The sequence below is a fragment of the Cibotium barometz genome, chromosome 12, assembly GCF_041138505.1.
Source record: "Cibotium barometz isolate CiBa-2024 chromosome 12, ASM4113850v1, whole genome shotgun sequence".
NCBI classification, from domain to species: Eukaryota; Viridiplantae; Streptophyta; class Polypodiopsida; order Cyatheales; family Cibotiaceae; genus Cibotium; species Cibotium barometz.
The window spans coordinates 12520134-12592222 of record NC_141057.1 but is presented as its reverse complement, the minus strand read 5'-3'; the positions used below and the strand labels follow the sequence as shown (position 1 = coordinate 12592222).

At 42.8% G+C, this 72089-nt stretch overlaps 2 protein-coding genes across 12 annotated transcripts; one reads left to right on the top strand and one right to left on the bottom strand.

The window, feature by feature from the left end:
• Positions 1 to 21720: 21720 nt before the first annotated feature.
• LOC147633069 (uncharacterized) lies at positions 21721 to 56597 on the bottom strand. 10 transcript variants are annotated; one of them, XR_015267077.1, is made up of 11 exons: positions 56372 to 56469; positions 54743 to 54949; positions 54286 to 54473; positions 50150 to 50281; positions 50011 to 50061; positions 32860 to 32956; positions 32684 to 32730; positions 25197 to 25413; positions 22531 to 22657; positions 22283 to 22356; positions 21721 to 22196 (listed from the first exon to the last, which is right to left on the bottom strand). XR_015267077.1 is itself a non-coding variant. In XM_086806071.1 (11 exons), exons 3-11 carry the CDS (start codon positions 54289 to 54291, stop codon positions 22128 to 22130), a joined length of 789 nt encoding a protein of 262 aa, XP_086662197.1. In that variant the 5' UTR covers positions 54292 to 54473; positions 54834 to 54949; positions 56372 to 56597; the 3' UTR covers positions 21721 to 22127. The 10 variants fall into 10 exon arrangements, 8 of the variants coding, with proteins under 8 accessions (XP_086662197.1, XP_086662191.1, XP_086662190.1 ...); XM_086806071.1 differs by having other exon boundaries at positions 22283 to 22325; positions 54834 to 54949; positions 56372 to 56597; XM_086806065.1 differs by having other exon boundaries at positions 22283 to 22325; positions 54743 to 54945.
• On the top strand, positions 35152 to 38311 carry LOC147633070 (uncharacterized). Of its 2 annotated transcripts, none has more exons than XR_015267079.1 (2): positions 35152 to 37153; positions 37284 to 37410. XR_015267079.1 is itself a non-coding variant. In XM_086806073.1 (2 exons), the coding sequence occupies exons 1-2, from the start codon at positions 36480 to 36482 to the stop codon at positions 37615 to 37617; spliced, it is 1008 nt and encodes a 335-aa protein (XP_086662199.1). In that variant the 5' UTR covers positions 35172 to 36479; the 3' UTR covers positions 37618 to 38311. The 2 variants fall into 2 exon arrangements, 1 of the variants encoding a protein (XP_086662199.1); XM_086806073.1 differs by having other exon boundaries at positions 35172 to 37153; positions 37284 to 38311.
• Positions 56598 to 72089: the final 15492 nt, after the last annotated feature.

The following is a 72089-nucleotide window of genomic DNA, read 5'->3' as shown; positions in this document are numbered from 1 at the left end:
TCCATCAACATATGAATTCCCTCCTGAAATGTTAGGCATACTAAGAGACTCATCAACCTTCTCTTTACCTTTATGTGATGCACTTTCTGAACCTGTAGAACTACTTTTTTGACGCATCGTGCTCCATGGTCTATCAGCAGACCCACTGCTAGAGGAATCTCTTGGTCCACTTAATGATTGTGATTGTTGACTTACATTATGTGCAACCACTTGCTCCTATGCATCAGTCCCAATCGTGTCTTTCACATCAGCAAACCAACTACTCATCTCATCAAAGACAACATCCCTTCTCACCCTCATCTCACATGTGATAAGATTATAACATCTATGCCTATTTTGCTCAAGGGAGTAATTTTTTAACCCTTAGATCTAACTTACTGCATAGCTCATTAGGAATGTGTACATATACAATGCATCCAAACACTTTCAAGTGTGACAAATCTTGTTTTCTACTAGTATACTTCTTCTATGGAGTCCACCATGTACTATCACACCATGTACTATCACTGTGGGAGTCATGTTCATAACTGTAGTTGCACTGCTTCATCTCAATAATGGTGAGACATGGTCTCAATGCACGAGCAACCTCTGTAATGTGCCTATCCTTCCTCTTAAAAACATCATTTTGCTACAGAGTGTACCTGCATATATGAATTGCCTCTGAATTTCATGCTTTCTCAAGTACTCACTAAACTCATTGGAGAAGTAATCTCCCCCTCCATTTGACCTCAGGCACTTAATCTGTAAACTTATTTGCTTTTTAGCCAATTTTATGAAATTTTGGAAGTGGGTAAACACTTCACTTTTCTCTTTCATGAAATAGATCCACACCTTCCTTGTGTGGTTATCATTAATGAAAGATATAGAAGAAACATCCTCCCATCTTTGTTGGCCCCATACATCTAAGTGCACCACATCAAGGCTCTCTTACTTACATTCCTGTCATGTGGAAATACATTCTTTGTTTGCTTTTCAAATTGATATGCTTCACATACTTTATGCATTCCATCTATCTTAAACTTTGCCAAACTCGTAACAATTTGGGATTCTGCATAGACTTTAATCGTTGCTCATTCACATGACCAATATGTTTGTGCTAGATATCTATATCAGCCACAATACCGATACCTTATGTAAACATAATATCTTTCATCTCAGGTATGCTTACATCTAAAGTAAACATTCTTCCCACTCTTTTTTCCTTTGCAACCAAACAATATTTTTAATTGAAGTCCTCAACATAGTAGACCTCAAGGTTAAAGTGTACTTGCAAACCCTACTCAACCATCTGCCTAATAGAAACTAGATTCTTTGTTATATTAGGCACACGTACTTCACCCTATCCCTAAAGTGCAAGAAGAACATACACAAAGGTCTCAAGGAGTACAACAAAGTGGTATTCATGAATTAACTCCACAAAGTTTGAGATCATTGGGTGAAGCATCAGGTAGTCCACCAACTCAGTGAACATCAAGATAATGCTTCTAGTCCACCAAAAATAGGAAAAAAAGATGTAGGGGTGGCAAGATTTGGGAGGCACATTCAAATGGACATATTGCAGGATGTTATGGAGTCTATAATTGTTCAGACTAAAACTGAGCCACTTATACTTAATCCTTCAATCAGAATAGTTGGAACCAATATTGCACTTTTGGCTTCCAAGTTTGACTCCTAGGGTTATGATCCAACAAGGGGTGACTTTCTTGTATCATTGATGAGTAGGCCAGGGGAACCATAAATGCTAATATCAGATGATGATGTTGTCAATTGGGGGCCCGTTTGGTAGAGTGTAAATCAAGAGTTTGAGGCTGGTCTTATAAGAAAGCCTGAGTGGACCCATCTAAGTGGAAAGAAGTTCCTTGTATGGGATGGAGACCATAGCTGAAGGCATGGAGCAACCAAATTAACACAGGTAAGCTTTTAGTTCCTTCACTTATCATAATATCATAAATAATTGAAGAATTGTGCTCAGAGTTTGTTTTTCCTTTTTATAGTGTGGAGGGAAAACAAAAAAAGGCATGTATGAGTACAATGTAAGTTTCTCTCCTTTGATGCTCGTGGTGAGGAAGGAGAGGTCCTTATGGCTCTTGCAAAAGTAAATAGGTATGGAACCACAAAGTTTTTCCCTTTGTTTCATGTACATGCAAAAACAGTCAATAAATATGTTGATGTTCCTATAGGTTGGTTCGTTCTCATGTTCCGCATACTCTTGCCAATGACATCTTTCTCGTGTGTAAGTTTGGTCAATCTAGAATGGATACTCTTATGTGCCATTTTAGTGAGGAACAAAAGAAATGGATCGACAAAACTTTAGCACAAGAGAGATTGGCTAGAACAAAGCAGTGGTCCAGTATGCCAATGTCAATACTCTCTCAATTTGTACTTAGAGTAAGTAACGTTTGTTCTCTTTATTTTGTCCTCTTACACAATTTTCCTTAGTCACTTACTTTCTTGTTTGCATTGTCACTTACTTTCTTGTTTGCATTGTCTCACTGCGTTTAGTGCTTTCTTTTAGGAGGAGTTCAACAAAAAATGCGAAGAAGAAATGTCAAAATGCGACTTTACGAGGCAACTATGTCCTTGGAAGAGTGCAAGGAAACAAGAGCTAAGGCAATGAAAAAGGTAGAGGACAAGGTGAGGACTAGAGGATACAAGCTAGCATCCATAGAAAACCCAAATAATGGTGAAGGGTTTTTCCAAGTTCTATACTCAGTGAATTGGGAAAAGGCAAAGGCAGTCACAGAGGACAAACTTGGAATGCTGCAGCGGCAAAAATCTCAGCAGAGAAGTGGATTTTCTTATTCATTTGAATTAATTGGACTTTAAGGACATTGTTTGGACTCTCTTATGTATAAATAATTTGAATTAATTGGACTTTAAGGACATTGTTTGGACTCTCTTATGTATAAATAATTTTATTGTTAACATGTAGGAAAAAGGATATCTTGATTGTCCTCCTTACTAAGGATGAGAGGGCACAACTAGATTGGGGCATGCCAAGGGACAATATATCATGGAGGCAGTACATTTCTAAGGAAACATACTGGTCCCAAATGATAGACCTTGCATGTGATTTAGCTATTCAAATTGATGTGGATGTTGATGCAAGGGAAGTACAAGCTCCAGGTGATGCAGATAAGTACTTTAGGTCTTGTCGACAATTGCATTTCAAATGAGGCGTGAGATGAAGAGCTCTGCTGCTCTGGAGAAGCAACCATAGATTTAAATATTAGTACATCGTCTTGTGTATAGGTAATCTCAAAGTATTGATGATTTTTTGGTATGTCTCCATGTATTTGAAGCATGTTCTTACTTGGCATTATCGTTTTTAGGTGGTTGCAGAAAATGCATGTTGAGGGAAAGCTTCATGACCTACCACTTCAATGTAGTGAGACTGGCAAGTGGAGAAGGGTCCACAGACCATGCTTCCAAATGCGTGGTGGAAAGGAGGCCTCACACAATGGGAGGTCATGGTTACACCATGGTGGCTTGAGTATCCTTCTGGAAAGGTTCATCAAAGTGAAGAAGGCTTACAGAAAGGTTACTTCATTATACTTTTGTAACAAATGTAAGAACATCATTTAGTAATGAGAGTTATTTTTTAAAATTTACATAGGACTTTCAAAGCTATACTCAAAAGCAAAAAGGAAAGCTAGAAGACCAGTATTCAACAAAGAAGATGAAAAGGAGAAGAGAGATTGAGAAGGGCTTGGACAAACCAGCCACAAAAAGGGGCTTGAGCCTTGAGAAATACACTGAGACCTCACCAAGAGATGAACATATTGAAGACCACGAGAACTTGGATTATGATCAAGGTGACATGTCCTACACAAAAGTAGTATTCATTTCATTTATGCATGATGTACAAAAGGTAGCAATAAAGAAAGGATTTTTTCTTCTTCATACTATGATGGTGTATGTGGAGATTGGATACTTACAAAGTCGTCCATTAGAGGAGGTGAGGGAATTGGCTATATTGAGGTTGTTCATGGTAGAAGTAGACATGATCACACTATGTACTAACCTCCACTTTGAATGGGCAGGTGAATTGGTTAGTGCTCATTATGTTTATACGTGATGGTTGTCAGCCATCTTGTTACAAGAAATCAAGAGCACAGAGAACCTTCAGTGATTCAATTTGTGTGAAAGGGTCAAATTGGATTAGGGAGTGTGATTTTGGTGGTGGTCATCATTCAACTCATGAAGGGAAGCATGTACGTGGTGGGGCCAAACGTCAAATAGAACTAAGTAGGTTTGTTACACAAGTACTTTTTTTATAAAGATGGTTATAATCATACATCAAGCCAAAAGAAACCTAACTGATTTTTGTTTTTGGATTCTAGGTTCATGTTACCGAAGAAGGAGAAGGAGATGTTGTTATTGACGTCTTTATAAGGATAGGCGCAACATGGCTCATGCATGCATAGAATTAGGAAGACATTGTGTATCTATGGAACTTGACATCACATGCTTTTGGCATTATCTAAAACTAATAGCATGTACTCCATTGAATACCATCACGAAGAAGAGGATGTGTAAGATTGAGGCATTTTGCTACTTTAGTTTGAACCCTTATTTCTTGAAAGAAACTCTAGATTTTGTAAAACATGCTTGCCATGCTAACAGTCATGTTTTTTGGAGAGTTTTATACTCAAACTATTTGAATGACTCATGTTTTTTGGAGAGTTTTTGTGTATATCTAATGCATTGTGATTGCTTTAGCCATACTTTGTGTGTTTGTATGTATGTAGCCTGTCATATGTATGGCGAGGTGTAGCTATTGTGTGCCAGACAATGCCTCAACAGGGTCTTTAAGCTTTGAGAAGGAAATTTTAGTAGGTTGTTAAATATAGGTGGGACTCAATTCTCACTTGGGGGAGCGCGATAAAACCAAGGCCCAAAGTCAACTTTACCCTTTCCCATCAGTGGATTTGAGAGGACTAATTTTAGTAGGTTGTATTTAAATATAGGTGTGGGAATCATTTCTCACTTGGGGGAGCACAATAAAACCAAGGCCCAAAGTCAACTTTTACAACAGTGGAATTTGAGAGGACTAATTTCAATCAACTTACATAATAGTAGCATACATGCATGAATTGTGCTTTGTGTATAGGATGCTCATTGTGCAAGGAGGGTTCTCGGTGCTAGAGCAGGAGGGTTCTCGGTGCTAGAGCAGGAGCAGGGACTCTTGAAGATGCATACTTCTTCTGTACCTTTTGGCCTTTACCCATGTTGCATTTTCGACATACTTATTCTAGCTAGCATTGATGGGGTCCATTGTGATGGAGTCATGAAATCCTTTTAAGTGTGTTTTAGAGTTCCTACTTATTTATGAGGGGATGGTAGTTAATATTATGATCGTGGCAAGTGTGAGATTTTCACCCAAGTACTAGCAAGCTAGGAGAATAAGTTTTAATTTTGTACAGATCGCGGGCATGCACGGAGTACCAGGGACAAAACAAAGGCTGTGCAAGTGCATAACAACAAGCATGTGGCTAAGTATGGTAAGTGTCCGCTTATGGAAGGACTGTAGTAGACCTCATCTTCAAGTTGGCCATTAACATGAAGCCGTGGGTGCAAGCTCTTCTTTTGCTTGACATTCAATAATCAATGCCTTTGTCACATAAGTGAGAGCTTTGTTAGTACCAAAGCAACCTTTCTAGTCCTACCCTTGGAGGATGATAGTAGGAGCATTTGTAGTGAGGGTCAAAGGCCGAAAGCACCTTGGCAGGGAAAAACTTTTCATAATTGGTAGCTTTGACCTTATTCTTGCTAGCACATTTGCATGTTCTAAGTAATTTGGATATCTGGGTGCACACACAGACACACATGGTTTTGTCCATACCCTCATACTATAGATTCTTTCATATGTGTATATATTTGCCAATTGCCTTGCCAAAATATGTTCTCTGGATGAGAGAAATACTGTGAAGCTCGCTAAAAATCTTTTCCCCTTAGGGATGTTGAGACATGTTTAAATAAAGCTCATCATTTGGTTTAAAATCATCTATATGTAGAAAGTCTTCTATGGATTTGGTATAGGAGATGAGAAAGTCTTTTGATGAATGAGGTTTAAGATCATCTATATGCAAAAAGTCTTCTATGGATTTGGTATGAGGAGCTGTTTATACTATGGAAATGTTATTTGGTTTGAAATTGTTAAGAGGATTTGTATATGAGTGAGGATCTGTGGTTTGCTAAACCAAGTTTGTGTTAGAAAGCTTAGTTTTTTTGAGTCAACAGGGTCTGACAGTCAGTTGGTGTCAGCTAAGTGCTTGGTATTGTAGCAGTTGGTATCGGGAAAGGGTTTGTTTTGTCTTGTTCTACGTCTGTGTGTTCTGGGCTGTGAGACAATCAAAGGTCTGGAAAAAGTCATTCTGATAAATCAAATAGGGTTTGGGGCTGATTGTGGTCCGAGTTAGCAGAGAGCTTTGCTGAATCAGCTAGGTATCACCAATGTCAGGTGGGGCCTCTTGTGCAAACAAAAAGGTATGCTTTTATGTCCATTATTATTTTGGTTTTTAAAATAACTAAATTGAGTAGCATTATGTGATATTGTCTCTATAGTCTCCAACGAATGGTTGCAAAAGCTAAGAGGCAGAGCTTGTCAAGAAATGGTGGGCTAGACCGTATATTGGAACTGAAGTGAAAATCAAGTTGTTGAATGAGTATTGGTGTTTTACATTTGAGTAGGAAGCTCACTAAAACACAATTAGTGCTACCATTTACTTGCAAAAACAAATGTGGAACAGCCATCAAGCTCACTAAAACAGGCTTGACATTGTTGCTAAAATTGCCCAAGCTCGCCTACCTAAGCTCGCCAAAAAAAAACTTTCCCCAAATAAATGAAGTAATTCCGCATGATACCACAAACGATAAATATGTGCTATGCACAACCTTGCACACATGCGACATCCTAGTTGGCTCCATCTTAGTGCTCATCAAATATATCAACAATGCCAACCATGTTAGTTACAGACAACCAATTGGACTCCTCACAATCAATCCCAACATGACAACATCTAATAGGCACAAAAATAAACACCAATAACATTAGCTTAGTATATAATTCGAAATCACTTGCAATACTAATAACACTAGCATGGCCCCAAATGTGCATACACCAATAACACTATCCCGTTAGTATTTAATACGGAATCACCTATGATACCACCTACTAGCATGGTGCAATGGTATTTCAAGCATCCCCAATCTACCATAGAAGGATCTAGCTAACATCCCTCTTGCTTTAGTCAGTGATTATCCTCAATGCATGCTTATATGAGAGGATAAAGGTATGGACAAGTGCAAAAATGTCGCTCATGTATCCACCGAGCATCTTCTATAGGATGGTCTTGAAAGTCAAAAGATACATGTTGGTGTGCAGGTGTTTCTTCTTATGCAAGTAGTGTGTTTCTTCTATAGGATGATCTTGAAAGTCAAAAGATACTTGTTGTTGCATGTATTTCTTCTTATGAAAGTAGTAGTGTGTTAATCAATAATCAGAGATAGCTCCTTATAAGTAGGATATAAAGGAAGTGGTCCTTTAAATGGTTTCAACAAACTAGTGTGGAAAGAATTGTGAATGTGCCAATGTGATGGCATATCAAATTAATATGCAAGGTCATTAATCTTTTTGGTGACCCTAAATGGTCCATAAAACCTTGGTGCCAATTTCATTACTAGATACTTCTCAACACTCTTGGGCTCTTTTCAATTCTTAAGAGAACATAATCACCTTCTTTAAAAGATATAGCTTTACGTTTCTTATTGCACATCATGTAATGTAGAGATACCCTCTATAACCCATGCATGGAAATTGAAGCATCTTCTCTTAAAAAATCTGTCTAAATGGTCTTGTGATGCATAATCTTTTTTATGGAGGCCAATAAAACTCTCTAGCCATAGCATGTAATGTACATGATACCCCTTGTTAACCACTTTGTAGGTTAACAATATGCTCAAATGAGAACTTATCTTTTTGTCAGATGATGCTGGAACATGTAAAGCGACCTTATCATCACAAGCTTAATGTCAAATAGGGAAATTCTAAGGACTCTATGTACATACTTGTTTAAGACTAGTAATAAAGCCCGGACCATTTTTAAGTTTGGTTGGCCTAGTGTAAAAACTAGTCACTTGTATATAAGTGTGGTGGGTCTAGTGTTAAAACTAGTCACTTATATATAAGTCCATTTTCACACCAAGAAATGAACAAGAATACGATTGAGCTTCCCTTCTTCTCTACCCTTGCTTACATGTGCTTTATTAAATCTTACATGCTTGATAGATGCATTCTAAGATAGGTTTATTTGTAGGATTCCCACTTGTATTAGTTTCTTCTTCTCCTCCCTACCTTTTGTAAGATAGGTTTATTTGTGGGATTCCCTCTTGCGTAAGTTTCTTCTTCTCCCCCCTTGCTTTTTGTAAGATAGGTTTGTTTATAGAATTCGCTCTTGCATTAGTTTCTTCTTCTCCCCCTGCCATGTGGATGAGCTAGCACACCCACATGGAGAAGTTACGATTAAGGCGACAATACTCAATGACACATGATTCAACAAGGCTAAGGTAAGCTCTTGACTTGAATATATTTGGCATCTTCTCATGACAGGGAGTAGCCAAAGAGTAAGCTTTGTTTATCTATCCATTCCAAGCTATTAGGATCGCCCAATATTGCCTTGTGTTGATTAGGAGGTCACACTCCAAAAAATATATGGTTTTGGAGTCTTAGATGTGTTTCAAGTTTGTTGTTGTTTTTACAATGTTTTTTATTTTGATTTGAAACTTGTTGCATTAGGACATTTTAGTTTCATATCCTTGATTTACATGATTTTGGAGCCCACGAGGCTTATATTTAGCTTAGATTGCATTGCATTGAGCCAAGTAATAGCTTTAGCAATTGTGATTAGGAGTGGAATCCACTATGAAAACATAGGCATTAAACTTCATTAGGCGTGGATTAAACTGAGATAGTTAATTTGTGTTCATGCATTTCACATGTTTTTATGCAGCTTGGAAGCATGCGAAACCAAAAAAACCAATTAAAAACACTTACACACTTGTATAACCAACATTAACTGGGATTAGGAACCTTAATCACCTCTCGTCAAGTGTCCAAAAAACTTTCAAAAACTCTAAAAACCAAGCCAAACCAGCTCTCGGGTCAATTCTTGGGTTGAGAGACATGAGATCACAGTCTCGCAAAAAAGGATGTGAGTCTAAACACGTGAGTCAACACATTTGAGCCTGGAGACGTGAGCCGTGAGCTTGAACACGTGAGCCGTAAGTCAGGACACGTGAGTCAGCAGATGTGAGTTAAGCACATGTGAGTCTAGATGCAGGATAACTAATATTGTACCAACCTTTAAGACTTGTAATAAGGGCATAGCTAGACATGTCCTTTAAGGATTTTCTTATTATACAATCTATAATTTTCAAGAAAACTACACATGTCCTTTAAGGATTTTCTTGTCATACAATCTATACAAGCTATAATTTTCAAGAAAATTTATTTTCCTTTATAATTATTGGGACATTAAAGTATAATTATCGCCCAAGAATTACACACCAACCCTATCAAAGGCTTAATTCATAAAAGTACATACCCTAGGTAGCCTTATTTCATAAAAATAAAAACAGACGTGAATGTGGATATATGAGCCTACATATGTGATTCTATAAACGTGAACATAGAGATATGAGCCTAGGAAAAAAAAGCTTAATTTTTTCATGGCTTGAGCAAAATACACACGTCTAGAATTAAATTCAGACATGCTTCATGAGCTTATTTTTTTCGTGACAGCTTGAGCAAAACACACACATCTGGAATTAAATTCATACCTTCACGAGAACTAACACTTAATGCACTCGATCCAGACTAATTATTGAAAATGACAAGACAATTGATTAACCCACCCAACCTTTGATCCCACGAAACGACTAGCACTTAGTAGAGTGCTACCAAACTCCTTTGAAAAAATAGCACTAGCAAGCTAATTTGGATCCACTTCAAGCGAGAAGATTTGGGAAGAAATGAGTAAACACATGTGAATGGGGGAACAGTGGAGCACCTGGAAATAGGAGCCACACGGTTCTTTGAGCTCCACATTTATCAACTGGCTTTGTAAACAATGCCATAAACTTTAAGAAAAGGGTATTATGCCACTCTATCTTTGGGCAAAGCTCCAAATGCTGAAGGAGCAGGAGTAGGAATAGGAGCCTCAAGGTTTTCTCCCTTTGCCATGTTGGATGCCACAATGTTTCACAATGAAGGAGGGTAGCTAGGATTATCCCATGTTACGAAAATATTCCCACTTTTGGAGAGACTTATCTGTCTAGATGAATGGGAACCTAAGAGCACACAAAGCTAGAACTTGAACTTGAAGAGGAGAAGGAGGAGGAGGAGGAGGAGAATGAGCCATGCCTTATTGAGCACCCTCCCTCCATAATCAAAACCAAAGAATATCCAAAAATTCCCATAAACAAGCTAGGGTACTACTTTGAAAGTGATGAAATGAAATGATGGGTTACATGTCGTGTACAAGAGGGACTAGTAGTCTCCACGATCTTGGATGGTGGTGTTAGTTTCAACATAATCACCGAGCATAAGCCTCGTTGGTCAAGAAGGAACACAACCAAATCCTTAGGCACCCTTAAGCTTCCATGCAAGATGCAAAGATTAAGACCTTTAGACAATTTGCACCACATTCATGGTGATGGATTTTTAGAGAAGAGGGTCATACACTATGATCCTCGGAAGGCCTTACATGGGAGAAGCAAGACTGGTTCATGATTGAAAAACTACTCACATTTATGCAAGGAAAACACGCCTTGAAAATAACCCTGAAGATAGGGAAGACTTATCCCATGGATCAAGGCATTCTAGCTAATGAGTCTGATATAATTTTTCGAACAACCACTTTGATCAACATGTGTAAATGTTGCAACAAATTGTTGGATAGTGAAGATGAGAACCATAGAGGAACCATGTGAGCCTCTTTCACCAGAGCTTGATGACTATGAGGTTTGGGTCCATTACTTTGGCAACCATGCATACTTTTCCACAAAATCTTGGCAACCATGGACACTCTTCCACAAAAGCTTGGAATAAGATTTGCAAGACTAAACAAGATGGAAATAATGTCCATGTTCATGCTAAGTACAACATCCCTTTTGGGATGACCTTTTGGAAGCCAACAATAGTGACTTGGAACCAGGAGTAGCTGGTGATTCAACTAGCAACACCTCCATAGATGAACCAACATTTGCATTCTTGCCCACAGTCACCTGGCCAAGAAGGAGGAAACCACACAGAAAGCCTAAGAAGTATCTTCTCACCATGGAGATGGATCCTCATTCAATTTTCTACGTTGAGGTCGTGGATGCGCATAAGACCTAACCTAAACAAGATCACTATTCATTCATCAACCCAAGACAGTTGCCAATAATATATATATATATATATATATTAATCATTGATATAATTATTATATATATGTTTAACCATGGTGTGTGTGTGTGTGTGTGTGTGTGTATATACATATATATATACATGTATATATATATATATATATACATATATAGATATATATATATATATATATATATATATACGTATATAGATATATATATATACATATGTATATATATATATATACGTATATAGATATATACATATACATATGTATATATATATATATATATATATATATACATATACATATACATATATATATACATGTATATATATATGTATATATATATGTATATATACATGTATATATATATATATATATATATATATATATATATATATATATATATATATACATGTATATATACATATATATATACATGTATATATACATGTATATATACATGTATATATACATGTATATATACATGTATATATACATGTATATATACATGTATATATACATATATATATACATATATATATACATGTATATATACATATATATATACATGTATATATATATATATATATATATAGACACACACACACACACACACACACACACACACACACACACACACACACACACACACATATATATAGCATGATTAGATGTATTATATATATATTTTTAAATAATTATTTAAATAAAAAATAGGTTCATAAAAATTAATTAATCAAGAGCATACTTTTATGATTAGTATTTATTAAAAGTTATCATATATATATATATATAAGAAATAGATTATATTAACATATTATTAAATTATTTAATTTATTATATTTAGAATGATATATTTTTATCACATGGTTGATGGTTAAAAAAAGTTTTAAAGGTTTTCTTTTTAATTAAGGTTTTTTAATTAAGGATGTGAGATAATATGTTTTTTTCAATGATGTCAATTACACAAACGAATCAAAGGTTAGAGAGGGATTATATTATGGGTTTTATTCAATAACGTAGAAGTGAGCAACGGTATGGTTCTACAAACGGAGGTAGGAAGGGATTTGGTTTATGGTGTTGCACCTTCTCACGATCATGTGGGTGTTCTTGTGACTTCTGGTTAGGAAACAAATGTACCACTTTCGTTTCCAATAGAGAATGGAGAGATTGTGTATCTTCATGATGTAATGAAAAGCTTTATCATTTGGCCTATAAAAGATCTAGTAAGATTTCATCATTCACTTCAATACTATATTATTTTATGGTAAATAAATTTGTGAAAAGATATCATTTTATGAATTGTGTTTAGGTATTAATACAAAGATCAAGAAATTCTTCGAATGTTGAAGGATGGGAGAAAGAAACTCCAAATGCACCTATTACACCTCAAGAAAAAGTCAAATCAAAGACACCCAAAAGTAGCATAGAAGTATCAACAAGCAAGCACATACATAGAAAGCGCAAGGCCGAGGATGAAAATAAAGACTAGCTACCTTTGCACAACGACGCCAAGAAACAAGACCTAAAAAACAAACCACCCACGAAGAAGAGAACAAGGAAGAAGAAATTTTGTAGAGGCCAAGAAAGAAGAACCCAAAGGAGGTGGTGCAAGAAGACAAAGATGACTCAATGTGGAGGAAAGATGATGATGAGTTTGACACACGGATAAAAATTTCATGATAAACTACTTCCACCGTCTTCGACTTGATCTTATATAAAACACCATTGATCGACGGTACATAAACACATTTGCATATGAAAAATCTAAGTTAAAGTAAGGATGTTGATCGATTATAATAGAAGTATAGACCACTCTTTTGAATAGGTGAAGAAATTAACTTCCTTACCTCCCGTACCACTTTGTCGCCTAGTTAGTAACCCTCAATAAGAATGGTTCACTCTAGGTAGCAAAGGTTTTATGTGGAGTATTTCATGAATGGATGTTAGGGAAATGGCAAATTTGATTTTCTCTCAAATCATCCAAGTCTCCTATCAGAGAGGTGCTTAATGTAGACAAGGATAGCTAGGATGAAATATGGAAAGCATACGAGAATCCGAGTGGGCTTTCCCATCTGAGAAGATGCTATACATTTGGAAGGTAATCACTGTCTTGTAGCCTGGATGAAGGAAATAAATAGAGGTAAAATCTCATACTTTATTTAGATTGGCTAATTGGTTAAGTTATAATAAAACAAGATTATGTCTAATCAACATTTAAACAAAAAATAAAGTACCATCCTTGTGTGGATACAATTTTCCATGAACATAGAGGAAGAGAATAAGAGAGAGGTTCTCTCACTTATATCTAGATTAAATTGATATGCCATTGTTTCTTCATAATCTATATTGTTGCTATTGTTATTTGTTATTTTATTTTTCTCAACTCAAGTAATGCCACTTTTATAAGATGAACAAGGTGGGCTACATTTTCTTAACACCCATTGACAATATATGTCTTACTAGAGCACTGGGGACAGTAAAAAAGGAAATCATACTTACGTATACTTGGAGTTTAAATAATCAGGGGAGTACATAGGTTTTTACAAAAACAAAAACGAAGGGGGCTACCACCTTGGTATAATTGTCCTTTTTTGGTCATGGCACATATCCTATTCCAAGTAATAGTATGGCAATTTCTAAAATATAAAGCTATATAGAAATGCAAGATAAACATACTTTATATATTGCTCAATATGTAGGATGAGTACCTTTCTACCACTAGAGAGATAGAAATATTAAAGGAAAGGGAGGAGCTAGGCTGGGCTAGGAGGTGGTGGTGGGGAGAGTTAGAGAGAGTGTGTACAAAGTAGAGAGATGTAGCCAAAAAAACTCCCTCTAAAGCTCCCTCATTGACAACCCCCCACACACACATGGGAAGGATATATACGAAGCCCCATTGTACGGCCACACTTATAGAAACACAAGGATGGCATCACTCATCACCACCTCTCATAGCTTCGAATGAGAACCGGAGCACGTGAGTGGGATATATATAGCCCCATTATTTCATCACTCCTTCATCACCTTCCTCTATAAGAGATTCCAATGATTAGTCATTCCAACCTATTAGTAGCCTTGAAGTTTTGCCGATGGGAGGGCATCACCTTAGGTAATATCCACACCCTTATGACATTGTAGTGTTCGGTGAATTTCCATTGCACTACTATCCACCACAAACTGGATATTTCCTCCGTATGCACCTCCACCACCACTTCCCACTACGGTAGCGACGTCTAAATTCACTCCTGATATGTTAAGAATGGTGGGGTAAATAGGGAGGGGGCTTGCCATGGTCATAGACCCAATCACATGAGCACCTAGAGCCCCAAAATCCCAAAGGGCACATCTCTAACGTCTTTGAGCTTATGAATAAGTGGGAAAGAGATCCCATTCCATATACCTTGAAATGCTCAACCAAATCTATAAGGCATTTGATCACCCTCGATGGGAAAGTAGTGGTTCCAATCATTGAAACCAGAAAATAAGGAAAACTTTAATGCCTTAAAGAAACCATTCATCATTTTCGGGTCTGCTGCTCTACCACAAACAACACAAATCTACCACAAACAAGGTGGAGCCCCATAGTCCAAAACTCTATCATGTAGAATGGGTCAATAAGAGACTACACAAACAGCCGAGAGATACCTTAACTCTGGATGTATAGCCTCACACACAAGAGAGCAGTTGGGCCTTATAAGGTATGTCAAAGGCATGAGGCTCCACGATGCTCTTCTTGCAAGGAAACATGAAGCATTCCAGTAATCCGATTGACTTTGATGGCAACTTTATGGATCTTCTCTCACAAAGACGACCTAGAAGAACACCATCAAAGATTTCATTCCGCACATCGGAAAAAAAAAAAAAAGTGGAGACCATATGGATGGAAAGCAAGTTGGGGAGATAGGTGCCCCCTTACTACATCAAATGGTGCAGCCCTAGCGAGCGGGATTAGGGAAGGACTGTAGGTTAAACGCACTTGTACCCACACACACACAAAGATGGTGTGGTGTGGTGTCGCCAAAACCACAAAGATGGTGTGGTGTAGCCAAAACCACACCACTAGGCAAGCCCTATGTTAGGCAAGCCCTATGTTACCCTTTGGGAAGATAGGATCAATGGCTCTCATCTCACCCCCAAGATCTATTGTGGAGATTTTGCAGTGGGTAATCTCGAGAAAGTAATCTTAGGGCCCGAGAGTAATCTTGGGTCCCCCTCCTCCACTGGGATTCAAACTCAGGCCCAAGATTACTAGAGGCACACACTCTACCACTACGCCTGCACGTTTTTCATGATATATTGGTGCCGGAATTGACGTTGATGTGTAGGCTTGAAGTAATCTTCGGGCCAAAAGTAATCTCGGGGGCCAAAAGTAATCTCGGGCTGACAAGTTCTACGGCATGAGATTTGCCTTGGGGCCCCAAATGCATAGGGGCCCTTGATTCCATCTCCCCCAACCTGTGCCATTTAGAGCTAAGGCTGTGTTACCAACGATTGGGAAATCATTAGACTGCCAACTACTATTGTCAGTGCAATTAGCATGCTTAGCATTAGCAACTCAACATCAATCACTAGCCTTATTGCCCAACCCATGGTAGTAGCCTCCGACTTTACTAGCTCTACAAACCATGCCAACAATAAAAAATGTACCCAAATATTATATTCTATCTAATGTATGGTTGTTTTTTTTAATGGTTGGTAATTATTAATTAGAATGGAATATTATATTCTATCTAATTAATGGTTGGTAATCATTATTTGACATGGGTATACTGAGGCACATAGCATCCATGATTGGAGGTAAAGAGATTTGTTGTATGTTTTGATTGCATGTGATGCTCTCCTCGGTGTGTTTTGGTTGTAGTGCTGCTCTCATTCGGCTATGGGAGCTGGAACCGCAGCTCCTATGAAGGTACACCTTTGTCCTTTTTGCTTATATGGTCTTGGCTTGTCTTGTTGTCCACATGCAGATCGAGTGCAACCTTTCTTAGGTAATATGTGGTGCCTTTGTTAATCTTCTTGTTTAGCATTTTCTTTCTAGTTTTGGTTGGTCGTCTTGGCTAGTTCTGGTTTTTTCACGTTGGTATACAAATACATTTCCTTGTCTAGGTTTGATATACGAGGGTGCAATGTTAATGAACTTCATTTCCCTTGTTCCTTCAAGATGGTAGAAATAACACAAAAAGCAAGTTGTGTGCTTATTTGTTTTGTTCTTACAAATGTATTTCTTTTAAGAAAATAAGCTATTTTTTCAATAGGTGTAATGTTAATAAACTTCATTTCCCTTGTTCCTTGGAGAAATGGTAGAAATAACACAAAAAGTCCAGTTTTGTGCTTATTTGTTATGTTCTTAGAAATGTATTCCTAGCTTTTGCATGCAATCATAAGATTTTTATTTATATTTTTAAAGAGAAGCATTTTTTTTCCAGAAAGAGACTTCTATTAAGTTTGAAAAAGACATTACCAATCACAGCTATAAGCCAGAAAAGAATAGAATCACCCCAATATGTAAGGTGATTTCAACCACTAAGGAGCATCATGATGCCATGAAAGACCTGTGGTACCAGAGGAAAAGAAGATGCCATGGTCCCACTCCCGCATAAATATCACATGCTTTGCCTGCACAGAACAAGAGAGCCCCTAAATATGGAGCCCAAGTAGCCATAAGAGTCTGGATGATATCACCCCATATAGCACTAATGCACTGAGACCCAAAAATCCGAACACCCTCAATAGCCTCCATCTATCTAGCTCTCTAGATCTACCATGCTGTAATACTGGCAACAATCTCCCAACTTGTGTCAATCCTCTGTCTTAGGAGTGTATAATCAGAGTGAGGAAAATCTTGCAATAAACCATGTTAGGCAATACCTCTATGAATGAAGATAGCAAAATCTATACCACTACCCTCATAAAAATGCTACAGACCGAACTGGGAGAGCCAAGAAACTGCCCCCCAAGTCACATGCATGGCTTGGCCACTCAATTTGCCCATAAGTTGGGCTACAAAACCCCAAATCTGTTGTGCAATGCTGCATCCCCATAAACAATGTTGTACAGTCTCAGAATTTGCCGCACACCTAAGACAGGAAGATGCTACACCGAAAACTGATGTCCACTTATTGGTGGGGAGACCACCATGTAAAAATAACAAAAAGAAATGAGAGATCTGGCTCCTTCTGTATGAGTGCCAAAGTCTATGCCAATATCTGCGTTGTATCACTGGAGAAATATCATAGCTCTCCCAATGAGACCTGAGAGTAGGGATCCTATGCATTTGTCGAGTGAGGAGAAGCCTAGCATTCCGAACAATGAAACTGAAAAAAGGAAGGGTTTTCAAAGGATCAAAGGCATCAATCCACTCCCACTCTCTTGGATCCCACTGAAGATATCTGATAGGATTGCCACTATATAACCACAAACACCAAGAGCCATGAGTCACTATCTAAGGAGAAGGGTCAATGAACCAATGCTTCCCTGAACAACCAACAATCCTCACTAGACTAAGCCTAGTATCTGGGATGATCTCCTCCCATACTACATCTCCTCAATCTCCCTCCAAGCATGATAGAGTAAATGATGCAATCTGTAGCCTCCTGGCCCAGGAGAGCAATGACCTGCAGAGGTTTGCCTATCCTCGAAAAAACTCCCAACCAACTCAAATGATAGTCTCCATGAAAGGTCCCAGAGAGCCACTCATGTGTGTGGAATAGCTGCATCAATCTAATCGATACGAATGCGAGAGCCCCTAAGATGCTGAATAGATGAAGCTCTATGATCCTCTGGAAGACTCTTAAAGGTCTTCCAAGCAAGAACTGTGTATGCACATCTCTCCCGTCCTGACCACTGCATATAACAAGATGCACCAAGTGACCGACTAGCCTCATCCCTGATGAGCTTGTTCAACATAATAGGTTGTCGATCAACCTCATCCAATGACCTAGGAAGCCTTTGTCGCAAAAAAGATCTCATGCTTGTCCATGCTCTGACAATGGCTACAATAAGAGGGAAAGATGGTGCCGTGATATCAGCCTCTGTGAACAAAAATCGTATGATGGGCATCTAGTCTCTCCCAACCCGGGGTGTACATTCAAAAATCTGAGATAAGAAAAAATCCTTCCAAGGCTCAATGCTTGATAGGAACCTTTGACCACAAGTTTGCATAGCAATGCCCTGCACTGAACATCAGGATCGATTATATTCAAGCCCCCCTCTCGTTTGGGCTGAATAACTGTGAGCCAAGCTACCTTGGCACGAGTGTCTGAGGTGCTATTCAAACCCGACCAAAGAAAATTGCGGATCAATCTCTGCAATTGACCAATGCACGCACGAGAGAAGGACCAACAAGAGGCAATAAACCAAGCTGAGGCAAGCAATACACCTGATTAGCCACCAAAGCTCTGGAAGCTAAATCTAATCTCCTGGAACTCCACTGAAGGAGCTTCTTCTGGATACTCATAAGTACCAGGGCAATCTGCTGTGTGTGCAGGAGAAATATCAACCCCAACCTAGCATCCCAAATATCTAGCAGTGTATCCTCTGTTGATCCAAGTAAAACCAAGCTTTGCACCCCAAGCAACTCTCGGTGAATCACTAACCCAAAAACCAACAGATTTGTGCCAATTAATTAGTGCTCGTGCTGCCAAACAAAACTCCTCTAGTGCTACCCGAAAGGAACATAAGCATATATGTAAAGCCTCCAAGAACATGGCTGTGTCATCAGCTAACTCAGAGTCAACCAATTCCTCTTGACTACGAAGAGGCAACCTCAATCCAGAAATACCAGCAATGGAGCAGAGAAAGATGCTCATGGCCTCTGCAACTATGATATATAATAATGGGGCTAAAGGGCAACCCTACCGTACTGAGCGAGAAATCTGAAACCGCTCTCCTCTATCACCGCAAGTGAGCACTCTATTGTGGGCATCACGATACATGCATGAAACTCCCTTGATCCATCTCTGAGAGAGAAGCCCATATGGCTAAGAGTACCCTCAAGGAAGTCCCAATCCACTCTATCATAGGCCTTCTCAAAATCCAAGAGCAGAATGGCTAAGGGCTGATTGCTCTCTTTAGCCCATTCAACGGCCTCCCAAAACGAGAAAATTTATCAAAGATGCTCCTACCGTGTAAAAATCCATTATGAGTATCATGAATGACATCCTGCAAAATTGGCTGCAATCTGATGCTCATCACTGCCTTAGCAAGAATCTTATATGCAGTCCCAAGTAAGGTGATCGGTCTCCATTGGACAATCAATGTTTTATCACCACTCTTAGGAATAAGATAAATAAGCCCCTCAGTGAGAGAAGAAAGCATAGAACCTGTGTCCCACCACATCTCCTGGAGAGCCGATGTGATCTCAGCCCCAATCTCATCCCAAAAAGTAATGAAAAAAACAAGGGAAGGCCATTCTTCCTTGGACACTTACCACATGAGGTAAGGCATGAAGAGCATGACTGAACCCCTGCATAGAAAAAGGGGCATCCAGAGCGGCACACATCTACTCAATGATCAAATGTGGCAATGCATTCCAAACCTTCCTCTATGCCCTATGTCTCAAATCAGAGTGTAGCTCAGCACTAAGAAGCTGGCGATGGAAATCAAAGCAAAGAAATGTTTGTTGCATTTGCCACCCATGTGTCCAAAAGGATCCCTGGGCATGGAAACGGTACTCCGCGCGCTGCTCAAGAGAGTGATGAAGTTCTGTCCTAACAATACATAAAGAATCTGCAACCCATTGAGCATGAGGATGTTTCTCGTGCTCTTTATGTAAGGCAACAAATCTACGTCTAACAACCCTTTCTAAATCCAAGGCCTCTTGCCTCTTAGAGAGGGCACATGTGTGATAAAAGTCACTAATATCATAGAGAGCAGAGGCCAGGCTTTGAGAGGCCTGTGAGAAATCATGAGATCTCCAAATATCAAGCATGATAGCTCTACATCTACAAACAAATGATCAGGGATGCGTACATGGGGTGCTGATCCATGGCAATTCAGATCTCTAATACATAAAACCACTGGGCAATGATCTGATTTAGAGGTGCCTATAGCAATAAAAGTATGCCCACCTCTGTCAAGCACCCAATCGTCCACAAAATCTGTCTAACCGTGCATAAATACATCCTGCATCCCTTCTCTTGTTAGACCATGAATAAAGAAGAGTGGATGGTCTCCTCGAAATGTCATCCTCATGTCAACAATCTTTGCCACCATGAATGGAGAGTATAAGCCTCTCCCAAGATGCTCTTTCAAGAGGATGCACCAAGCCCTCATGTCCAACTCTTTTATCCATTGGCATCTCAACCATGTTAAAATCCCCACCAATAATCCAATGGTCGGCAAGAGGCATCAATGTAGTGAGAGATTTCCAAAAGGCAATCCTCTCACCTCTATGGTTAAGAGCATAGAGGTTGAGAATACCAATGCGTGTAGTACCTTGAATAAGAAGGATCCATTGTGCTCTCATGACGGTCTTTGTGTGTCTGTCTCGTTCACCTATATTTGTCAATCTCTCGTATATCTATCGATCTCTATGTCTGGGGTTTTCTAACCTTGTGTCTTTGTCTGATTTGCCTTTGTCCGCGTTTGATCTGGCTCTGTGTGTCAATTTGTATCTGTGTGCCGTCCTTTGTTGCATGTAGGACCTGATGCGATAAAAAAATCTGCGATCTTTAAAAAAGAAAGCAAGTTCATCTAGTACATCAGTGCATACTGTTGCATCCTCAAATGTTAAAATATGGTGACCAAGATGGTTGCTCCATGGATGATGACTGATGGTAGACTAATCAAGAAATATATGGGTTGGGATTAAACTACCCCAAGGTATTGTCATGTGTAGAGGTTTGAAGCAAGTTTGTTTGCACACCTATGAAAGCATGTTAGGGTATTGCATGAAAGATTTGCACAAGCCACACTTTAGTTCTTCTAGCACAATGTGACATCTGAAGAAATGACAAGGGCTCGTGAGCAATACACATTGTATGGCTAAGCTGACCTGAAAAACAAAGTATGTCTCACACCCATCAACCTGTATGATCATGCCTATGTGTGCATGGATCCATATGAATGTGATGCATTATACTTCCGAGTTTGTGTGCTCGGCCATCCCGACACCATATTGTTGCCCTTAGCCTACATGATCAAATTATTCTTAGTTTTCTCATATCCGAGTTGTTTCTTCCTTCAAGACATGTATGAACAAATAAGCGAAACTCATTGATGAATTGTCTCTTGCATGACATTCACATGCACCATCTGCAATGAAAGCTTCCAACATTTCCGGTATGATATCTCTTAGTCACTAATTTGGCAGAATTGCTCATTTTGTAAAACAAGGCAGCCATCAAAGCCCATATTGAGCCACCTAATACAAGAATTAGAGTAATGGCATGCACAAAGCAAGCACCAAACATCCCTGCCTATAACATCTGCTTGCGTAAAACTCAGCTGCTTTATCGACAAGATAACATATTTATACAAAAAATGCTCAGCTTTGAAAGGTTTGTGTTCAATTTTGTCATAATATAATCAAAACGACTTGTTTTTTAACATCTGACAATATGCAAAGAAGACATTCCACCAATAAGCCCACATACAGCAATGTAAACAACTTCCCTCAAGATAATACATCCTGTGCGACTCACAACATCCTGTTGACACTATGTAGGTGCCTCCTCTTTCCTCAGAAGCAGGTGACAGCCTTCAACCTCACAGCATTCTTCCACGGAGGATCGCCTCCGCCTTCCGCACCTCTTTCAAGATTCCAATTACAAAAACCTGGAGGAAAAAAAGATTCTCCTTATTAAAAATCTCAGAAAAAGAACTGATTTTTTCCCCAAATTCTCAACCAATGCTTCACATGCCTTGTCTGGGGGCCCTTTGGCACCACCAATGAAGATGTTGGCTCTGCGCTCACGATAAGATTTGTTGTTAGCATCTGCACTCCAACAGAGTTGACAATATTGAATTGAAAAGTACCATATTAAGCTTTTGCAGCCATATCATCTAGTGTTCTGCAATCCCCAACAGCTTGCCCTTTCTCAGAAGAAAAAACCTCCTACTTCCTTCTAAATGATTCTAAGGGAAAGTCAAATGGGAAGAAGGGAGTTACTTGCAAGACTCTTTAATCGACAAGATTGATGCACCCTTCTTGCCTATGACACGTCCCATTTTTCCTGGAGGCACGTCCACAACAGACAAAACCTCCTGCAGGTCGGTGACCTCGGCTTCAATGTGCTCTGCAGCCAAATCAGTCAAATCCATCAATGCTCGCCAGCCAAACCCCTGAAATTCATCAATCTACAAAATTTATAAAAAGAATTGCTTGTTTTTAAATCATCTCTGCCTTCTTTACTAGCGAACAAAAACACTACCCAGCAGTGCTTTGTAACAAAACAAGTCCAAGCTTGCAAGTTGCATGTGTGTGAAAATGGCATTTTTCCCAGCCCTAAAAAGGGGTTTTATCTGATTTATTTGGTTATTATTGAGTTTTTAGGCCTTGTGCTGCTGGCCAACAGCCCCTTTACTGGGCCGACCAGCAGCCCACCTCATCTATATACACATGGCTTCATCAGTCATCATTCACCACATCAGTGACCACATCATACCTCACCATCAACATATCTGCTGCTGCTGCCAGCAACACTTCTTCATCTACTTGGCTCAATATGCAGTTTAGTTTTCATCAGTTCTTTGTAAATATCTCAGCTTTATTCAATTCAATAATATACAGCATTGAGTAGGTTAGGTTGAGAGAATCAAATCTTTGGCTGTCATCCCACACTTCCGGTAGTGCAACCCTCACAAATCACTACCCTTTCTGCACTCACAAGAACTCCTCCCTTCTGAGTTGAGGAATTCATACATCAACCCAACATAGCCTCCCCTTCACTCTCTCAACTCCAGTTCACACCCACCAGGCCACTTTACATAGCTGTATGCTACTTTCCACCAGATGCCTCATGATATGCTCAGTAGCACACTCAAGTGGTCCATGAGGAGGAGGAGGAGGGGTGTTTCACCATATACATCACTCTCTGACGATTGTCGAGTTGACGCAGCTAGGTGAAGTTCTCCTACTTGGGGACTTCAATGCCAGGACTAGGAGCAGTGTGAGAGAGATGATATTGAGGATCCCATCCAGCTCCGCACCCTTGACCAAGCAGACACAGGAGGCAACTTTTCTCAGGATCATGGGGCTATTACAAGATATTGGAGACATCTACTCGAGCTGGGATCCAGGCATTGTCTCGTTATTTATAACGGGATGACACAATGGCCACATTAAGGAGGGCTTACTTGCTTTCCACAAGGAGGGGGATCCACCACAGTTGACTACATTTTGGGATCCATGGAGATGGCACAACACATATCAGCCTTTACTATCTCCACATGCCCACTTGGAGCGGATCATGCCTACCTCACTCTCTCTCTCACCACCACAGCTTTACCGCCCCCCACCCCCCCCCCCAAACTACACATTACACCACTACTCATTTTACCCACGATAGTGATTATATCTATTCCAATCACATCTACCATGGCCTCTTATCGATGGATCCAGCTGCACCTCTTGACATTCTCACTTCTCAGCTCACAGCACTTCTCCATTCATCAGCTTCCCCCATACCTCTCATTCCACCGCCAAACCTCGGACTGGGACGATGCCCCATAATAGTTGGTATGATAACGAGTGCCGCACTACACGTGCCCATCTTTTACGAGAAGTAGCTACGGGTCAAACCTCGGCCCGACAGGCTCAGAGACTAAACCAGTCCCTTTACTCATTGTAAAAAACATGCACATGAAGTAAAGCAATATCGGGAGCTATACCAACTATTCTTGAGCAGTAACTCTGAGGAGACTTGGCGCCGGACACAGGAACGCCGACCACCCACACCCATCACTACCCACATATTTGGCACACATACGCTCACTCATCATATCACATTCCTGATCAGCCCCCCCTTCCACACCCACCAGAGCCTCACCCCACTACATCTAGCTTTTTCACCACAGACATGGTGGAGAAAGCTATGAGGAGATGCTGGGTATTTTCTTTTTACATAATGAACAAAGGTAACCATGGACTAAGGGGAAAGACCATGAGATCCTTCATTTACTCAAGGATGTAAGACCCTCGCAATGATCCTAACCCAACGATCCTCCCCAAAAATTGGTCCAAAGAACACCATAATACCTATGAAAAGGCAAGGGACCCAATGAATCTGTAAAATTGCCATGCAGTCATGGTTGGCCATCTCATGGCCAAGACTTTTAGATCAGTAGTAATAGAGGCATACTTGCATGAGTGGATAGAGCAACAAGGAGTTCAAGCCAGAGGCCAAGCAAGCTTTTTGCAAGACCACTCAGAGCCATCATCGAGTAGGCAAAACAGAGCACAGAAGCTATATTGTTGCTTTTCGTGTGTTCCGAAAGACCTTTAACACAGTTCCACACCTAAAACTGATGAGCTGGTTAAGACCAACAAGGATGATGTCACACTCTGACCCAAGAAATCTAAAGCTCACCGAACGTAACCAGCTACCATGCCCTTGTAAACTCGTCAACATTCCATCATCCATCATTCTACTTCTGAGATCACCAACAATCAAATCTCTATTAGGATAATCCAAAACCAGAATGGTGTTAAATATCCTAGGGAGGCTGAAAGAAAGAGTCATCTGCCCTATGTATGTCATTTGAATATATACCTTTCTGAAAATCTGGTGACTTTTGAAATACTGGGAAAAAAAAGGAAAAAGATTAACAACAAACCTGGGGGTGGCGGAAGCGCTGGCCAATCTTGAAATTTCTCATCGTCTCTGCAAAAGCAACGGCAGTAAAGAGATCCCCTAACAGCCAGCTGCCACAAGGATAGCTGCTCCATCTTCTCCACCATCATGTGATGTATACGAAGAATGAAGCGTACATCATCAGCTGCTACACGCTTCATTCTTTCTGTCAACGGCCTGTGTCTCCAAAATTCGGGGTTCTGCAAAGTGCAAAGTTTTCATTTTCTACATAAACCAATAAATCTTTTTTTGGATAAATGAACAACATATCAGGATCAAACTTCTCACCAAAAGGGAAAATAAGGAGAATAGGGGAAGAGAGAAGGGAGAGGTATGGCGATATGAGAATGGAACTTCTCACCAAAAGGGGAAAGGAGGAGAATAAGGGAAGAGAGAAGGGGGAGGGGTGACGATATCAGAATGGAACTTCCCACCAAAAGGGAAAAGGAGGAGAATAAGGGAAGAGAGAAGGGGGAGGGGTGGTGGGGGAGGCTATAACCAGCTTTCGATGGGCTGACATGTTATATACAACCAGAAGCAATTATTTGTAATATTCAATTATCACATATCTAAAGTTCACTTACATGATCTCTAGAGAGAGGTTGATAGGATAAAAGTTGTTTTAGTTTTTCATGCACTAAATGTGTACATGGGTAGGCACATAGGTACATACACCTAGTGTTGCAGTGAGTTTTAGATTTGGGGGAAGGAAATCAAAAGAGTGGTAAATTCAGTTTGCCGAGGTGGCTGGCAGAATTAGAAATGAGCATGTGCACGCAAGTTGACTAAGGAATGGAGAATACGTGTTCCTGGGAGGAGCATGAGGTGGAACTTGCCATGCAAGGTGTACATGAGGAGAGAATCGGCAAACTTCTGGAGGCATGGCGGCCGCTGTGAATTGTGGGCACGTGAAAAGGGTTGCTGCTAGATAGAGAATAGCGCAGGATTGTAAGAAGGGGGAGACCTCCTGTACTCTGTTGCATAAGCTGATAAGGTGGCTGCTAGAAGGTGACGGAGAGAAGATACAGTCCATCTTAGATATGCTGCATTTGTGTGCTGTTTTTACGGAATGTGTGCCCAGGAAAATGTCGAGTGATTCAATGGGAAGCTATCCTACTGAAGGTGGTTGATTCTGTGTATGCCGTCTTAGTATGTGAGAGGAGTTGTGAATGATTACTTTTTGTAAGAGCATTCAGTGGTTTATAGTCTACACATTCTCCACCTACCATCCTTTTTGGGTACAATTACAACCGGGCTGGCCCAATCTGAATGAACTACAGGGTAGATTATATCAGCCTTCAATAGCTTCACCACCTCCTCTCGAAGCACCTCCACTTGCTTTGGACTAAGCCTTTTCATCCTCTGGAAAACCGGTCTTGCATTCTCCTTCAATTCAATTCTTAATGATCTCCCTCTGAAACCTCTTATCTCATCATAAGATGTAATAAAAAGCTGAGGATACCTTCGCAGCATAGTACAATATTGCTCCTTCTCTTCCATGGAAAGGTCAGGGTTGAGTGCCTGCTCCACCACTTCTTGTGTTGAGACTTGAGGATCCCTGGGCTGCATAAATTGCTCCATCACCTCAAATCTGTCCTGCTCTTTTTCATTTTCAGATTCACATGGCTGATCCACTTTCAAGCATTCCCCTCCTTCAATAAAAGCAACACTAGCCTCATCACTATCAGATGTTGTTGTACTTTCCTCCACACTTGCAGTGTCACTCTCTGCCTCCTCTTCCACAGCACTTGGAGTGTCACTCTCTGCCTCCTCTTCCGCAGCACTTGGAATCCCTGTATGGTTTACCATATCAAACTTCATTCTCTTCCCATTGGAAGCATGGACAGTGATCTCTCCTTTTCCCCAATTTTGTATTGCTCCTACTTTCCTTAACCATGGCCTGCCCAAAATAAGAGGATAAGCTCCCATTCCTGCTGACATTACATGACAATCTATCTTACACCGAACATTGTAAACCTCAATATCTAAATCTGAAACTATTCCCAAGCTCTTAACCTTAGCATGGTTGGCCATTCTTATCCGGAAATTTGAAGGAGAAGTAATCTTGAGACCCAATCTTTCAGCACAAGACTGAGTAATAACACAAATCTGTGCTCCTCCATCGATGTATGCTTCCCCAAGGCCAAACCCTTTATGCCAAGCCTCCATTGAAGGGCAAATGTCTGGCAATTCTGTCATTGACATAATCTTTTTTGCCACTTTATGTGCTGTCCTCTTTCTGCCTGTACTAACAGCCCGCTTCCACTCCTCCTTAAGCTTGGGACAGAGGCCTATCACCTGGCCTAAAGTAATGTCAGCTTTCCTCCTTGAAAGATCTCCAATCAGATCATATTCAGCCTGCTCCTTCCCCAAAGGATAGTCAGTTGTCTTATACTTCTGCCTGGGCTTCCGTACCTTCCTGCTTTGATAAGTAACTACTTCCTCTGTCTGCTTATTCTTCTTAGTACTAGGCCCTGCTTCTTCTTCTCTATCTCTCTTCCCAAGAGGGAGCACATCAACATCACTTTCCTCTAAAGCAAGAGGTAACACATCAGCATCCGTCTTCTCCGGCCCCCAGGAAAACCCCTTTCCTTTCTCTTCATATGTGGCTTTTGCTGTCCCACTACTACTAGAAGGTCCAGCCTCTTTTATTTCAACTCCATGATCATTTTGCCTATTATTCAAATTGGTTGGAAGAGAATACATATCCCCACCTACTCTTGGAGGCTTATCACAGTGCGAACTGTAGTGTCCCCAATCTCCACAGTTGAAACACTGGACATACGGTGCATATGTTCCTCGTCCCCGTCCACCTTGCCATAAAGCTTGCCCATTTGAAGTAGGCACACCACCAGCACCTCGACCACCCTGCATGCGTCATCGCCCTCTCCCCGCCATAAGGTTCAAACTTAGATTCTTCATCATCTCTGACATTTCATGTATTTCTTCCTTAATTGTACTCTCCTTCTTATCCTCCTGCTTTGATGGCTCAACCACAACTTGAGTAGGCATCTTAGAAACTACAGGCAGGTTATAACCCAGCTGTACCAGCCTCCTTTGCTTCCTCTCCTTTTCCTTAGGCACTCTTAAGGCATCCTCAAAAGTACCCAGCTCCTTCACCTCTACCTTTACTCGTATATCAGGCTTCAAACCTGCAATGAATCTGTCCTTCTTAATGACACGGGGTGGCACTTCTGGTTGAAGGGCTGTCTGCCATCTATTCCACATTATTGTGAACCTCCCCAAGTAATCATCAACAGTCTGATCAGATTTCTATTGCAGTGCACATAACTCCCTCCAGAGGCCATCTGCATCTCTTGCACATGCAAACTGAGCCAGAAATGCAGCTCTCACCTCTCCATAATTGGGATCCCTATGCACCTCATGCTCATCCTGACAAGCAGCCTTAAACTTTTGCAGCCAAAGAGCAGGCTTCCCCCATCAAACAGAATGACAAAATCTGCAACAAAACCTCGGGAACATTCATGTCCTTAATTAGGGCTGTAAACTCCAAATTTTCAATAAATCTTTCAGGATCTTCATTGGGCAGGCCATAAAACCTTGCAAAGTCCTAAGCCATCATCCACATCTGGGTTCTCTTGTCTTGGGTGCACTCCAATCCCAATCCAAGACCAACTTACTGCTTTCTTTATTCCCTTCCCCAGCAGGATCGCCAAAACCGTGATCGGTGAAAAGAGAGGAAGGAAAGAAGAGCAAAGATGGATAGGAACACTCGGAAAACACCCCCAGACAACCAGTACTCACAACCTTTGATTCAATTTTAATCCTCCTCTGCACAAAACTCAAGGTGATAGATAAACTCAAGAAGGTCCTCTTCATCAGGAAGGACTACCTCAGTCCACTCTTCATCCACCACCCTCAATAACACAGACCATACATCACCATGAATTTCACAAAAAAAAAACACTTCAATATGAAATCCTCTGAAAGAAACCTCAAGCACTTCAGGGCCTAATTCCAAAGACAAAATCATGCTTCAACTCCTACTATAACTCGGGTAGAGATTCTTGAAGTCGGAATTCCTGAGGAATCAGCAACGGTGTGGTTGCTCATAAAGTACGAGCATAGGCAACCAGTGTCCAGAGCAATAAAAACTGACCATGGATTGACCAACATAACCATAGACTCACAATAACATGCTGAACCAGCCTGACACCAACTCTCATGTAAACCTCTTCAAGATCACAAGAACCTCAATCACATTCTGCTGCATATCAAAATCAGCTTCCTCAGGAGAGTGATTACTGCATATCCCCTCATCAATTCCAGCAAAGAAAACACTAACTTGTCAACACCAAGCTCGTGGCTCTCAACAAATAGCTTCACAACTTCTCTCACATACTAAGACGGCATACACAGAATCAACCACCTTCAGTAGGATAGCTTCCCATCGAATCACTCGACATTTTCCTGGGCGCACATTCTGTAAAAACAGCACATAAATGCAGCATATCTAAGATGGACTGTATCTTCTCTCCGTCGCAGCCACCTTATCAGCTTATGCAACAGAGTACACGAGGTCTCCCCCTTCTTACAATCCTGCGCTATTCTCTATCTAGCAGCAACCCTTTTCACGTGCCCACAATTCACAGCGGCCGCCATGCCTCCAGAAGTTTGCCGATTCTCTCCTCACGTACACCTTGCATGGCAAGTTCCACCTCATGCTCCTCCCAAGAACACATATTCTCCATTCCTTAGTCAACTTGCATGCACATGCTCATTTCTGATTCTGCCAGCCACCTCGGCAAACTGAATTTACCACTCTTTCGATTTCCTTCCCCCAAATCTAAAACTCACTGCAACACTAGGTGTATGTACCTATGTGCCTACCTATGTACACATTTAGTGCATGAAAAACTAAAACAACTTTTATCCTATCACCGTGAACGTTCTCTAAGCAGCAACCCCCTCTTTCTGTGTTCCACCCCCCTCCCTCTAGCCCCCTCCTCACCCTGCCCCCCCGTGTGCAGCCCTCCCCGCCCCCCTTTCCTTCAGCACACAGCCCTCCCCTCTGCTCTCCCGCTTCATACAGTCCCCCCTCCCCCCATCTTTGTCTGTGCAGCCCTCGCCCTTTTCCTCCTTCACACAGTCCCCCCTCCTGCTGCCCCTCCCTGGCTACCTCTTCTTCACCTACGGCATCTCTGAGCTCTCCTGCCGCACCTCTCCTCCCAGCTTTTTGCCTCCCATTCCAGTCTGCTCCCAGGCTTATACTTGATCTTCATTCAGCACTGGATTCAGATTTCTAGTTATATCCCCTTAGAGGACTCCATGGCAGCTGCTAAAGCGGATGTGCAGCTCTTATCGCAATGTTGCCTCTTTGCAAGCCTCTTCACTCGTCTACAAGCTCGTCAGTAGCAAACCGGCTAGGGACTCGACTGAGCTCGATTCAGGACCTACTGTAAACCACTTTGATCGGGGAGCCGGGACGAATATCTAACATCCAGTTCCTGAGTAACAGCTACATCCAGGTGGAGTTTGACTCTGCCCCCTTGGTGGACCGGATCCTGATGCAAAGCCCCATCGCATTACGCAGTACTCATGCATACTTCGCTCAATGGCACCACGGCTTCTCACCCACTCAGATCCCCTGGCATCTACACCAGGCTTCTCGTTGACGGTTGCCTTCCCAAAGAGTACTGCAACCTCCATCATGCGCTTGACAGTATCCTTTGGCAAGTCATTGAGACTCCTTAGATGACATAATCCTTTGGTAAGTCATTGAGACTCCTTAGACAACAGCGTTGGTGGTCACCGGGGCAGTGGGTCTCCTGTCCACCAGGGGTGCTCACAGCCTCACCAGAGAACCTTCCTCAGTTCCTCTCCTCAATGGCTCTCGTTTTCAACAATAGGTGGAAATCCCTGGACTCCCAGGACTGTTTCATTTGCCATCACATGGGGCATCTCACGAGTACCTCCCCCCCCCCCCCAGCACTCCAAGTGGCCGACTGCCCAAACCGCTCCTCGGCCAGGGTGACCAATCAGGAGCCTGTCCTCACCCTCTTGCCCCTGAGCGTGACGCTTACCCCCCACATGCGTCTGAGGATGCTCCTCACCCCCTTCCGGTGGCGGCTGAAAGACCTCCTCCCCAGCAGGTGCAGCAATGGCCGACCTCAAGGCCAAGATGGCAGCCCACCCCAAGCAACGTGACGTCAGTCACTTAAGACGGGTCTCAACGTGGGTCCCATGGTAATGATTCCCACTGAGAACCGTTACATTCAGAGCAGAGTCATCAGAAGATTCAGTGGGCCAATGGGACCTTCCTCTTCAGACCCTCCTTCACAGCATGCCAAGGGCTCTCAGTCTCAAGTGCCTTACCCAGTTGGCACTTCAGTGGAGACCCAGCCGTCCTCATCACCACCCAACATCACCTTGCCATCAGATACTCACTCTCAGCCCCCTCCTCCTCCCCCTCCCCCTCCTCCACCGACTGCCACCCTCACCTCCATCCTCTCCTCCATGTGCCTCCCGCACACACACCCCCCTGCCTCACCACTTCACTCCTACCGTCCTCCCACAATGCCCGATCCTTCCCGCTCGGGTCGGATCCAACAACTAGTACTTCACTACTTTGACCTGGTGGACATGATCATTGCTGCTTCGCCACCTAGCAGCCCTCCCGCCACAGTCTGTTGGAGGCCCCCCTCGGATCATGGGCAGCCGGTGGACGACGACTCCTTCCGGTTACAAAATTGGTGTGTCTTTTTCATTCTGAAGCATCTGGTGCTTTTTTTGTTGTTCTAGAATAAACATGATCAGGAGACTCCATGAAAAACACACAGAGACTTTTCTATGAACAAAACTAGCACAAGGCCAGCAGCAGCAGGCGGGAAGGGGAAGACCAGCAGAAGAAGTAGACATGCAGGAACTGGCAGGAGCTGAGAGAAACGGTGAGAGCTGAGAAAAGTGCAGAAGCAGATGACATTAAACAAGGGCTGGCTGGGCTGGCAGGAACTGAAGACGGAAACAGCAGCAACGAAGACAGCACAATCAAAGGCAGGATCACCGGACATGGCAATGCCAGCAGGAAGCACCGACATCAGCGACATCAGCGACAACAACGACCTCACACACACACTCTTTTTTCTGTAATGTTCTATTGCTTCACTGTACAAAGAAAGAAACCCTCAAAAGTGAGGCAAACTTCTTGAGGAACACACACACTTATTGACCAGAAGTGTGCTTGTATCTAGAAGCAATTTTTATTTCCAACAAGTCATTGCCAAATCTTGATTGGCAGCTCAAAATTGCTTATGTTTGTGTATGCATAAGTATAACATAATTGTATTTTACGATGGCATGTGCAACAACAAAACCCTCTGGATAATGACAAATCTGTAAAACAAGCCCAAATATTTATTTATTTTTTAAAACAAAAATTGGAAAAAATGTGCAACCTACACAAGTATGTGATGGGATGTGGGCTTTGATCTGGCCTTTGGACTAAATTACCTTTCTTAAAAGGCTGCGAACTTCTTCCTTCTCATTGTAAGCCACCCCTGCATGGGCCACTTGATATCTTAACATTATATTATATATATCTCTATCAAAAGCAAGCGCATAGCATGAACTCTTCAAGTTTTTCAATCATCTAATTTATCACATAATTGCACAGAGGGCTGGCTCACCACAGTAACGCCCATCTGCCATCAGGTCCACAAAAGATATGTAGTCATCTGGTATCCACTTTTTCCCTTCTTGCTCCTCAATTAGCGAATAAGCAATCTACAAATGCATAGCACCTTTAAAAATGTGTTGGACCTCTGGCATCACATACTATGTACTGCATCCATGAGGGACACTTCACATACAAGCAGCTCTGCATAATGCATCAAAAGCTTGAATTTTTTGTTAAACTCACAAATACAAAAGAATTTCAGAAATTCATTTCAACAAGAACCATCTTATTGCCTTGGCACACCTCCCAATTAAGAATATCTCAAGGGTCTGCTTCACTAAGGGATCCTAAAGGCATTAGCATTCCTGCACACCTCTGCTCCGGTCAGAGATCATTTATAAGGATTGCCTTTTTTTCAATTAGAATGTATAAATATATAAATATCGATACTACATTCCAAAGGCATCAGCATTCCTGCACTCCTATGCTCCAGTCAGAGAAATCATTTCTCAGGATTTCCTTTTTTCCATTAGAATGTATAAATATATTAAATATCCTACATTCAAAAGAAATTTGCATGGAGGATGCGTAGGGGCTTCATGGAGAACCATAAGGGCTACATGAATGAGGCATTAAGGGCTGCCCAAGAAGGTCCAATTTGGGTGCACTTTTACGTATGATGTACAATGTTCCCATATCCATGTAAGAAGCACCATGCTAGGACTATTTTTACTTCCCAAAGACCCAGTAGCAGAGTGAAACAAGCTGGCAGGCATTGGATTGATGCACAAGGCTCTCTTAAATAGAGCTCAAGAGTGTGAATCTTAGTATTTAGTTGCGTCCTCCCGGTTGCATGACCTTTCAATGATGTCCTCTCAATATTAATAAGATATTCAATGCAAAGACACTTAAAGTCACAATCATACTGTTCCCTCCTGCTTTAAATAAGATATTGACTACATGACATTTTTTATTGAAGCTTTTTATCAAATCCTTCTATTAGTTACCAAAAGAACAGCCTTAAAAGGCTAAGTATAAACTCACCTCCATGTACGGAGCGTGTTAGAAGTCATCTCCTGTCTTTATCAGACACCAGGGCCTCTGTTGTGGGTGTGCCCGCCCTTTGTAGGTGTTTTCTCATTTTTCCTCACTCCCCGTATTTTCCCCCATTTTTTTCCTATTTTTACCAGGTGTGGGAGGCAGTTCTTTGCACCCTGGCTGATCCAGACACTCTGGCCAGCATGTCCTAGATGCTGGCCAACTGCTCCTTCTGGTCCCCGACCTCTCATGTATGCTGGCCGACTGTGTACAGCTGGCCGACTGGTGGATGGAGCTGGTCGTGGACATTTAGGTCCAATCGGCTGCCTTTTCAACAGGCCGACTACATGTTTAAGGCCATATAAAATGGCCCCATGGCCCCCACACCATTGTATCTTGTTTTCACTTCGGGATCTTGTGTATAGAGCAGCAGAGTTACACGACTATCTCTCTCCCTTCTCTTGTGCCGTCTATTTTCTGCACTCTACTTGCTCTTGTGGTCTCAGATTTGGTTATCTTCAACGCTGCGTATTTTGACATGGTTTCAGAGCCCTAGGCTCTTGAAAGATCTTGGGAGTTTTCTGAGCAAGAGGGGGATTGTTGCGTTGCTGATTGGTGGATTGTTAGGGACTGTTCAGGAAGAGAAGAAGCAAGAGGAAGGGAAGAAGCAAGAGGAAGGCGGGCTGAGTTGCTGGACAGCCACTTGCAGGTTTAAAGTTTTTTTCCCACCCACCCACCCTTCTTTACATCCTTGCTATGGCAGATTTGTTAGAGATGGCTGAGAAGAATGTGAAGATCCCAACACTCCCCACGTTCCCAGTGGACCGTCAGTTGGACGGGAACAATTACGGCATCTGGAAGGTTATGATGGAGTCTGTGCTGGAGTCATATGACCTTGCTAATTTCATCATTATCGGGGTTCCACGGCCAGAAGCAGAGGAAGGGGAGTTACAGTCAACCAGGAAGAACCGCGAGACACCAGCACAAATGTGGGATCGTGTCAACGCCAAGGTCCGTTCATTTATCTTCCTCAACTGCACACCGCAAGTAATCAATTACGTAAAGCATATGACGCTGGACAGAGGCATCTGGCAGCACTTGGCTTCTCTTTATAACAGGGTATCGCCCATGAAGAGGATTTCCTTGGAAGCACAGATGCAGGTTATGAACCCTGCAAAGTCGTCGACGATGCGGGTGCAGGCCCTTCAGCAGGAAGTCCTCCAAGCTAGGAAGGAGATATCATCAAAAGATATGGCCATTACTTTGCTGTCCCATGTGCCTACTCAGTATTCCGCTTTCTACTCCTCTTTGATTATTACTAGTGGCAGGCTCAGCACCATTACCTGGGAGGAGCTTGTGCCCATGGTCCTAGACCAGGAGGAACGATTCACGAACCCTCCTCACAGCCATAGTTTCCAGAAACGCCGTTTCTGGCCCACCGATTCCACGTTTCGGAAACGTTTCCGTTTCCAGAAACGGCGTTTCCAAGGCGTTATTTTTCCAGGGTTTAGAAACCCGCGTGCTCTCTTTCGCCGGCATTTTGCGCGCTTGTTTCCGCCGCCTATTTGGAGCTGCTCTACCCATCTACCTTGCCCTCTACCCCTCTACCTCCACATCAGCCCTCTACCACGCCCTCTACCTCTCTACTTGGGGCCTCCACCTTTGCCATCTAAGCTCTACCAAGCAAGAAGGAGTCACACCTTGCTCGCAGCCTCCTACAGGACCAAAAAAACAGCCTCCACTTCTCGAATCTCTCTGAGTCTCCCGACCTCGAACCGCACAAGTAAGTTAAGTAACATGGCTCGGACTCCAGATCCTTTTTGGCAACATGTGGAGCAAGTGGGGGGTTATGCAGGATCTGGTGGCTCCAAGAAATGGAGATGTAAATATTGTGGGTTGGTCAAAACGGGGAGTGTCACCCGTGTGAAGGACCATCTTGCTCATGTTCCAAACAAAGATGTAGGGCCATGCCCCTCTGTTCCTCTAGATGTTCGGAAAAGCCTTGAAATGTGGAGGCGAAAGCGTTTGGCCATTCCTGAAGAGGAAGTATCTACAGCAATGGGTGGTCAAGAGCATGAAGCTGGTTCAAGTCAAGCAACAACAGCAAAGAGGGCCAGAGGCAGAGACACAGGATCAGATTTCTCCTCTACCTCAGTGTCGGGTGTGCATGCAAGGAGGACTCCTTTGCCAGGTGATGTATCACATTCACAAGACACCCCTCCAATAAATACTGTACAAAGGGCTAGCATCCAAGCAAGATTTCAAAAGCAAGCAATTGCAGAGGCAACTAGGGAGCTCACCCGGATGTTCATACGGTGTGCCATTCCCTTTCATGTGGCCAAGACAAATCAATGGAGGAAGACCATGTGGCATGAGGGCCATCAGCCGCATTGGATGCAAGTGGGATGGCCCTACATCTGAGGCTCTGCGGACACGAGAGCTAAAGGGGAAAAATCATGCATAGAAGTGCAGCTAGAGCCCTTTAAGGAAACATGGAAAAAAAAGTATGGCTGCACTGTATTGTGTGATGGGTGGTCAGATGTACGCAGGAGAAATGTATACAATGTTTTGGTGTCATGCTGCAAAGGCACTATGTTTTTGAAAGCCATTGATGCCTCCCTCCCAGGTCTCACAGTTACAGGTGCATTTATTTGGACACATATAAGGGAGGCTATAGTGCAAGTTGGGCCTGAGAATGTTGTGAAGGTGGTGACAGATAATGGAAGTAATTGTAAGTCTATGGGCTCTATGCTAGAGGATGAATTTCCAACCATTGTGTGGACCCCTTGTGCATCACATAGCCTCGACTTATTGATTGAGGACATAGGTCAAATACAATGGGTTGAAGCCATCTTTCGCACCGCACGAAGCATGGTGAAGTTTGTGAAGAAGAGGTCAAAAGTCTTGAGCATGTATCGGGCCTACAGCACTCTTGAGCTATTGCAGCCTGCAGCCACCAGATTTGCATACATGTTCATTGTGCTTGAGAGACTCCTGCGAGTCCGCAGAGAGTTGGTACGCACTGTCTACTCAAATGAATGGCTAGAGTGGGATGAGAGAGAGAGCCCCAAGGCAAGAGCTTTTGTGCGTGATGTCATGAGAGAGGAGTGGTGGGTAGAGGTTGAGGGGTTGATCAAAACTCTCAACCCCATCTACACAGTGTTACGCATTACAGACATGGAGGGCAGTACTCTAGGCCTTTTATACGAGTACATGGACAAGATTGGGGAGGCTCTCAACAAGCAAGACTACTTGAGAGCAGAGCAGTAAGTCTCCTCAGTCATGGCTACCCTTGCTTTACTTCTTATCTTTATTTTACTCTTGAGTCTTTACATTGGTCTCGACTCTTGACTCTTGTTTTTTGTCCTTTTTTATCTTATGGTTTGATCTCTAGAGGGTTGATGAAATCAAGGCTGTGTGGAATCGGCGATGGGATTGGTTTCACAGGCCGATTCATGCAGTAGCACATGTATTGCATCCTTTGTGGCGAGATGAGGAGCAATACGAGAACAAGGAGCTAGAAGAAGGCTTCATGACATACATCAGGAACTTGACATCTGGTAATGTGCACATGCTGAAATGTATAGAGGATGATCTCTTGGCCTTTCGCAACCAGACAGGGAGCTTTGGTCGAGAGACTGCAAAGCTTCGAGAGACTCAGCTACAGCCTGTCTCATGGTGGGAGCAGTATGGAAATTGTGCTCCCACGCTGGTAATTCACTACCCTTAACTACAGTTTACATAGTACACTGTACAATGTGCATCTTTCTTGTTTCCACTTAGTTCTAATTTCTAATTGTATGTGCATTTCAATAACAGAAACGCATCGCCATTCGAGTGCTCTCACAGGATTGCAGTTCGGGTCCATGTGAGAGGAATTGGAGCACTTGGGCCCTCTTCCATACAAAGAAGAGGAATAGGCTGAGTACCGCTCAGCTAGAGCGGTTGGTGTTTTGTCATTGCAACCTCCAGCTCCTTGAGAGGAATGCCCGACATCCGGAGCCTTCGCAGGTGAATGTGGATAAGATCGACAGCAGGAGGGAGAGGCTCATCCCAGAGATCCCACGGAGTGAGCGTGATATGTACACCTTGCTTTATGAGGAGCTGACAGTGCCGAGCCACAACACCCGCTGCACCACCCATTCTCAAAGGCAGAGGGGGGGATCCATCGCTTCCACTTCAGCAGAGGCAGAGGACCACGATCCTACTATTTCTTCATCTGAGCCTGACTCTCATGAGTCGGAGGATGACTCCTCCATGGATGATCTTGATGAGTGATTTTTGGAGCACTTAGCTCTAGGATTTTGTCATGCCAACAGCTGCTGCCAACCTGCCAACCATATGGATATTTTTTGATCATGTTTTGTATTTACTATATTCTATACATATGGATTATGGATGATGGATGATGGATGATGGATCTTGTTTTGTATTGACTCTTTTGAGGCTTGAGCCTTGAGCCTACAGTTGTCATTTCTAAATTTTGATCTATCATTTGAGTCTTTGACATTGAACTTGAGCAAAGATGTATTTTTCAAGCTTTTGTAATGTTTTTATTAATTATATATGTATGTATTAAACCCTAAAACCGAAACTCCGTTTCCCCGTTTCTTCCCGAAGGCCGAAACTCCGAAACTCCGTTTCCCGCCGTGCTCCGCACCCCCGTTTCCGAAACTCGTGGAAACTATGCTCACAGCGGAGGTTCAAAGGCCTTAACTGGCCAACGGCCGAAAGGCCGGAATAACAACAAGGGCAAGTCTTCTGAGAAGAAGCTTGACACAAATCGAGAGAAACTCAAGGCCGAGAGGTCCTGCAATGATTGTGGTGAGAAAGGCCACTATTGGAGGAAGTGTCCTAAGCGGACTGGGAAGAGTGCTGATTCTTCAGCCTTAGCTGCAAAGACTCCTGCATTTGTGCACTTAGGGATGATGGACTCAGATGCTTCATCGTCTTCGAGCGAGGAGGCAGTTAGCTTCACCGCAAAGGATACCCGAGAATGGATTCTTGACAGTGGTGCTTCCAGGCACATGACTTCGTCCTGAGACTTCTTTTTGAATCTGAAACGGCAGTCAGGTCGCATCTTCATTGGTGACAACTCCACCATTCCGATACACAGTGAGGGCAGATGGAGATTATTCCCGACGACAAGGGGGGCAAGCATGCCTCCCGTGTTCTTTACGTCCCTGCTCTTGATTTTCATCTTCTGTCAGTGCATGAAGTATGCAAGACTAGCTTTCGGGTGGAATTTGAGGAGCATTCAATTGCTCTACGGGACCGTGAGACTGGCCAGGTTGTTTGGGAAGGCAGTGTGGAGAATGGTATCTACAAGCTCTCTGCACTCTCCTCATTGACAGGTTCTCAGGTCGGAGATCTGTGGCACTTTTGTTTTGGCCTATTAAATGTGGATGCACTGCGGCGAGCTTTCCGGGACCAGATGGTGGTTGGCTTGCCAGATGTTGGCAGCAGGCAAGGACGTTGCAGTTCTTGCATACTTGGTAAGCAGCACAAGGAATCCTTTCCGAAGCAGGCTTCCAGGCGGGCTTCAAAACCATTGGAGTTGATTCACACTGACTTGTGTGGACCTCAGCAAACACCTTCATTGGGAGGATCTCTCTATTTCATGTTGCTTGTTGATGACTGTACCAGATTCACGTGGGTCTACTTTCTTTCATAGAAGGACCAAGCTTTTGCACGGTTCAAGGATTGGCACATGATGGTGGAAAAAGAGTCTGGATTGCAGGTAAAGACTCTCAGAGCTGACAAGGGGTGAATTCTCTTCGAATGTTTTTCTCAGATTTTGTGCAGATCATGGCATCAAGAGGGAACTGGCCAATACAAGATCGCCTTCATAGAATGGAGTTGTAGAACGCAAAAACAAGACTGTGGTGGAGATGGCGAGGACCATGCTGGAGCATCGTGATCTTCCTCGTCCACTTTGGGGAGAGACTGTGGCAACGGCTATCCATACCCTCAACCGGTCTCCAACGACTTCAGTACCTAATATGACTCCGTTTGAGGCATACTTTGGTAGGAAACCTGATGTCTCCCACTTCCGTGTTTTTGGGAGTGATGCATATGTACATATTCCGAAGAAGCAGAGGGGAAAGCTTGACTCCAAATCTCGCAAGCTTATATTTGTGGAATATAATTCTCTTTCCAAGGGATACAGATTGTAATCCAGAGAGGAATGAGATTGTTGTCAGCCGAGATGTGGTCTTTGATGAGCATGTTCCAGTATCCACTGTCAAGGAGCCGCCACTTCTTGGAGATCCAGAGGAGTCTGATGATGATTCCCAAACCATTGTTCCAGTTGATCAACCACAATCAGTACAGGAGGTTGAAGCTGGAGTAGAGCCCCTGCAATAGCAGGAGACTCCACGATCTGTTCGAGTACCCAGGTGGTTGATGGATACCCTTCGGGAGTCACGTGTCATGGAGCTACCCTTCGAGTGGACCACAAAGGACGGCCCTCGAAGATCGCACAGAGTCCGCGACAAAAGCAATACAGCGGAGCTTCTTCAAGTAAACTATGCTTTGATGTCTCGTATTATGCGGGACAAGGAGCCCACTTCCGTTAAGGAAGCCCTTTCACAAGATACTTGGTGGCCAAAATTGAAATGCCACAAATCACCGAGCTAAGTACCTGTTAGAGAAGAGAGTGCTGAGAGTTTGTAGATCCCATTCTCCACTCCGCCTTTCCAAACAACCTGGCCTATTGCTTTGTCCCGAAGAGCTAAGTACCTGTTAGAGAAGAGAGTGCTGAGAGTTTGTAGATCCCATTCTCCACTCCGCCTTCCCAAACAACCTGGCCTATTGCTTTGTCCCGGAGAGCAACATAATGCTCATCAAACTCCACCCGTATGCCAGCCTTGCAAACCTCATGCACTGACAAAAGATGAAAACCAAGAGCTGGGACATAAAGAACCCGGGAGGAATGTTTCCCCCCTTTACCATTGAGAATAATCTCCAACCTTCCCTCATTGTGAATCGGGATAGTGGAGTTGTCACCAATGAAGATGCGACCTGTCTGCTGTTGAAGATACTGTAATAACTCTCGGGAAGGAGTCATGTACCTACTAGAAGCACCACTATCAAGAATCCACTCCCGACGAGTATCCCTGGCGGTGAGACCAACTGCCTCCCTGCTCGAAGAAGATGAAGCACTTGTGTCCATAATCTCCAAGTGCGCAAAAGCTAGAGTCTTTGCAACAACTACAGCTGAAGAATCAACACTCTTCTCGATACTCCGCTAAGGACACCTTCTCCAATAGTGACCCTTTTGGCCACAATGGTTACAAGTCTGCTCGGCCTTCAAAGCATCACGCTCTGAGTCGAGCTTCTTCTCAAAAGACTTCTTCGATGAAGACTTCCCTTTGCCCTTATTGTTGTTGCGACCTTTAAACCGCTGGCCGATCAAGGCCTCAAAACCTCCGCCTTGTGGAGGGTTCGTAAACCGCTCTTCCTGGTCCAAAACCATAGGTACAAGCTCCTCCCATGTGATGGTGCTAAGCCTCCCACTGGTGATCAAAGAAGAATAGAAAGCTGAATACTACGAGGTCAGATGAGATAGCAAAGTGATGGCCATATCCTCTGAAGATATCTCCTTCCCAGTCTGAAGAACCCCTTGCTGAAGAGCCTGGAGTTTGTTGATGTGCTCCCGCGTTGTTGAAGACTTTGGAAGATTCATCACTCGCATATGCACTTCCAAGGAAATCCACTTCATGGGTGATACCCTGTTATACAAAGAAGCCAAGTGCTGCCAAATACGTTGGGCCAGCGTCATGTGTTTGATATGATTAATCACCTGGATTGTGCAATTAAGGAAGATGAAAGAACGCACACGAGCATTGACACGATCCCATAACCATGCCTGAGCCTCCCATTCTTTCCTAGTAGAAGGTAAAAGCTCCCCTCCCCATCCTCCAACTCCGGCCGTGGAGCACCAACCACAATGAAATCAGCCAAGTCATAGGACTCCAAGATAGACTCCATCATTACCTTCCAGGTGCCATAGTTGGTCCCGTCCAACTATCGATCCATCGGGAATGTGGGGAGAGTGGGGATCTTCACATGCTTCTCAACCATCTCAAGCAAATATGCCATCTCAAGGGTTCACAAGGTCTTGTGAAGGGAGGGTGGGTGGGAAAAAAAATAAAGAAGAGGCTACAAACACTTGTCACTATGCAAGGTGGCTGCCCAACAGTGATGGCCGCCTTCTGCCCATTCTCCAAGTCCCGAACAGCCCAAGAATTTTCCAATCAGCACCAAAAAACAGCAAACCCTCAAGCTCTCCCTGTCTCCAAGCTTCAAGCCACCTAGGGCTCTGATACCATGTCGGAATGCACAGCGGAAAATGAGACAACTGCTGTGAGAAAGGAAACGCAAAAGTATAGAGAGAGAGAGAGAAGCTGTATAAACTCTGCTATATACAATCAAGATCCAGTACAATGACAAGTGGGGGAGCAAGGGTGGTATTTATACCACCCTATGTTGCTGGTTGGCCAGCTACAAACAGCCAACAAACTACAGCCATGCCCACGACTGAATAAAACAAGTCGGCCAGCACATATGGAGTCGGCCAGGACCAGATCAGTCAGCCAACACAAGAAGTCCCCCACGACTAGCAAAAACTAGAAAAACAATGGAAAAAACAAGGAAAAATGGAGACTACTCCTAACTTGGGCGGGCACACCCACAACAAAGGCCCTCACTCCCTACTGAAGTAATATGGTACACACAAGAGATGACTGCTAACAGATGATGCCTAGGCCCCATCTATGGCACGATTGTATGATCACTCTCCAGGTCACCTTGGCTCGAGCAAGCCTCCCGTTTCAGAGCCAGTCCCAGCAATAGATGGGGCTCGGACTATAGCACAGCAATCGTCTCCTAGAAAGTGAAGATGTCGTCCAAAATGCTCCGATCCTAAACAAACCCTATCTGAGTGTCATGAATCAAGTTGGGGAGGAAAGGCTGCAATCTCCAACTAGCCTTGGACAAAATCTTGTAAGCGAGGAGGGTGATGGGTCTCCCCGGCCCCAAATCTCCAATATGCCATCATTGCCTCTTTGGGAATCAAGTAGCGGTCTCGAGGAGGGTGATGGGTCTCCCCTGCCCCAAATCTCCAATATGCCATCATTGCCTCTTTGGGAATCAAGTGGATCAAACCCTCTTATATCCTCTCTGGCATGGCATCCTAGTCATAATCTCATTGAAGGCTGCTCTAAGGCCGCCTTCTATGAGATCCCAGTGATGAAGAAATAAGGAGACTGGAAGCATGTCCGCTCCCAAGCATTCGCCCCTAGGAAGTGCCGCCATGGCCTCCACCAGCTCCTCAATTGTGAAGGGAGTCAATAGGAAAGTCCGAAGAGCAAGGGAAACCACCTCTCGTGTATGCCGCCAAACCCGCTTTCATGCATCCACCATCAGTGAGGATATGTGAGAACCCGTGAGAAGGGATCTGAAGAAGTCTGTGGCTATGACTCGCATGGGGGGATTTCAAAACAATAGATCCATCCTGGCCTCCCAACCTGCGGATACCATCTCTCCACCTGTGGGGACTTGTAATCTCAAAGAAATCCCTAGTGGTCATATCTCCTGCCTACGTCCAAAAGGAAGCTTTGGAATGATATCTGTACTCCACCCTCCACTCCTCTATGGATCTAAGTTCAGTACGGGCGGCAACCAACTGACCCTCAATCCACGGGCTATCTGGGGCATTCTCCTGAAGTCGCTAAAGAGAAGCTAGGCTTCTCTTGCTCACGAAATCCAACCAATCTGCTCTCTGTTGCCTCCTGCAATAAACTGCTAATCTCACCTAGACCTACATCCAAGGTGCCTACGGGTGGTAGATCCTGAGAGAAAATCCAGCCCCTCCCAAAGATGCTCTATTCTGTTGCATATCTCGAACTCGTGGATGAGGCTATCAAGGATCCGAGTGCTCAAGAGCATGTCCTACCTCCAAGGATCCTCAACAAATAGAATAACCGGTGCATGATCCGAGAAAGTAGTGCAAGCCAAAATAACAATCATGCCACCATGACCGCAAGCCCACTCATCCACATAGACCCTACCTGGTCTAGATAGGTTGAGGCCAGTGCTCCTCCTATCAGATCTCAAGAAGCACAAACTCTCGAGGCTACGTCCAAACTCTGGTAAATGCCAAGGGTCCTGCCCCCTAAGAGCCACAATCAATTTCTCCCAAGCACAATACTCTATGCCCAAAACTGTAGCCATGCCTCCTCCGAGTTTATCCTCTACTGACTCTAGCATGTTAAAGTCCCCACCCGTACGCCTGTGGAAGGAACTGATGAACTATACTCCAAAAGGTGGGTCTACCTACTGCGGCGTTTTGTGATATACATTTAAAAAGCCCACACGATGCTCTCCAATCTTGATGGTCACCCACACTGAGCCCGACCAGTGTCAATGGTGCCTGAGCCTACTACTGGCGGTAATACCTACTCACTGACAAAAATACCAACTCCCCCCAAGGGCCAAAAGAATGAGACCAGAAAGTGTGACTCCTGCCCGGTAGGATCTTCCCGCAATGACGGGTACACCCCTTTGAAAGATGGTGCTGATGGAGAAAGAGGATATCAATGGATCCCCCAACTACTACTCTATGAAGCTCTCCTCTAAGGACACCACGCCCCTTAAAGCATTGTTGCCCCCCCAAACCCTAAATGTTCCATGAGACAATCCGCATATCTAATCTCTATGGGAAGAGGAACTATCAGAGCTACCCTCCACTCGAAGAGTCTTAGGCATGGGTTTCACAATCGGTCCTAGGGCGAAGACACGCCAGGTGGGCGTGGATCCTGCCCTCCATGTGGTGCCACTCTGTCCAAGCCCAGGAATAAGTGTAGTTTGGGCTCCGCCTGTCTCAAAATGCAAGTATCTATAGGAGGGGACAAGGGGTGCTGCTACTGAGATACGAAGGAACACAAAAAGCATACGCAGTGCGACAGGGCTCAGCTGCATGACTCTGTCCGAAGTTGCTAGCAAGACGAACTCAACCTCGTAGTAACCACGCCCCAAACAATGATCTTTCCAGGCACGCTGTGAGGGTTCTAGCTATTGGCCTCTATAACAAAACCAGACACTACACAAGTGAGAGATATACAGATATAAGAAATTGGGGTTCCCAAATTATCTGTTCCAAGGGCATATATCTATCCAAATGATACCATCAGAGTTCTTGAGAATCAGAGGAAATCTGAACCAGCAATTACAACCTCCTTGGATGGATGGATGCAGCTCCTTGCTCTTCCCTAGTTCTCTAGATCAATGGGTTCCCAACCTATCTAGCTTGCTTGTCCTCTTAACCTCTGATACAACTCAAATGGGCTTCTCTCTCAGCTTTAAAACAAACTAGACTACTGGCTCCCCTGTAGAACAAACTCAGATTCAACACAATAGCATAAACCTGAGATCTTCTAATTCACATCCAGCTTTCCATTGTTGATCTCTCTTGAACAAGCCATAGAATTCAAAGACCCAGTGCTTGCTAGCAATGCATCCTTTACTTCTAAAGTTTACTCAATCCTTTGAATTGATGAGGATGAACTAATACAATCATAGTCTGACCTCTCTTGCTCAGGACATTCACAAGTCCAGAGTTCAAGATCCACAGCCAAGAATCCATTGTTCAAACATTGAATAACTAGATACTAAACATTTAGAACTCACTCAACGCATAGTTACATGGAAAACTTACCGCAGATCCTCTTCATTGGAGCTTACAGAAACAAGAGGAAAAAAACAATGGTACTTTACGCTTCTGGAGATGAGCAATTTGATAAAGCTGAAGAAGATGAAGTCCCTGTTTATGAGCATCCAGCAAACAGCAACCAGGCAACAGCTCCATGCACCAAAACAGAGAGCTTGAGGAAGAACCAAATTCCACCAAGGTAGATTTTACAGATGCTCTGACCCCCCAACTCACTTGGGCCCCAACCTGTATCTACACCCCTGCTCTGGCTCAGCATCCCACAAACTCAAATTCTCCAACAAAAGTCTGCAATTCTCAGTAACAACCTCTGAAATTGAAGCTACTTCTCCAATTCAATTTGAATTGAGCCTTCCAAGACTCAATTCACATACCTTTGTTGCCCAGCTCCATGCTCCCTCCCTTAACCCCATAGCTACTCATCACTTCTTCTCTGTCCACTGCTGCTCTGCACAAAACACAACGTTTTCTCTGTTCCCAGCCTTTTTGCTCAGCATCTCAGGCTCTTTATCATCCCAGCTCTCTCCCTCTTCTCTGCTCTCTGTTCTGTATGTTCTACCATCAGCCCAACATCATTTTTTCTGTCAATTGGCCAATAGCAGGCTGGGATTAGCCCTCCTCTCTCTCTGCGTGTAACTTCCCCTGCAAAAAAAAAACCCGACTTTTTCCCCAATTCTCCTGCTGGTGAGCATCCCCTGTTCAAATTTAGCAACATCACCCACCTTCCATTTTGAACTGCCAGTTCTTTGCCCCTTCCACAACTCATGGTGCCTCCACATTCTGCCAAGTGGAATATCTCCATGTATAGACATGGGATGTATATACCAATGTCTCAACCCATAGCATCTTATCATACATAATGACGGAGCAACCACTATAATTATGAAGGCTGAAACAGTTTAAAAAACAACTATTCCTGATGGACCCTTAGCAAAATGAAGCTCTTCCTCTGGATCTCTCAGTTTCATCTTCCTTCTCAGACTCACCTCATCCCCTTTACTCTCAAAAAACATAGGAAATACACCACCCCTATTCACATGATTAACCATGAGCCATCTTTAACATCAACATATATACACTCACCTATCTCATCATCCCTACATGATATGACTATTCACAATCATACTCACCCAGACTTGTATTCCCAACAAACCCATGCTACCCATATGAACAGACTCCATGTGGATGTCAGATGTATACATCAATGTATCATCATCATGCACATCATCCAACACAGCTTATTTCCAAGACTCTCTACATGCATTTCAGTCATCTACTGTCAAGCATCAAACCATAAGAATCTAAAAGCTGCCTAAAGCTACTCTTACCCATATTTACAGCATCCATGAGCTTCTAGCTGGGGCTCTGATCCCTCTTGCAAGCATCATGAAATTTCCCCTCACAACGCCAAGGAGGCTAGCCTATAACAGATCCCTAAGGTGTCCACGCACCGGGCAGCTACCCACAATCTTGCATACCAAGGTGGAGGCCTCTAAAGATGCAGAAGGTGAAAACGGGAAAAACGAAATCGCCCAGGGGGGCAGTGCGCAAAAGAAGGGGAAGGGAGGGAGAGTGCAGCTGGCGGAAAACCCAGAAAACAAGGCGCGGCAGGGTGGGAGAAGACAGTAGGCGGAAAGGAAGAAAACACCCAAGGGGGGCATCCTGCAAGAGAGGAGAAGGGGAAGGGAGGAAGAGGGCACAAGTGGGCAGATAGGCAAAGAGAGGAGAGGCGGGAGCAGCACGAAAGTGGACAAGGGGAGAGGGCGCAAGTTCACGAACAGGGGGGACTGCTCCAGCTCACGCTCGCGCCTCAAGCTTTTTTATTGAAAATTTTACATAGAAGATCAAAATCTTTGCTACTTTGCCAAGTTCGAATCTAAATCGTCCAGGCCATGTCATTGCAACAAAAATTCTATGAGGATATTTTGTTGAGTCTCTCATTGTGGTATATCCAATACCATCTTCAATCTCTAGCACATGTTGAAGCACATGGACCTAGAGAATCACCTAGAATATATTTTTTAAACCATGATTTTTTTTTTTAAGAGTGAATCTTTCCCCAAATTCCAATCCATAAATTCTTTTTCATCATCCAGAATAGCCCAGCAGTCGTAGCATTGGAAGGACCAAATTTTCATTCTTGTAACGATGAGAAGCTACATATAGAAAAGAACCATGTGTCCTTGAAACTCATCACATTGTCGGCGGACGGACTTTATTAGCTCAAGATTGTTTTGCTCTTGCACTTGCATCTTTGACTTGGGAAAAGGGCATCTTTCGTATCTCCAATAATGCAATCTACCAAAATCATCTTGTGATGAATCAAAAAATTTGTCGGAATAAGTAAAGTTTGACAATAGGTAGCTTGAAATAGTGTCATCAATAGAAATATGGTAAGACTTATTGTAGGCAACAAACTTGGTCAAAGGTAAATAATCTTCCCATAAATTCAACTCCAACTGAATATAATCACTCTCTCCTGTTTGAGGATGATAAGCATAGTTCCTAATGAGTTGAAAAACAAAGTCCAAAAATATTTTTTGCATTTTGTATCTCTATTGGATCTTGGTAACCCATGAATGTGAAAGACATGGTGAATGAATAAGGAAGCTATATCAGTGGCATGAGCTGATGTTTTAAAGTGAACTAGGTATGACGTCTTAAAGGTGATCCATGTTGCCTTGGAGGAAGTAATGAAATCGATTGTGATACTCTCCCATCTTGCATTTGCTAGGGGCAATGGCAGAAATGTCCAACAAGCGCTTACCAACTAGCCTTCATTTAGTGACAAAAGAAAACTATAACATGCTGACGCTTAAAGGCATTTTACTTGTAAGTACATTGAGAACCAGTGCATTATCTTGCAAGAACGGGAGAGAATAGAGAGGAAGAGAGAAGAATGGAGTAGTTGCACGGTAACCAAATGCGGGTCCCGAATACCCACTGAAGAGCACCTTCCCAAAGGAGTATTTACTTTGACTACTGCAACTAAAATGATAAAAAGAACAATGAGCGGGGCTGAATCCGCCCAAAGAACTGAATTGAACTGTTACCTCAGGTAGGGCTTGAGTTAACCTCTTTAAGGGCTGCAATTGGCTGCCAGATCTCCCAGTTTGACGACGACCTTCTAGACATTAATCTATGTGCAGGCTGCTTGGGGGCTGCCAAAGATGAAGCATGAACTGAATATGAAAATGGGTAAGAATGAGGATTTCTGCAGCTTTATACAGAACTAGGGGCTTCTCATGTAATGGCCGACTGGGTGTAGGGCCAGGCCAACTAGGGGAAACCCCTATATACTGGCCGAATCAGGTCCTTGGCCGTCGTGCACCCTGGGCATTGGCCAATGGCCATTGTGAGCTGCCCACAGTCCCTATACACCATGCCCACTTCCTCCACATAGATCTTATGCTTCCTGTGCTTCTTGGTTGTTGCTAGTGCCAACACATTTTACTTGGGTTGCCTTAGGCACCTAACTTAACAAGAATCTAAGTGTCTGGTTACCCTGTACATCATATCTTACTACCAATGGGTTACAATGATATATATATACCTAGATGAATCCAGGAACATGTCCAAATTCACCTTTTAGGAATGTGCATGTTATATACTCATGGTAGTCAACCCACAAGACTATATAACTATCAACTCTATTATGCATAGTATGGACTAGATACTACAACATCCCCACTAACATCATCATGACAGGCACAACCACACCGCACGAGACGTGCATTACACAACTTAATCACCCTCGGTGGTACACCCACGACAGGCCCCTGGACAAGGGCTCACAAAATGCTTGGTGTAGGGTCTCAGATCTACACTCGTACTATACAATCATGTCCACGTGGCATTCAAGCACAGGATGCACGTGGACGCACGTGACATTCCCTCCTACATAACTTGTTGACAAGATCTGCATTGCCTCCAGATAGTCAATCAACAATGCCGGATATTCAGTGAAGAACTCCTCGGCGAAACTTCGTGAGGAACTAACGCTTTCGATGGCCAGAGCCATGTTTGAAGTGGTGGATAACATTCTGTTCCAGTTGCAATACCTGTGCCTCGTCAATCACCTCCAGTTCAGGTTCACCCGAAATTTACAAAGGACAAGAGCGAGCAAACAGTTTTAGCGACACAGACAGATATGTTAAAACTTGGCCTAAAAGCACCACCTTATTTAGGATCAGACACATTAATGGTATAAAACATATTGAATATAGGTACATACAAATTGTTGCTGTTGATTACAAGCGTTTTTTTCAAACAACAAAAAGAAACCTGATTGTTTGCATCTTTGTTGATCTATCAAAAGAAGAATCTAAGGCTTGCACAAAGAGCCAAAGAAGCCTTAACTAAGCTCTTAAGATAATCGCAAGCAACAATTACCTGGGTATCAAAAACGTTGTTTAACCTTATATCACACTGAAAGTAGAGTGCCTGCTAACAAAAGCATTTTAAAACTAAATGAGCTGTTTATTATCTCACAAAACTTCTTGAAGACAATAAAAACCATCAGCTTACTTGCCTCACTGTCCCGCTTGCAGTCATGCACCACTTTGGTGACATTGGCAGATTCCAAAGCAGGCTTGCAGGCCTGCATCAAGTTACTCCCACCCTCAATAGCATCAACAAGATAGACCCCATCTTCAAATGCAATCTGCACATAACAAGAAAAACTTCAAATAGAATATGATCCATCAAAGTAAAAGAAAAAGACATCACTCAAACTCGCTTGCCTACAGCCCCTCCTATTGTTCACAGCCTACCCTGATCAGCTTCTGGTAATCTGTTGCACCTTTGCCCTTTGTCCAGGGACCCCCCTTAGGCATTGTTGCATTGTCTATCCAAACAAAACCCCCTGACCTATATCATTACTTTGCATACAGTATGGAGCATTCTATATGCCTTCAGAATGCAAAAATTCTGTATGGCCCATTTTGTTCTAAACCCTATCGAGCAAGCCATTACCTGTATATTTCATTCAGGCAGCCCATTTGCTTCCTTGTTCAATCTATCAATTTCCAAATATAGTGTATTTCATATTTGTGCTTTTATCGTTGGCACTGTATCTATCTAGTGTGCCTTATCATGATCATGATCAGTGTGATATCCCCGGGCAGGGTTGAACACTTTCGGAACACTACGCGTATTAAAACACTTACGTCACTTAAACAATGGACACACCACATCACAAAATTACAAAGCTGTAAACTGAAAATACACCTTCAATGAGCTGGAACGGCCGGCCCCTCCCTCAAATAAGCATTGCTATCTTGGAAGAAAAGATTACAAACTTCACAAGCTTCCAAAGCCAAATGTCCATGCACAATGCAGTGAAAACAATATCGAACAAGTGTTGTCATTGTTGGAATTTCATCCACCAGTGCCTACACTATCTCTCCCTCTACTCATCTCTGGCTACACACAAACAAGCATGGACCAGTCCCTAGAGCACTACAAAGTAATACACGGCTGGTTCCTCACACCCACGCAATGTGTAGGCCTTCACAAGGGCTGGTCGACTTGTTTCCACAGATTGTACAGCTACGTGGGCAGCCGGTCAACAAGTTCAATACGACCAACAAGTACCGATGATGATTTGACAGTTGGTACAACAGGTATAGCAATAAATTAGGGTTTCAATTGAATTAGGATTTCTACAAATTAAGGTTTCAACTGAATTAGGGCTTTTCCAAATTAGAGCTTCTGAAAATTCAGCAGTTCCATGATTTGGTGCAAGTGAGAAGCTACTAGGAAGTTGAATGAAGTTGAATAGCAAAAAATAGGGTTTCAAGTAGGCACCCATCTAAAATGAGAGAGAGGGAAAGAGTGGATAGACTTATGGGCTTTTACACACCAAAGAGAAAGAAAGAAAGATATATTAAGCGTCTACTAAAGACCCAATGGGCCTATGAGACCAAAGTGATACAATAATGTCCATGGCATATCTCATCATGGAATGGAAAATAAAACAAAAAGAAAACATAAACATAGCTATCTAACTTGGGTGATACAAAACTGTCCATGGAAACTCATCATGGAAATACTAAGAACATAGAAACATGAGAGCAACATCAACTCCGAGTAGATGGTATACCACTCTCCAAAATATCAAGCATGGGGCTAATGAGTATGACCGAGACATCTCCCTCAGCTATGTCATGTGGAAAGGTAGCTATCTCGGGCGAGGTAGGTCCGGAGCAGCGCGTGGAGGGTCCACAAGATCCGCTATATCAGTGTCCTCCACCTCCTGGGTCCCGAAGAAACTGGTGATGGTTGTGGCTAGTGAGGGAGGGGGTGGGATGGCTAGGACCGAAGCTCTCTCAAGAAGGTGTCCATATGTCTGCGGAGCTCAAGCAAGAAGAGGCATAGGCAACGCTGGTCCTAGAAGTCAATGATCCTAGAGAGTGGACCAAATCCCTCACGAAATAGACAATGAAACCTCCCACGGAGTATACTAGGCAGCGGCATATATAATGCTCCTCCATCTCAACCTCTATGTGGCATAATCGGCAAATCCTCTCCTCTCTAGGTCTCCGTATGAGCTTCTCGGCTCTGAAGATGCGCTCAACTCTACCTATCTCCACTCTGAGGCGGTGGGATGAAACCCGTATCTGGCCAATCACAATCCGCGTGGCATGGGACATGTGAACACTCAAGTAGAGCCCGGTTGCTAGATAAATCCATCCTCAAAGAGTGAGGAAGTGATCTCTATAGAAGTGCATCTTCGTGGGAAGCTCCGAAGGTGTGATCCATGTGCAATGGGTGTAGAGGCTAAGAAGATCTAACCGGATAACCTGGTTGGTATCCTTGTGAGGGAGCCAGAGAAAAGGGGAGTCTAAACTATACTGAAGGGGGAATAGGCGGTCCATGAGGAGCCCATATACTGAGAACCAAGTGGAAACTAGTGCATACCATACTCCAGAGTGGCCCTCAAGTGGTAGCTATCTTGAGGACTCTAGGGCAAGCCTCGGGTACTTGTGGGGATCCATGTGACTAATGCGATGGAGGTATGTGATTGTCTGGCAGACTGCATCAACTACCATCGGAGCTGCAGCAAACTCTGCCTGGATAATCTGGTGTGGGACTGATGGTTTGTTGCGGATCATACGGGATAACATCATGACCTAGGGCCTCTCAACTTGCTGCCAATCCTCATCGGATAAATCTGGCCCCAGAAGGCTGCTCCATACATCAAGGTTGGTGTGACGAGGGTGTCAAAAAGCCAGCCCTTTGTCCTCGGCTCCTGGAAATGTGCCTGGAAGCACTGCCGCTCAAGTAAGCTCAAGGCTGCATATCCCCATGTCACTCTGGCATGTGCTACGGGAAGCATGGTGAAGCGTGGGCCAGTGAAAGTGACACCAAGTTAGACATAGGATGAGACAATCTCCACAAGATCCCCTCTCTATGTGAAGCTCAATCTGGATGTGAAGGGGCGAGAGGTATTGAAGACCATTACCATGGTTTTACCAAGGTTAACAGAGAGGCCTCTATACCACCTCTCAAAAGCGGCCACCCCTCTCCCATAAGTGGAAAGGGTGCCCACACAAGTTCGCACTCGTATTATTATACACACTCAATGAGACCTTCATGAGGGCACGGGTCGCCAACTTCATGAGTCGGTCTCGTTATAAGGCATCCATGATTAATTGGTTGGCTTGCCATAACATTAATTGGGGGGTATGCTTTGAACAGTATTCATTAATTGAGTTTGTTCAAAGGTATGCAACCTTAGATAAAGGGTGTGTTCGGCCTTTCATAACATTATGAAAGGCCACCACCTTTGAAACGAGGAGGCACGTGGAGCTTTGAGAAGGCACCATCGTGCCCTCCTCTCAACACACAAACAGGGGCACCATCACCATACAGGCTAGTCGTCACACAGCATCACTATACGGCCTGGTCAAAACACACAGTAGTGCGCCATACAGAATACCGCGGGCCCCTCTCCATCGTCATTATCAACCATGCGCCCTTGTGCGTGAGCCAAGGCTACTCTTGGGAAGCGAATAGCCAACTGTTGAATAAAGTCAGGCTGCATACAATCCGGCTCGTCAGCGCTTGGTGTTGCTCTCCACCTTGAGCTAGGAGCCGGCTTGCACCAACGTAACCAGGTTGTACAGTTGGCTGGTTATTACCTAGTTCATGGGCAATAAGGTGGTCGCCACATCAAAGGTAGCCACCTTAGGTGTCTTCTAAGCATTATCACATAGGCGAAGCATATGAGAGGCTTATTAAAGGGCGTCAGCAGCATGGGAATTATTGTGTTTCCAAGACACCTGCTGGCCGACAGCAGTTTCCAAGACACCTGCTGGCCGACAGCAGGTCAGCCAGTCCACAAGTGTTTCAAGGGCCTATAAATAGCAAAAGGCTAGGCTCATTGTATGCATTCAGTCCTATAGGGGCCGGGTCATAGAGTAGGACTCTTTTGAGTCAAGATCACCTTTTCAAGGGGGCCGGGGCAGCCTATGGTGTCCCAAAGTTGTACACCTTTTTGTACTATATTAATATACTGAAAACTCAGCACCATTTGTAGCACCAAACAGAAAAATGGTGATTTGCAAGTAGTTACTAAAGGTAATCATTCCAACTCTAACTTTCTTGGCATAGCCAAAAATTCAAATCACTGTAAGAGATACGTGCATCATTCAATCGCAATACCTGCATGATGCAAAGACAACCATGTCGGGCCAGATCAACGCCTTCACAATCAAACCCTACAACAAGTTGCTGCTCTGGAGCGGGCTCCAAGAAACATCGAGGAAGTTGTGACGGCTCCGTAACTATATAAACTGGGACAGGTGCAACCCATTGCTGACATTCTGCAGTCCCACAAGAGACTTTTTCACCTACAATGAAGCATCATCATAAAAGTGGCTGCAGTTCAATTTTTACAAACACATGCATAGCCAACATAAAGAGGGCCAAGAAACTTTCCATACAAAATGAATGTGTAATCAATGCAGACTAAGAGATACATCCAAAACAAAGAAAGTGAAATCGTATATAGTGGAGGAGAAACAAACAATGACTGCACAATCACGCAACAAGATGCATTCAGGCCTTTTATATCTGCTGCTCTTCTTCTGTGCACCTCAAAAGGCCGATTTAAACTTACTGGTGCTGTTGAGACTGTTTCTTCCTGACCACGACTTGCTGCTCATGTGTGCGCCTATGTGCCTTCTACCTCTTAAGGCCAAGGCCTTTACCTTCAGCATGAAATCCCTGCCAGTGGCATGAAAACTCGGTGCAACCCTTACATGGCCTTCTTTCTTTGCATTCCAAGCCTTACTCCAGGCTTATGTTCTAGCCATCACCTAGCTATCTTCAAAAACACAAAAAGCAGAAAATCAGTAAGCACTCCGAGGTCACTGTTTTGGCGTTGGGAAGTAAGCAGGAACAGCTTACAGCAATTTGGGCAGCATACAGGCCGTCGTGGACAGGTACAACGGAGCACAAAGCAAGTATAGTTGTGCACGTTTCAAGCAACTAAACCATTGGATTTTAGGCCACAATTATGTCAGGAAAAAAAATTAGTTCCTAATCCACCAATTCAAGTGGGTCTTTATCCCCACCAATGTCAAGCAACGTGTCCTTGAAGAAAGGAGCATGGAACACCATATCAAAGGTCGGTGCTCTATGTCGTGGGAAGTAGACCAAAGTTACAAAGGCATATCTTATCAACTTGCTACAACTCCTGGTAAACCCAGTCCCTTCTAATGCTGATATCCAATCTCCTTGAATCAGCTTGCAGCTTGAGAGTCGAGACTATACCTAGGAATCACTCAATTGCATTCTTAAGTCCAAGACTTCCTCACACTTGACCTGTACCCTGTCTGAAATCCAAATCACTTAAAGCTACAATGCTGCTAATGGCAGGTATAAAGGAGGCAAGAAATCTTCCCATTTAAACACTCAAATACATCTGTCATCGGCAAGTACTTAAGAAAATCCAACCTTCATGCCAAAGTGCACAAAAAACAACTTCCAGAACCAACCGTTGCAAACAAGAATATCGCCAAAGAAACAAAGATGCAGTCCATGATGATGGAAAAGGTTTGCCATTCAAACTAAAGCCAGAAACAGGATCCGAGTCATCAACTGCTGAGTGTTATCTACTGCAGTCAGCTGTTAAATACTTGCAGAATGATGCCAAGTGCTGGGCCATGTATAGGTAGCTACCAGGATGGCATCCATGACGAGCAGCAAGCTGCTGGACCAGGTGATCAAATATGGCCAAGTTGCAGCTGTAAAAGGTGGTCCTGCTGCACGTTGATAATATAATTTCAAGCTGCCCCTGAAAAAACCTGCTCTTCATTGCTCAAGTGGCTGCTAGTAAGCCTTCTTCCCCTAAACCTATGGTTTTAAACCTCGGAGATGGTACAATCCCTGTGCTATAGGCATCTAATAGATGGATGTACGGGGCAACCAAAACTCATCGGCGTGATCTCAACGGTATATGATAAAAACAACCCTAAATGGTTCGATGTTTGCAACATCCGAGAAAAATCAAGCAGGGTTCAACCGAAAAGCAAGCACAAATCAACAGAAAGCAGGAAAACAGCATCAAGACAAGCGATCGGATGGCAAATGCATACAGAAAGCGTGCAGAAAAGAAGAATTTTAGGGTTCCGAATGCTGCATGTGTTATCATCGGAAGCAAAACGTAAAGGCAACAAATTCCACAAAATGCAAGAGAGAGCAAAGGTTTGCCGTTTCAGAAAGTCCATACGTAAGGAAGGCTAACCTGCGTCGTCAGAAGGGGGGGAAGCCATGGCATATCCTCGCGAGAACTCTGCCAACAACGAAACATCCTGCAAGAGTAGCGGTGTTCGCAGTTTATAAATGAAGCGCGCTCTCGGTCGCTTTAAATCTCCCGCCGCCACGTGGCTGGAAGCTTGACCGCGCAGTCTTTGCCAACAGCGCCGCAGCAGTGCTCGAAAAAAACCCTGGTTTAGTGTAATATCACCTTCGAATTTTAAAAAATACCTTCAAATTTATAGCTTGAAGGTGTCAATACTTGCAAAATTTGAGGGAATATAGTACAAATACCTTCGAAAATAATTTCTTGATTTTATGTATGAAAGTTTTCCAATTTTTGAGAAAACGGTTTTTTTTAAGCACTGAGTGGTTCCAATGTGTGTGTGTGGGTGCGTGGGTTCGAAACCCCCTGAGCACGGCTCTAGCGGCACTCCTAACCCTTCTTCCCTAAACTTCCTAAATAATAATAATAGATTAGAATATAAAAACTATATCCACTTTTTTTTTAAGAATTTGAAGCCCAAACACACAAAAAGGTGGTGTTTTGAGAGAGAAGAAATGAATCAATCAATCTATCTATCTATTACATATTATTGACTAACAAAACATCGCCTATGTGGCATGTTGGGAGATACTTTAGCCAAAACACAAGAACGTGGTGCATCGTCTCCCTCAACTCTTACGTGGTATGCTTGGAGATACTTTAGCCAAAACACAAGAACATGGCGCATTGTCTTCCTCGACTCCTCACGTTCTTGAATCAGGGAGGCCACAAAGGAAGAGACGGACCGCTGTGGGTGGTACTTTGTTAATCCCTTTCGACTTCAGCACCTTTACGTTATTTGCATTTTCGCGATTCCGAGCAAGTTGGGCTAAGATCGCAAGGTTCCTTTCCAATGGTCTCTGAGTCAAGGTCATTAAGAATGCCATTGACTGTAGGCTATCAAGAACTAAGGTACTTGACCAAGATGGGCCTTCATAGTAGTGTGGCAAGATGCTTCAGACCAACTCACTGACTTGCACATTTTTTGATTCTACCTGTCAAATGAAGTCTTTCGGTTAAAGAAATGGTGCTCTGAGAGCGAGACTGATGCAAATCTTTTGCAGACCGTATTCAAAAGCGTTGATGTGATTATAAGCCCAATGTGATGGAGCAATGCTGGCAATTGAGGGCTGATGCCAAATGGTGGTAGGGGCACAAATCTTGGTCGGCATCAATATAGAGAGGTTATAGTGATGTGTTCTTGAGGAGGAGTGAGAGATATATGGCTATAGAGAGGGAACTGGTTCTTTTCTGGAACCTTGGTCGCCACAGCAACATGCGGGTCCAATACTAGTATTTATTAATACTAGCCCTTCAAATTCGTATAAACAACACCTACAACACCCTCATGTTCTGAGAGAGAAGATTTATTAATACTAGCCCTTCAAATTCATATAACAACACCTACAGTACCCTCATGTTAGCACCCACCATCTATCACCTCTAACACTCAATCTCAACCGTTAAAGTCTTCACCCATCTCGGGTTAACCTCTAGCTTCCAAACTTACCTCGTTGCCTCCACCTAAAAGGCAAATTCCTCTTTGCTAGCCTCTCTACTCTTCCAATCGTAAAACCGCCCACCCCACACCAAAGTAACGCCTTCAAATTCATGATGCCTACAACACTATACTTCCTATAACACAACTAATTTGAATTTTGTAATAAACTCTCTCTCTCTCTCTCTCTCTCTCTCTCTCTCTCTCTCTCTCTCTCTCTCTCTCTCTCCATACACACACACACATACATATGTATGTATGTACAAACACACACACATATATATACACACACTTTTTTTTTTGTGAAACCAATGTTCTGATTATTTTATAGTACAACAGATGATGCCATCTGTTTGACTAGCATCATAAAAGATTCTCATAAACACTGGGAAAACACAGCTAAAATAGAATTGTGTGCATCCCTTATGGAAACGCAATCATATAACGACTGATGTAGGGAACATCGGAAATAAGTGACAAGCTGAAATCTGCTATCAGCAAAATTAGCATGATTTCGAGCCTTCCAAATAGCCCAGAGGGCCCAATATCTTGTCCAAGCAAAGAAATAGGCATGTTCTAAGAGGCGATTCGGAAATCTGCCAAATAACCAAAATTGCCTCCCAAAAATGGTGTTCAGGAACCTACCTCTTAATTGGGCAAACCAAGTATGCAATAGAGAGTGAGAGTGTGAACAATACCAAAGTAAATGTAGCACATGCTCAGTATTATGTCCACACCTCCTACATCTTGAAGAAGCAATTTTCCTTTTCTACAAGAGGACCCCAATAGGCAAAGCACCAACCAAACAGCGCCAGAGGAATAGTCTTTGTTTAAGGGGCAACTTACTTTTCCAAATCCGAGGAAGATTTGCCACCCACCACTTCTTTGGTTTCGATATATGCCATAAATGATTTGCATGATCCACTATCCATACTGAAGGTAGGAGAGATAAATATACCTTTTTGTCGACATCTAATCCACAGAGAACCTGTGGTCATGACCAACAATAGTCCAATCTACCATACAATGTGATGCATTGAGAGGAGGTATAGGCTCAAAAGGCTGAAGTAGCTCCTTTACCAGTCTTCCAGATAGGTCTGTGATGCATACGTAATCCAAATCGTCAGCAAGCCTGTGGAAAAGTAAGAACACACACACACACACACACACATATACACACACGAAAGTGGCTGGTTACGATCAAGGCTTAAGCCCATTGAATATAAAGGATGTTCATCAAAAGCCTTTTTTAAGAGTTTGCATCAAGATCATGGGCAACACTCAATTCAAACAATTCGTATGTCAGATGGCAACTGGACAAGAAATAAAGCAGAGCTTTATGATGAATGTCTAGGTCACTTCAATCACGTGTTTGCTACACCTGAGGCACTAGATAGACATGCATTAGCAGCAAGGCAAAAGATGATTGATTTGGTATAGCCTATTGTTTATGATGTTGATGCTGCCAATCTTGAAGCTCCCTTCACTTTAGAGGAATTAATAGTTGCAAAGTCTAGTTTGGGCAAATGGAAATCCCCAAGCTGGGATGGACTTACAATTGAATTCTTCCATGCATTTTGGGATGACCTTCAAGACATCTTGCTTCAAATAAAGCATGGGAGAATCAAGACATGCCACACGCATAGAAAATAGGGTTAGCTAAATGGTTCCCTAAAAGGGCTATGTGTTAGCGCCCTATCACCCTCGTGTCAGTGGTTTACAAGTTGATATCCAAGATGCTTGTGAATTGATTAAAAGGAATTTTGTTTACAGGATTGCAACCCTGACAATATGGGTCTATCCCTCGTAGACAAATGTGCTTGTGGGAATAGAATATGTCAAATACACAAATCAAGAGGTTCTTTTGATGCAAGTAGACATAGCCAAAGCGTTTAACTCAGTGCATTGGGATTTCATAGCACAAGTGATGTCAAAGATGGGTTTTCATGGCAAAATGGCTTATATAATATATTGGCTATATCGAGGTGGAACCTCCCAATGCATTATCGATAATGAGCTTTCTACACCCTGCCAGCTAGGTAAATATGTTCAACAAGGGTGCCCACTTAGTGCTCTCTTATATGCAATTGCCACTCATCCTTTGCTCCTGTATATGGATGTTTTAACAGAGGAAGGTCACTTGCATGGTTTGGCATGGTTTGGCATGGTTTGGCATTGACAGATGGATGTTCGACAAGGGTGCCCACTTAGTGCTCTCTTATATGCAATTGCCACTCATCCTTTGCTCCTGTATATGGATGTTTTAATAGAGGAAGGTCACTTGCATGGTTTGGCATTGACAGATGGATCCCAATTTACGGGTCAAGCCTATGCTGATGATTCTTTCTTCTTGCCTCAAGATACTAAACATAATGTACGTGTGCTTATGTTGGCGGCTCTACAATTATTCGGCTTGGTTGTAGGATAGAAAATCAATTTTGCTAAATCTAAATTTCTGCCTATAAAGAAAAAGCATTGGCACACTTTATTATGGCCAGGACAAATCACTGAACCAAATGAGATAATGAGACATTTGTTTCTCTCTCTCTTTCACACTATCCCCTTTCAAATTTTTACGTGCTATTTGTGCTGTTGACGTTCGCCCAGTGCTGTTATCGCCCCTCTGTGCCTTGCCCCTCGGCTTCCCTTATCCCACCCACCTTACTAAGGCCCCCAAGGCAACAACTTAGCGAAAATACCCAAGATGAACTTGTAAAAGCTAGATGGATACATCAAAACTGTGGAGGACAACACCAGGAAGGTGTTGGGTCAAGCAAAAGAAGGTGTTGGGGACAAGGTCTTGAATAACCTAAAAAATAGTTGGAAGGCCTCTGTAAGGAGATACACTACAAGAATAACAAGATTGAAGAACTAGAGGGGCAAAGGTGAACCACCAGAAGGAGGAGATTCGGATGTTGAAAGAGACCCAAACGCAACAACAAGCAATGCAAAGAGGCTGCCCGAGTGATAAGGAAAATCCAAGCAGAAATGGAAGCCCTAAAGGCTAATGCCAAAAGGACCATACACTAGAGGAAAGGGAACTAAATATTGAGGAGGGTCTAAGGACGAACTTGGAGTAGCTAAAGCTACAAGTGATAAGTTGGGGAAGAACTAAAGACCACCAAGAACGACTCGGTGGAGGTGGTGAAGAAGCACAAAGCCCCACAGAGCATCATACATGAGATCCTCAAGGAGGAGAAATGCAAGAAGGATAAGGCCCTCCATATGCAAGTGCAGGGGCTATAGGTGAGGTCTTTCCCAAGGCGGCAGATGCCATGCCACTTTGCCATATGACCGCCCCCCCTTTGCATATACATGGAGGGCAGGGAAGGATATGACCTGAGAGAGGCCCCTCATCATCAGATTCCCTGATGCCACCATTAAACATGCTTTCTTAGATAGACAGCACACATGTGTACATGGGGGATGATGTCACCCCAGCACACGTGGCACACCGACGTGAGGCTATGGTGATAAGTTTTGAGGGCCAGTAGAGCGGGCAAGTTGGCTATTTGCAATGGCATCCTATGGTCAAATTCAAGAGGTTTGAGCAAGATTCTTACATGCAAGGATGCTATTTTCTATACAAAGACTCATTAAAGCCTTGAGAGGGGTTTACCATACATAGTCAGGTATGAGTGGCCCCATCTCTGAAAAATTCTCAACATTGTCTACATAGTATATGTGGGTGCAGCTAGCTTAGCGCAGTGACAAAATCATCCACATTCTTGTGTGTTATTTTGCATCGAGCCACTCCCCTTACTACATGCACAACATGGCCAATCATCGTACTTACCATTTTATGGGGACATTATCGAGTTCTCATAGGCTAGGGGAAGTCCTCCTATTCAAGGATTATAAGGACGGGGAGTCAAAAGGTAACCACTACTCGATCTAGATGACCCTATCAAGCTACACGAGCTAGACATTGCCTACGAGAGATCATCACGAAACTGTGACAAGGTCATGGTGTATGGGAGGCATTTCGTAGAGCTGGGAGATGCACATGGTCTTGTTATCTATAACGTGGTGTCTTGATGGCCCTCCTCCGATGCCCTCACACCATGGACTACCATGTCATGATGTTCTTCCATATCATTCACAGTAAACCATCAATCCCACACGAGATTATCTAAACAAAGTTTGCTACAACCTCATTAATGGTAGTGGATGCACTCTTCCAGACACACATATTTTCATCGCATCAGTGAGATGGATCCCCATAGGTACACGCAAGGCTTGCCCTAGAGTCCTCAAGACAACTAGCATTCAAGGCATACCCTAGAGTATGGTATCCTCGAGTTTCTACTTGGTTCTCAACATATGGGCTCCACATGGACTACCTCCAAACTCCCCTTTTATCCATATCTCTCATGAAGACACCAACCAAGTTGTCCAGTTGGATCTCCTCAACCTCTACACATGGATCACACCTTCAAAGCTCGCACTGAAGATGCACTTCTATAGAGATCACTTTAAGAGGCTTATTGATGATGGGTTCATCTAGTATATGCACTACCGAGTGCTCACGTGTCCCATGCCATGTGAATTGTGATTGGCCAAATACAGTTTTCATCCCACCACCCTCAGGGAGAGCTAAGCACGTCTTTGGAGCCAGGGATCTCATACAAAGATCGAGGGAGAGGATCTGTCGATTATGCAACATAAAGATTGAGACAGAGGAGCATTGTACATGTCACTACCCATATTTATTGTCTATTCTATGAGGGGTTTGGCCCACTTTCTAATATCATTGACTTCCTAAACTAGTGCTACCTAGGGGTTTGGCCCACTTTCCACTATCATTTAACTTTCTAGACCAATGTTGCCTAGGGCTCTTCTTGCTCAAGCTTGATAGACATAGGGACGCATTCTTGAGAGAGCTCGGCCCCAACCATCCCGCCCCTCTCCCTAGCCAGTCAACCATCACTAGCTTCTTCAGGACCCTAGGAGGAGGACACCCACCAAGCCCCTCTCCTTGGCCAGCCAACCATCACTAGCTTTTTCTAGACCCTAGGAGGAGGAGGAGGACACCCACACAGTGGATCCCATGGGACCCACCTTGGGCTGTTTTGCGAACCCCTTTCCAAATAGGAGCTTTTTCTAGACCCTAGGAGGAGGACACCCACACAGTGGATCCCATGGGACCCACCTTGGGTTGTTTTGCAAACCCCTTTCCAAATAGGAGCTACCTCGCGTGTTGTTGTAGGCCCTCCTCTCCAAAGAGGAGTACCTCTGACTGGGCATGTAGACTCCAACATGAATGGCGCCCATGAGCCACAATCTACTCATTAACTCTAGTTCCAAGAAATGCTCCACCGCCATTGGTGTACTTTCCATGTGACGTAGTTGGGGAGACCTCTCGAACGTACTCTCATTAGCCCCGTGCTTGATATATTGGAGAGTGGTATACCATCTATTGCTCCTCTTATGTTCTGTATTCCTTGTATTCCATGATGAGATTTCCATAAACTTTTTTGTAGCATTCTAGTGAGATAGTTTTGATTTGTTCTATTTTATTTTCTATTCCATGATGAGATATGCCATGGACATTATTATATCACTTTGTTCTCATAGGCCCATTAGGTCTTTAGGCCCATTTGTAACATTCTAGTGAGATAGTTTTGATCTGTTCTATTTTATTTTCTATTCCATGATGAGATATGCCATGGACATTATTATATCACTTTGGTCTCGTAGGCCCATTAGATCTTTAGTAGATACTTAAGAGATTAAAACCTTGTAGTTGTTCTCCTTTATGCACGACAAAGAAAAATTTGTGAGCTTTTATTCTTCGTAAGGATAAAAAATGAGAGGTTGGTGATTACATTTTAATGAGTGGTGTGTGTGTGTGTGTGTGTGTGTGTGTGAGAGAGAGAGAGAGAGAGAGAGAGAGAGAGAGAGAGATGCGTGTGTGTTCTCCCCCATCAACCACCTCTACCTCCACCACCAGATCCTTGCCCCACCACCTACACCTTCTTCACAAAGGGAATGGTCCTCAAGGCCATCCGTAGACTACATAATAATGGGTGAGCACGAGGGATCTCACATGTTGATGATACCCTAGTGCCCCTACTAGCCTACATGTTCAATAGAGCCCTTTGTGAAGGATTTCCACCCTCTTGGTCTGCTAGCACCCCTACTAGCCTACATAATGGGCGAGCTAAGGATCATGAGGTACTCACTGCCCAACACATCTCACACGAGGTACCCTAGTGCCCGTACTAGCCTACATGTTCAATAGAGCCCTTTGTAAAGGAATTCCACCCTCTTGGTCTGCTAACACCATCACCCCCATCCTCAAAGTCGAAGACCCACTTGATCCGAATAATTACAAGACGATTATGATTGGCCAAACTCTATAGATTGATGCAAGAGAAAGAGCTCGGTTCATTTATTGAGAGATCAAGATGTAGAGACTTAGGATAGGTAGGCTTTTGGAGGATATATCCTTGACCACATCTCCACCCTCCATGCCATTATCAAGGAGAGTAGAGCACAACATTAGAGGATTTACTACTACTTTGTGGATTTTTGGAAAGCTTTTGAAATTGTACCCCGAAGCTAGCTCCTATAGCATTTGTAGGAGATAGGAGTCCCATTTGACAAGGTTTAGAGCATCATCGCCCTTCGTCACACTAGACAAGTGAGAGCCCCAAGGAGGTACATCACTTTCAGCACTATTGGGGTGAAACAAGGCTGCCCTCTATCACCCACTCTTTTTGGCCTTTACATTGATGAGATCTAGAGCTTCATTGACAAATTAGATGAGCTTTGTCCCACACTAGTAGGCATATTGATCCCCCTACTATGTTATGTAGATTCAACCGAGGGGCTTTAAAGACATTTGGATCCCTTAGAGGGCTTCTGCACTCAATGGGATCTTAATGCCCCATTGTGGCAAAGTGGGCCTTAGAACCTAAGATTCTTAACTAACAAACCACACAAGGTGCTGAGTGACTAGAGATTACCTTCAAAACTCTGAGAATAATATTCGATGTCTCATCACTTTGGATTACCCTTAAGCACGTATATAGTAGAACCATCTCAAGCATGATGTCCATGGAGCCCTAAACCGCCTCATAGTCAGCAACACCATACACAGCCCATACGCCACTATCGATGATCCACCTCTATGCTAGATTAATAATCCAAGACTCAAGCCCTATTTCATTGCTTTATTTGATAATAATACTCTCCCACAATTAATCCCAAGTTAGTCCATACTTTCCCTCTTAAGGGCTTCCTCCACAAGGTTAAACTCTAAGAAATGTCTCTTCAAGGCTTTGATACTCTCCCTTGAGTCATTATACTTGCCTTTCCAATAAATAAGATACTTATCGCATATACAATTTTCGAGATGACTTTCACATTTGCCCTATACATGTTTATGTTCCACTAGATTCTAGCTAAACCTTCCATTTGAACCAACTCACTTATAGATGCACGAGCATCTTTATCATGTAGATTGCCCTTTTAATCAACTCACATGAAATGTCAAATGAGTCCTAACCTCATAATGAAAGAAAATTAATAAGTTGCTTTATAAATGATAATGACATGGAAAGGTCCGTGATCCTTTTTTAATGGCTTGTACTTGTGACACTTTTAGTATACACAATCTCATACTTTGAAGTTTCTTTGTACATGCTTGGATTACTGTAAAGGGTAGCTTGATCTTAGCACTCATGACATTCTCTTAGTTTATTTGAGAATTTTAAAAAATCATGATGTTTTTGTAACTTGATGTCACAAGCTTTTGACAAAACTAATTGAAGGAATCTAATGTGTGAGCTAGCTCTAAAAAGGATTGAACTCAAATTAAGACTCACACTAAGGCTTAATTCATGACTAATGAGGAAACGGTCACACAAAGGACTTGAAATGAAAACAAAGCTAAGCGAGATGGAGTACTTTGTAGCCTATAAACAAGTGAACTTAAAATGAAAATAAAGCTGAGTATGAAGTGATTTGGAGCTTGTATACAAGTGAATTTAAATGAAAACAAAGCCAAGAGTGATGAAGTGCTTTACAACTTGTAGACAAGTGATGTTTTTTTTGACATAGCTGTCGCTTGAATATTAATTTAATAAAGAAAGAGGCTACATGCTTATAGCGATTTGGAGAAGCATCTCCATGGGACACATGTTCACCTATACCATATAGGTGTCCATCACATGTGACGTGACACCTTCTAGAGTATAATAAAAGGCCAATATGCAATTCCTAATAGATATCACTTTGAAAAAAGTTGTAACCTTAGAAGAAGAAAAATCATCTTATAATGTCACACATATGGATGAAGATCACCCATAAATTATGATGCTCTCTCATTGACATGCAAGGTATCTAGACTAACATGTGCCAAGACTATTGCCCACCACTTTTTTACAAGGAAAAGTTTACAAAATACCATCGAGACTGCAAAATGTGAGGAATCATGAAGTCAAGGGAAGATCCCATGAAAATAGAACTTGCAAGTCAAATCCACTCCACATGTGAAGAAGATTTGGTGCTAAAAAGCCCCTTTGAAAGTCATGGTTGATACTCCTAACAATGGTTGAGGTAACATCCTTTGTGGATAAACTTGTATTGAAGACAAGAGATTCACATCCATTTGAGACACGGGGTGCGTGCAAACATTCCAAGCACATATCTAACTAAGACGATAAGGATAATACTTAGACATCCTCCCTTCTCCCAAAATTTTCTTTTCTTTTTTCCCTTTTTAAAAACAAAAAACTTTCATTATTTTTTTTGAAAAAAGGTTCCTTGAGAATTTCTGCAAAAGGCACAAACATTTCTTTTTAGAACCTTATATTAGAGGACATATAATAACCTTAGCATGTAAAATTGAAATACCTAAAACAAGGTGGCAATATGGCAAGTTCGAGCCACAGGGATTGTATAAACTAGAGGAAAACGAGGCGACTCTCGAGGAGCAAAAGTGAGTGTGACCACAAGAGGGTCGAGGAGAAGAACAAGAAGGTGGCTAGAGAGTTTACCAGAGGGGAGAGTTACTGCAGTGGAGTGGACTCCTCTGTAGGTCTGTTTTTTTTATTAAGGTCGTAGGTAGGAAATCCTATAGATTTTGAAGATGGCAGAAGAGAAGTCCAATGCATTGCGAGAAGATTGGATGAGTTAGAGTAGAGGGTGTGCTCATGTTCAGAGAGTTGGCTAGGAGGTGCGTCCCCTAGATTCTATGTGTAGCATCTCTGTTAGAGACTTGGCTCAACTCAATACCTTCTCGACTGTAGCTATTGAAGATGAAGCTTTGAAGTGGTATTGCCGGTGTCTACCTGTGAGGGATCCTTGAGTTTTTTGGTGTTTTCTTCTTATGTTTGTGCCCATGTCTTAGCAGGGACATTGACATTTTTGTCTATATGATGAAGTCTGAGAGTTTGGATTGTGTCAGTTTGTGAGTGGACATATAGTCTTTTGTTTTGATGTTTTGATTGTGGTGATTGAGTTGTTTTCATTGAGTTCATGGGATTGGAACCCTTGTGTGTGTCGGTCTGGTGTTTGGTGAGCTCATGTGCTAAGTCAGTGTGCTAACTCAGTCAGCATTAGATGAGAGGATACAGAGTCAGATAAGGTCAGCTGAGCATCAAGTACAATCAGCTAAAGTGGTAGAGGGCTTGGTTTGACTTGTCTAGGTTTGAGGGAAGCGATTCTAAGTCTGATCTGACAATGAGACGACAGTCAATGGTCAGCTACAACAACCAAACGGGTTAGTGGTCTAATCAGTGATCTGACAGTTAGACGGCAGTCAGGTCAGCTGCAACAACCAAACAGGTCAGTGGGGTCAACTGCAACAACCAAACGGGTTAGTGGTCTAATGAGTGATCCAGAGTCAACTCTAATTAGCTGAGTGTCTATAGAGTTGGATACTTGCTAGGTTTGAATATTTTGAGGGATTGAAAGTGTCAAAGGACACAAAGGAGAGGAAATATGTTCCGGTTGAGTCGGCTTAGTCAGTTTTGTCAAGGACAGACAAGAGTCAATTGCAGTCAGTAGGAAGCAAGTGAGTGATTCAGAGAGGTTATGAGGGTAAGAACTTGAGGATAGTTGATGTTGGAGGAAGATTAGAGAGCTTGGAGGGCATTTATCTAACTGGGGACAAGAGGAAGATTTATGAGTAAGATTTTAGTCTGTTTTTGTACCGGGTCTGGTTCAGTCAGATCAGTCAACAAACATGTGTCAACAAAAGGTCAGCTAGATGTTCAGGAGGATGCTAGGGTTGTGGATTTCAGGTTAGCTCAGGCTAGGGCATAATAGAGGATCTTAAAGGACTTGTATTGAACTAGCGTCAATACCATCATTCTGGTTTAGTTTAGACTCAGCTGTGTGTCAGCTGGGGAGGTCAGCTGGCTGGACTATATAGATGGACGATCATAGGTGTTGAAGGTCAATTTTTACTTGGGAGGACAGCTAGAGGAGTTGGTTGGTTAGTTAGGGGTGTGACTAGGTGTTTGAAGACGTCGGCTAAAGGGTTGAGGACAAGAGCAGAGTTGATTGGAGGCTTTGAGCTGGGATTTTAGTGTCCCTCAATTTTGGTCCCTTTACATTTTCTTCTTGTGTGCCTACCGGTGGTGTTATAGATGCCATCACCCTCACCTAACATCCTCACAACATCATGATGGGCGAGAAATGCTCATCTCAGTACGAGATGATGTACCAACATTCCTTACATTTTATGTCATTCCATGGCTGTCCACATATTTGTTTATTGCTCAGGGTCATGTGGACTTTTTCCAGGCACATGTTCACATTGACTTACTTTGTTTTTTGACCCCCTTTCATTAACCCATCGCCCGGCCCCCCATTGCCTGAGGTCATGCAGGTTTTATCAATGTCACACATCTATTACCTGCATCACTTGGACCACATCATGGTACATAACGAGGAGTCCACATGCCCCTTATGGCCTTGCCATCGAGCCTTGTATCAACACATCTTGAGCCTTGGGAGGAGCCCTCCTTACCTCATATGTCCTCGCCCCATCGAGCATTGTGCCTAAGCACCCTCTTTCTCTTTTGGAGGAGAATCTTTCCCTTACCGTTGACACATCTTTTATGGAAACAATCATCTTTCTCTTTTTGGAGAATATTTCCCCTACCATTGCCATATCTTTTATGGAGATAAATGTCTTTCTCTTTTTGAGGAGGATCTTTCTCCTACCATTGACACATCTTTTATGGAGAATATTTCCTCTACCATTGACACATCTTTTATGGAGAATATTTCCCCTACCATTGACACATCTTTTATGGAGAATATTTCCTCTACCATTGACACATCTTTTATGGAGACAACCCTCTTTCTCTTTTTGAGGAGGATCTTTCCCCTACCATTGGCCTAACTTACACAATCAACAAGTAGGGGGATGCCTTTCTAATAAGGCACCATGCTATGTCTCAACTAAGGGGTCTCTCTTAAAAGGAAGAATGTAGCCAAATAGTGGACCAAATAATGGATGATCTCTTCAGCCCATTATATAACAATGCAGAGTTTGAATAGTGGAGCATCAAGTAGTTCATCCTCCACCCTTACTGGCAGTTCTTCATTAGGGATGCAATAGGGGCTCAGCATGCACATGCTATGAGCCCTTCCCCATGGTCACAACCGTGAAATCAAAATCTATCAAGAGAAAAAGCCATCGTGTTATCCTCCTCGTAGTGCAAGGCTTATTGACCAAATAAAGAAGTTCTTGATGGTCTACAAAACACACAAATTTATAAGCTGAAAGATAATGGTGGTATTTCTTACAACATAGACCATTCAGAGACCTTCTCTTTTGGTGGTTAGTTCTATTTGGCATCGTTCAATTGGCCCATTGACAAAGCTAATAAGGAAATCCATGTTATGCTCTCTTGGTGGTTGTGCCAATATGTAACCAATTGTAAAAGTCAAGGCATCAATGTGCACAAGGAAGATAATATCCTAGTTGGGAGAACTTATGATTTCTGCACTTGTTAAGGCTTTATTGAGAGTTTTATAGGCTTTTTGACACTCATCTTTCCACTCAATGATGACGAGTAGTCTATGAAAGGGTCTTGCTATGTTGACTTATAAAATTATGAATCTTTTGTAGTATTCGACATTGTGTCCCATGAATCGTTGGACACCCTTGAAGTCTGTGGGTGGTGGGAACTCAAGAATCAGCTTTACCTTGCTATCATCTATAGACATGCCATGTTCTAAAATGATGTGGTCTAGTATTGCCCCATGTCTTACAAAAAATTAGCATTTAAGTGGGTTAAGGAATATTCTATATAGTTTGTATTTTTCAAGTACCTTCCTCAGGCATAGGAGATGTGCTTTGGAGCCTTGGATGTGTTAGTTTTGTTGCTTTTGATTTTATTTAAAGCATATTTGCATTAGGGAATTTTATTTTTATATCTTAGAAAGGGAAAACCATGGTTTCTTAGTGATATGCATGAGTTTGGAGCCCAAAAGGCTTAAATTTCATTACATTAAGCCAACGAATAGTGTAACAATAATGATTAGGAGAGGAATCCACTCTAAAAACATGACTAGAATCCACTCCAAAAACATAAGCATTAAGCTCCATTAAGTGTGGATTAGAGTGGAATATGTAGTTTTTATTCATGATTTTCATATTTTTTAATGCATTATTTGAATTGGTAGCTTAGAAGCATGCAAAATAAATTTAAAAATAATGAAATAATAATAAAAAAATACTTAAATACTTGCATAATCACCATTAACTAGGATTTGGACGTATCTAATCAAGTCCAAAAAACCTTAAAAAAAACTCTAAAAACTAGGCCAAATGAGCTCTCATATTCAAAGACGTGAGCTCATAATCCCATAAAAAAAGACGTGAGTCAACATATGTGAGCCTAGAGATGTTAGTCGTGAGCCTTAGAGACGTGAGCTATGAGCTTAGAGATGTGAGTCGGTGCATCTAGACACTCGAGCTGTTTGAGACTAGAGATGTGAGCCAATAATCGTGAGTAAACGAGCTGTGAGTCTGGAGGTAAATATACCTAATAGTGTACCAACCAATTATTACTACCTTAAAGACTTGTAAGGACATACCTACTTATGTCCTTTAAGGATTTCCTTGCCATATAATAACTATGATTTTCAATAAAAGACTTGTAAGGACATACCTACTTATGTCCTTTAAGGATTTTCTTGCCATATAATAACGATGATTTTCAATAAAAATTCTTATTCTTTGTAATTATTGAGACATTAAAGGTACAAATTATTATTGTTGATTAATTGCACACTAACCTTGTCATAGGCCTAGTGCACAAAATTACATGCCCTAGATAGACCTATTTTATATAAATAAAGTACATGATCCTTGTCAAGATGTCAAGCTCAACACGATCTGACACTCATGATATGCCTGGGTGACCATTCCCCTTTTACACCATTGGTGTGTTTGATGAGATGGATCTTTGTCAGTGATTCTATAGCAGAGCAAGACTACACCTACCTAGTCCAATCGAGTTATGGCATACTTATCTTACCAACTCACCTATTTAGCATGTTCACATTATGGACCACTTATACATAGTACTCGACTACTTATGTTGGTTCTGATTTATCTTTAAGTAGACCTCTTTTGAGAGCAAGAAGAAAAAGAAGATTTTAGCCTTCCATCTTTGTGTCTATTTTCTCCATTATTGTGAGAGAGTGTGTGTGTGTGCATTGTAAGAGCTCAACCTCTCTCTTCTCTCCCAATCTTTTCATGATATCACAGCCTAGGTTCAGGCTAAGGAGCTGAGTAGCAAGCAAAGGAGGCTATGAAGGCAAAGGAAGCGGTACTACACATGTATTGTTTTGGTATGGCACCCCCTAGAAGTTACACATCTCCAATTAAGGAGATGTCTTTGTAGGTGCGGAGGTACTTGTATGGTGCGCATCACTTCTAGACTACTTCTTATCAAAATTTTACAGCCAAATTAGTGTTTTCGGGGTGTTTCATTAGGCCACTACAAGGTGTTTTCAGGCACTTCTGATGGGAAGTTTTGGTTTCGAACTGTGTATGTTCAACTTTGGTTATTACAGTGCAGCAGTACATTTTAGGTGTCCAGATAGTGATTGCACATATATTGTCAAATGTGGGTGTATACATGTACTCTTGTCACATGCTATGACATACAAATTGCACAGAAGTACTAC

Bases quoted from the DNA above. Each gene is read 5' to 3' on its own strand.
- LOC147633069 (XM_086806065.1), bottom strand. From the start codon at position 54,842: ATGCTGAAGGTAAAGGCCTTGGCCTTAAGAGGTAGAAGGCACATAGGC. The intron at 25,414-32,683 runs GTAATTTAGTCC...TGCACTTTGCAG, and splicing joins TTCGCAGCCTTTTAAGAAAG to AACCCCGAATTTTGGAGACA. The intron at 22,197-22,282 runs GCATGTGAAGCA...TTTTTCCTCCAG, and splicing joins CCAAAGGGCCCCCAGACAAG to GTTTTTGTAATTGGAATCTT.
- LOC147633070 (XM_086806073.1), top strand. From the start codon at position 36,480: ATGTTTTTGAAAGCCATTGATGCCTCCCTCCCAGGTCTCACAGTTACA. The intron at 37,154-37,283 runs GTAAGTCTCCTC...TGATCTCTAGAG, and splicing joins GACTACTTGAGAGCAGAGCA to GGTTGATGAAATCAAGGCTG.